This window comes from Corvus moneduloides, chromosome 10, assembly GCF_009650955.1.
Source record: "Corvus moneduloides isolate bCorMon1 chromosome 10, bCorMon1.pri, whole genome shotgun sequence".
Classification (NCBI taxonomy): domain Eukaryota; kingdom Metazoa; phylum Chordata; class Aves; order Passeriformes; family Corvidae; genus Corvus; species Corvus moneduloides.
The window spans coordinates 8,753,679-8,825,174 of NC_045485.1; the positions used below are offsets into that span (position 1 = coordinate 8,753,679).

At 41.1% G+C, this 71,496-nt stretch overlaps 1 protein-coding gene across 6 annotated transcripts; it reads left to right on the forward strand.

Annotated features, from left to right (window-relative positions):
* Positions 1 to 312: 312 nt before the first annotated feature.
* Positions 313 to 52,084, forward strand: ACSL3 (acyl-CoA synthetase long chain family member 3). Of its 6 annotated transcripts, none has more exons than XM_032119345.1 (16): positions 327 to 396; positions 15,624 to 15,727; positions 20,217 to 20,638; positions 27,130 to 27,307; positions 32,525 to 32,634; positions 33,865 to 34,003; positions 35,840 to 35,990; positions 36,594 to 36,717; positions 36,875 to 36,946; positions 37,447 to 37,586; positions 38,305 to 38,477; positions 39,082 to 39,156; positions 39,810 to 40,001; positions 40,795 to 40,909; positions 45,461 to 45,618; positions 47,951 to 52,084. In XM_032119345.1, exons 3-16 carry the CDS (start codon positions 20,288 to 20,290, stop codon positions 48,112 to 48,114), a joined length of 2,142 nt encoding a protein of 713 aa, XP_031975236.1. In that variant the 5' UTR covers positions 327 to 396; positions 15,624 to 15,727; positions 20,217 to 20,287; the 3' UTR covers positions 48,115 to 52,084. The 6 variants fall into 6 exon arrangements, with proteins under 6 accessions (XP_031975238.1, XP_031975236.1, XP_031975237.1 ...); XM_032119344.1 differs by having other exon boundaries at positions 381 to 468; XM_032119347.1 differs by lacking the exon at positions 15,624 to 15,727 and having other exon boundaries at positions 313 to 396.
* Positions 52,085 to 71,496: the final 19,412 nt, after the last annotated feature.

A 71,496-nucleotide genomic window follows, 5' to 3' on the forward strand; every position in this document is an offset into this window, starting at 1 on the left:
AAAAGCATCCTCCAACGCGCCCCGGCAGCACACGGAGCATCGCGCACCGCCCGCGCGGTACGGGGGCCGCGGGAACGCCCGTGGGACCACGGCGTCAGCGACGGGCCCGGGGCCATTAAGAGGCTCCGTGATGGAGCGATCGGCACCCGGTCGGGTGCCCGCCAAGAGCGGATGCGCCGGGGCCGGGGCGCGGAAGGACGCGCTGCCGGCGCGGCCCCGCCCCTCGCCGGCCATTGGCCCCCGGCCCTGGTCCCGCCCCCCCCGCGGCTGACCTGTAGTAACCCCGTTCCGCGGGAGCCCGGCCCCGCGCGCCACCCGGCGCGGGCCAACCAGGAGGCGCCGTGGCGCATACGGAATGAGCGCGCGCGGCGGTGGCGGCGGGCGGTCCGGCCGTGGGTGAGCGCGGGCGCGCACTCGGGCGGTGCGCGGAGCGGGCGGTGCCGGCGCGGCGTCCCCGGGCCGGGGCTGGTGAGTGCGGGGCCGCGGGCCGGGGCGGGCTGCGGGGCCCTGAGCTGCCAGGAGCGCGTCCGACCCGGCCGCGCGGTGTTGCGGTGCCCCGCCGGGCCTCTCGCCGCCTCCGCGGGGGCGAGTGCGGCGGCCATCCGGGCCGCGGGGGTGCTGAAGCGGCCCGGCGGAGCTGCCACGGGCCCGGCTGCCGGCGGGGCCGGCGGCTGCGCACCGGCGCTGCCCCCGCGGGAGCGGCGCTCCGGGTAATTATCGAGGTAACAGTCGGTAACAGACGCGTTTTTCCTTCTGCTTTGCTTTGTGTTTGGGCTCTGGCGTCCGAGGGGGTGGCGGGAGCGCGGCGTGAGGCAGGTGCCCGGTGCGGCGGGGGTGGTGACACGCCGTGTGCCTTGTCCCCCCCGCGTGCCGTGTCACCGCCGTGTCCCCGGTGCGGGCTCCGGGACCGACCGCGGCCCCGTGGTCTGGGCGTGCGGCTCATGGTCGGTGAGCGCGGGTGATGCGGGACCGGCAGGGCCGGAGGAGAAGCGGGCCGGGATTTCTAGACTCGTTTCAGGATTGCCGATCTGTTTTCCAGGGGTGTGATATTGGATTTAGTGCTGGGGTGCGTTCCCTTCCAGGATTCGACCGGGAAGGATAGCATCCTTCACTCGCAGGGAGAGCAGTAAGCCTTAAAATACTACTACAGATAGTTCCATAAATAGCATGAAGTTCCGTGTTTGGGACTCATACAGAATCCCTGGGAAGTAAGAAACCAGTAACCTGCAGAAAAATAAGGGCAGTGGCAGAATAAAAATATTTGTTTGTTAGTTTATGACCACTGCTACATTTTTTTTGCCTTACTGAAGAAAGGAGCCCCCCTCCCTCCCCAAGCATTTAAGCAGCTGGTATGTAATCTTTTAAAATGACATACTGCATTTTGTTTAGGAGTATCAGATTCTAGAGTATGGCTTTTTTTTTTGGCCTGTGAAAAAGCCTTAATGTGATTTTTGACTGGTTACATTCTGCTCTTGATACATTCTTTCTCCAGAGTGGATTGTCATCTCATTGTGCAAAAATTCACTGTAGCTTATGACTTTTATTTCCTGGGGCTAAAAAGCAGAAGTATGAATTAATAGATGTGTTATCAGGTCTTAACTGTATCCTGAGAGGAAGGTAATGATCTGGGTGCATTCATAAGACTTTATATTCATAACTGTTTGCAGCACTTCTCATACTATTTGTTCTGTGTGCTCTGAAAAGTTAAGGAAAGACATTTTTAAGCTTGGTAATTCCTTCTTGACCTGTAGATTTATGCCTCAGGAATGGCTGAAACCAAACAATGTGACTTACAGATCTAATTTTCGTTGTAGTTGTTCAGCATGCTTGTTATTGTTGGTCCCTAGAAATGGGAGGTAGGTTCATGTTTAACATTTGTATGTTCAGTGTTGATGGCTGGCTGACAAACTTGAGTCAGTCTGATGGAGCTGCTGATCTGTGTGGTGAAAATTTTTGAAACTCATAATGAAGTCAGCCTGTGGTATGGATCTGGTCCCTCTTGGCTGGTCAGGAAAACAGGGTTCTTACTCATGGATACAGAATCCTTCAGAGGGGGGAACAAACTTACTGACTTAATTCTACAGTAGTCTATTTGACCTGCAATAAGCTGGCACTTGGTTCTGAACGTTGTGCTATCTTCAAGTGTCCTATTCCACTCAAAGTAAGGATGAAGGTAATAAATTTCAGCCTCAGTTTTATTCTTTGTGTTTCACAGAACTGGGATATTTTGAGAGAGCTGTGGCTTACAGCTGTGGACAAGGAGTAGACTCTCCATACCTGTGCACCTGAGTGCTGTGGAACTTTGACAAAAGCGCTATTAATGGCCTAAAAAGAGGTGTCAGGACTGTGGTGTGTAGAAGCTGGTTCCACTTTTCAGAAGTGTTTATGGGTGGTTCCCATCTTCCGTGCTCCATCTCTCTTGCTTGGAGGATCCTGATTATGTAAGAACACTGACTAGGGCCTGTTGGACTGAGTTCGCTGGTGTGAATAACTTCTCCTTTATGGCACTTACAAAACCATAATGCCTGTAAGAAATAACTTCTCAAATCAAGAGATGTGGTTTAGCCAGAAACCTAGAAAAATCAGAATGGTATTTTTTGGAAAACTGTTACTCTTTGAAGAACTAGAGGAAATGTCTTCATGTTTGACTTAAAGCATGGTGTGCTTTTGCTGAACTGCTGAGCATTTAAGCCATTGATTTCCCCAGCTCCCATTCAGTGCTGATTGTAGGGCTTTTATTCTTCCTTTCTGTAGACCAGTGAATGGTTTGAGCCATTGAGTCATACTAAAGACCCAATTTTTTTCATTCGATTGTCAAGACTTCTGGAACAAACATCACACATGGCTCAGGACAAAGTTCAAAAGACCTATGGATAAAGCATTCTTGTTAAAGGAGATTCAGCTATGGAGTAAATTTCCAGAAAGTAGAAGGAAGAATTGAGTCCTGAATTGTTTAGTAGTCTATATTTTCTTTTAAAGTATTTGTTTCAGTGGAAGAGTAACTAAACCTGTCTTTGCAACCAACTGCTACTTACTACCATCGTGGCAAATCTAAAGAAATAATTTAGTCTGATGCTGCAGTGTTACTGGACCTAAACACTAGGTTCAGGTGGCCTGAATTCCACTGAAGCCCCTTTTCTCAGTCAATGGAGAATTCTAGGTGGTTTTGAAGAGCAATTCAGAGAATTTACATAAGACACTGAGTGGGGAGCTGCCTGAAAGCCAGCTAATAAGAAATAGGAGGCAGAAGGATTTATGTGGAATTTAGGCCATCTGAATATGGCCCTAAGATGCGACTTAGTACTACTAAGTAAGGTGTATTAACACTAAGAAGACTTGGCTTCAATTTCTATCCATTTCATCTGCTGCCGATTACTAAGCAAATTTACCATTTAAGCAGCTCCTTAAGGGTCAGGGCTTCCTGGCTCACTCCCTGTCAGGACTGACCCCCTCCACCAGCACAGCCTGTTCTGGGGGCAGCTCAGCTAAGAAGACTCTGGGGGTCATGGTGGACAGCGAGCTGGGCATGGGGCAGCCTATGCCCCATATTAACAGGAGCACAGCCAATAGGCGAAGTGAGGCAATTATCCCATTCCATTTGGCACTCATTAGGCTGCGTCCAGAATACAGCATCCAGTTGTGCTCCCCTCCCTGGGACAAAGGAAATGTCGATAAACTGGAGTGAGTTCGGTGGACAGCTGCCAAGATTGGCTTGAGTTGCAAGCTTTTGCTTTGTGAGGAGAAGTAGAGGAGCTGTGCCTGTTGTTGAGCCTGGAGAAGAAAAGGCTTGGGGGGCCCTTCCAGCACCTGTGTGAAGGTTTTCAAGAGAGTGAAGCCAAGTTCTTCACAGTGGTGCGTGGTGGGAGGACAAGAGACAGCAGGTGTGGATTGAAGTCACAGAGGCCTGTGTTTATAAGGCATTTTTCACCCTGAGGTGTGTCAAGTGGTGGGACTTGGTAGCCCAGAGCACTTGTGCAGATTCCTTCTGTGGAAATTTTCAAAGTCCAGCTGGACAAAGCCCTGAGAAAGCAGGTGTTATTTCACAGCTGATCCTGCTTTGAGCTTGAGGTTCAACCAGAGTCCCCCTGATGTCCTTTTCCACCTGAATTATCCCATGGCTCTATCTAGTTTCTGCCAACAGAGCAGTTGCAGTGGAAGGTTGTGAGCCAGCTTATTTAGGGCTGCATGTGGTCTGGCAGTTCAGGTTTATGCATCAGACTTGGAGCAGTATAGCAAGCACTCAAGCCAATCCTAAGCAGCTCTCAAATGGCAGGACTTTATTTGCTTAATTATGCAGTTGGAGTTGGAAGAACCTGCTCTTCATCCTGAGGGCCTGGTCTACATCAGGGCTTGCCATGTAGTAAAGCCTGGAGGGCTCTCAAAAGATTCAGTACGCAGCTGCAAGATACAGTTTGGGATCTAATGATTTTGAGTCTGTTGAAGGAAATCACATGGACAAGGCCATATCCAAAACACACCTGAACGGCTGTTCCGAAATGTGGGGCAGGGAAAAAGTGCAACTCTGAAAGAAACTCAAATCTTATTCTGTATTGCCTTCTGAATCGATTAAAGTTGTTCAAAATTCAAAATGGTTTGAATCAATCAATTCAAAACTTGCAAGAGTCTTTTAGTGGTCCTTGGGAGGGAATTCTCACCCACGTGTTGTCTTGTTCCTTAAGTGAGCCTGCAGCTCATGGGAAGTCAAGGTGATGACTTAAGGTGTCTGTAATCCTGGAGGAGGAGGTGGTAATTTGTCACCACCTGTGCATTGGGAAGTCATCTTTCCTTCAGTGCTCATGAGCCTTGTTAATTACAAAAATGTGCTAGGTAATTATGTTATCTGAAATGGGACAAGCTGGCTTTTCAGTCCAGTAAGTTTCCTGAAAAGCAGGGAAGATAAGATTATTGAAATTACTGATTTAAGGATTTTCACTGTTGATAGTGAAAACGACAAGAACAAAGTGCAAACCTTCTCCCATTGCACTATAAAATTGGAAATTTAGTGCTTTGTTTTTTAGGAGCTGTGTAAATATCCTTATCTTGAATGCTTGTATCTACTAGATGAAGCTAGTATGAGACCTGGAAGGGGAAAATAGATAATAAAGATTAGAAGTGACTTGCTGAAGCAGCAGAATGGCACTAATACAGTACTGCCAGGTTCAGTTCCCCATCTATTTGCTGTGTTAAATTCCTGTCTGTAGAACATTCTCTCCTGTGATAAATTCATAAGGATATGAAAACTATGTAAAAACACTTTTTCTGCATCTTTAAAGGCAAGACTTCTGCCTTTCCCTTACTGCTTTCCCGGACAAGGTATGGAACCTCATTTTGTTCAGGTTGGCTGCTCAGACATGTGGGAAACCTTGGCCATTCACAGGAAGGTTTTGCATGGGTGCTTTACTTCATGAGCAATTAGTGCCATGTGAGCCATCAGTGTCCATGGTGACATATTGGATCAGATGCACAGAAAAATTAATACCAAAGTTTTAAGACAGTATGATAAGATAGTCTGTGAAACAGTGGAGTGTGGTCTGCAGTTGTTTCACTAAACCATTATTAAAATCAATGTTTATGAGCTCATTCTATGAGAACCCATGAAAAACTGGAAAGTGGAGTATCTACAATTAACTTTTAGAATTTAGATGAGTTGGTGATTTGTGTTTGGTAAAAAGGTATCTGTAGTTGGTTTTAGGTACATGGGTATGAAGAAAGGCAGAAGGGAACAGAATAAACAGGAGATGATGGCTTGCAGGAGGATTTAAGTGGTTATGTAGAGAAACATCTGCTTTTTTGTGTCTGCAGATTTTGTCAGAGTTTTTGTTTGTGAGTGCTGAAGAGAGGTTAAAGGCAGCAGGCACACAGGGGAGGCAGCTGTCCCAGGCGTGCTCGGGCAGGAAGCTTGGTGATCTATGTGGCAAACTGGGTTTGGTCTGTTCCAGCAGTAAGTCCACAAATGACTTGTCAAGCCCTGGTAACAGGACTTTCCATGCATTTACAGCTGCAGTTTAATTGTCCTGATGAAGTACTGCTGTGCTGTATTGTTCTAGAGAAACTGTGAATAGAGAAGTGCTTTTCCTAATGGATAACTTTGAGATGCTTAGAAAACATTTTCCAATTCTGCTGTGCTGAAAACTGTGTAGATTTTATTTTTTCCCCTTTCTTGAGGGGGAAGATGCTTATGGAGATTCTTACCTGCTTCTCTTACGATCTGCACAAAAGGCTTAACCTGGTAACATCCAGTACTTTCAAGAACAAGGTACAAATCCACTTCCCCGTAGGTGTAGGGCTGTGAGCTCATGTGTGAATGTCCAGATCACCAAGCCAAGGCTGTTAGCAAGTGTTGGAAGGTGGGATGAGGGTTTTTGATCAGGAAGGCTAAGTAAAATAGACACTCAAAAAAATTTAGATCTGTAATTTACTAATAACATCAATTATAGTTAAGAAAAAGTTAATCTTCTGCCCAAATCCTGTGTTACACAGTCACAAGTGCAGTTGTGGCCAGGTCCAGGTTGTGAAAGGACTGAGACATCTGCTACCCTGACTTGGTTTTTTGTGTGTCTGTAAATGTGTATACATCTCAGATACCAGATTCTAAGAATACGGTGATTGAAACTGCCTCTATTTTAATTACATCATTAGCTTAATATTTCATGATACTTTGGGGGATTTTTTTTTTTTGAAAAGCAAGATGTATTTCGCTTGGCGTTTGAAATGTTAGCAGCTCATGAAGCAGATGAAATATCTATATTATTCTTCTAGAAATACTTAATAGTCTATTCTAGACTTCGACTTGTCAAATTGTATTAATCTAATGCTGACATCTGTATATGACAGACAAAATAATTTTGCCTGCGAATATTCACAAAATTCCTACAAATGAAGTTGGTACCTATGGCACCTTTCTTTTTAAAAAAGGCCAGTGTTCTTGAAACTTAGCAGTGAAGGCTCTACCCAGCCACGTACCTCAGCTTTGGTCGTGTTTACACAATCATAGTCTAAGGGTGTGCTTGTTTTCCCTGAAGAGAAAAACAGGACTCCCTTCTACCAAAATCTCCATCTACCTACACAGTATTTGTGTACTGATTCTGAGCTACTGACTCGAGTGATCTCCTGTGAGGATGTAGTAGTTACTTCCTCACCTTCATCCCATCCAGAACATATCTGTGGGCACTGGATATTGCCCTCTGATTTTCAACACCTGTGTTTGTAAGTTTTATATTTAAGGGTGACGCATAAGGACTTGGAGCTGAGAACCACACTTCTGTAATGCTTCTTCTCAGAGAATAAAATGGCTTCTAATTTAATGAGAGCTTGTTTCATGTTTGCTTCAAGTTATGCAATTGTTGAGCATGTTCATGACTGATCCTGTCTTGCTTTGCTTACAGAAGAAGAATAAGAGAGAAAAGGATGTTTGTTCCAGTGTGATGGAGGAGAGAGGTTGTCCTGATATTCTGTTACTTCTAAAGCTAGAAAATAGAATGATGACTCAAATGAGCAAGGAAGACTTCTTTATGCCATGCTTAAATAAATTATAGTGCTGGATTTTGAACAGAAGAGTAATTTTTCCCCAAGCAGTATAGATATAAAACCTAGCTCAAGTAGCTCTTCAGGAAAACACTGAATTCGAAATCTTTTTCCTTGGCTGTTTCTTTCTTTTGTAATGTCCTATTCCCCACTGTCCCTGGACCTTCAGAGCAGCCAAGAGAAATAAAAACTGTACAAAGTAGTTTGCAGAGAAACAGCCTACTTGTCTTTCTGTAGCTCAGCCTTTTGTGTGACTTCCCATCAGTCACCCCCCAAATTGTTGAGTGTGAAGTGTGCTGCCTATCCATAAATACATGGAGGAGTGAGGTTGAAGCATCAACAGCTAAAATCTTCTCTGGTAGTCTTCCCCAGATTTCATCAAGTGCTTAATTGGTCAATGGTTTTGCCATGGTTTCCAGGCTTTCCAGTTCCTTTTGGCAACTTGGTGTTTATGGTGTCATGTTTGTATCCATAGGAAATATTTGCTGAAGTCCTATTTCTACTGATTGTGTGTGCAGCATTCCTGGTGTCTTATAAATTGGTTTTGTTTAGTTGGAGTTTTTTGAAATCTGGAGTTAAATAAGTGAAGTAATTTTTTAGCATTAGGTCCTAAAATATACTAGGAGGGAGGTAGTTTCTGGCCATTGCAGGACAATAGTTGTATTTGGATACATACCCTGAATCTTAAGCGAAGTATTGCTGTTAAACCAGCTTAAGAGTCAAGTGTAGTCATCTGTAAACCTGGATGTTTAGGATGTGGGGTTTCACAGACACCAGTGTGAGCAATCTAAAAACAGATGACTGTTTTTGAGAAAAGGTTTATAACCTGTGGCAAAGTTACCAAAAGTGAAAATTGCATATTCCCAGAACTTTGAGCAAGTTTCATTTCTCTCTTTGTATTTGTGCTCAGCAAAAGCTCCACAGGATACTTTCTGCATTTATATAGTTGCTGGAGTGAAGCACTGCTTTCAATATATCTTGCTTAGTCCTTACAGAGAGGTTCAGTCTACAAACTCTGAAACTCCCAGTGAATCTTGTGTGAGTGTTGGCCTGAGGCAGGACTTCCTAGGGCTGTGATTTTTATAAATTGCATTCCTGTTGTTCTTCTGCTGTGGGGCTTGAGGGGGATCTCTTCATTATACCAAGAGTGAATGTTAGATAACACAATCTGAACCATGCACATGGGTTGGGAGCAGTAGTCTTTCCTTAATAAGGTAGTGATCTTTTCCAAAGGACTTGTGACTTCCATTGCAGGCCAGAGGAGAGGGATTTTTCCTATTCTGGAGTTTCAGCCACCACAGTGGAAAGCATGGGGTGTGAGAAAAGCAGATACTCTTGTGGGAACTTCTTCATTACATTTATTTTGGTAGTAAATTGCTGTAGATGACTGGACACAATAATGATGTTTTAAATAAACCCAACAAACCAAACCTAGCAAAACCCCAAGTAATTGGAACCTGAGAATGTATTTATCCTTCAAAAGAGAAAGTGTATTGAAAATGTCACCAGCTTAGCTTTTCAAATTAAATGGTGAAACATCCCACTTTATCACTTTGATAGCTTAGATCATGCTGTGGGTATGCTTCTTTCTTTGAAATGTGTTGTAAAATTTCTCTTATATGTATTGTTCATCTGGCTGATATTTTTCTTGTGAGAAATTTGTGTAAAGACTTAGAATTTTTCACACTTTTTCTTGTGAAATCTCTATCTTCATTCTGTTCTCTCAGATCTGCGTTGTTACCTGAGTGTATTCATCTGCTGCTTGTTTTCAGGAGCTTCTGGTGTAAGGTTGTCAGGTCCCTCAAGATTTGAACCAAACTGTGCAGTTGTTTTGATGTTAATCAGTAGCTATAGGTAGGCAGTTATGATTAAGCAATTGCATTTTGAAACCTGTAGAGACTTGTAGGCTTGGCTAATCTTCTGCTTTGAAGAAAGGGGAACACAATCCCAAGATGAAAGGGCTGTCTGAACCAGAGCCACCAGGAATGAAATCAGCAGGACTGAGTGGTAACTGGAGAAAGGTGATTCTGGCAGGGGGGTCATGGCCACCAGCCCATTGACCACCTGCTCAAAACAGACCCCTGACTCTAATGTGAGAAGAGCTGTGCATGTGGACTAATTAGCAGGAGTAGTGAGAGAGATAACCAGTGAATTTGAGTACTAATTAGTGAAAAAGCTGTTTAATTTGTAACCAAGGAACACTGATACCTTTGTTAAAATGTGTAACTAGTGTAAAGTTTTGATGACTTTGTGGGGTTACACCTAGATCCCTACTTTGTGCAAATTAGAATAAAGAAATAAAACATCTTGTCTTGGTGTGTGAATTGACACTGCACACCAGGTAATGAGCCAGCATCAGGGACAACAGTTATCCCTACCAAAAGCCCATCAAATAGAGAAGAAATGTTAAAGAAAGAAGGCAAAGACAACATAAATATACAGGCTTACCAGATTTTGGACCTGGCCACCTGGTAGTTTTTGAAAAATGAATATAGGATAATGGGTAATAATTTTTACTGTAGTACTACATGAACTCAAATTCATCTAGAAGTACATGAGAACAATTTTCTGCGTGCATAGCTTCTGCTGGAGAAAAAAATACTGAAGCACCTTTACAGTTAAAAATGTGTGGGATTGTTTTGTTAGATTTTTTTGTTGTTGTTCTGATCTAATGAATACATGACTGGGATACGGTACAAACCACACTGAATGTATGGCAGCAGACCGTCTATTTTTGTTTTGTTTTCTAAGAAACAAACAAGCCAGAAATGTTCGTGCCTTAGCATTTCGGATTTCCCAGAAATTGCAGAACTGATCTTAGGCTGTGTTTTGTAGTAGAAAACAGCACATGAAACCATTCTGGTGAGTCTCTTGGATTCGGATGGAAAGTAGAGTCTGCCTCCCAGTGGAAGTACTTAAGGCGATTGACTTAAATGAGTGGAAAATTACTTAGGAATTTGGAGAGTTATAAACTGGCAGAGATAACTATGCTGTTACACCACTTCTTCAGTAGGCAAAGGTTACTGGTGAAGCTTCTGGCTTATTTTTATGCAGACTTTTTTCGTACTCTATGTGCAGTGGTGTTGATGTTCTTGTTTAAGTACTCTTCCATGTTTAATTTGTATCTGTGGTTTAAAAATTTAGCAGTATGCTGGGGAAATTGGTGGTTTCATCTCTCTCTAACAGTGAATTGGCAGATACCAAAGTTCCTCTGAGGCCTTCTGCAGTAGCAAGGTACTTTATCCGTTAGTTTCTTTTTTTTCTCTGTCACAAGCATGAAAACATTTAATTTAGTTTGGTGCTAAATGCATCTTTTAAATGCTCTAATAACTGCTTGTGAAAAGGAACAGAAGCAATATATTGACAGTATCTGGTAAAGTGCCTGGAACGAATTAAGACACTTGTTTGCCATGAAGCGTCATGTATGTAGTGGGAGGAGGAGGTGAAAGGTGGAGCAGCCCTGGATTGTGTTCTGGCATAGCCATTACTTTGTTACTTGATTTTAAGTAAGTGTTTTTAGCACACTGCCTTCTTTTTGGGAAGTTTGGGTTTGCTGACAAAGTTGTCACCTTAGAGCTGTGTTTTATTGTTCTTATTAATAGAAGATGTGTTTGTCAATCCATTAAATATCTAAACTGTCTTGGATAAGTTAAGAAAACCCCCTTATTTAAGGAAAGTAAGTTTTCAAATGTTTTAAATAGAAAACATCTAAGGTACAGAATTGCAACGGGGTTTGCATTTTTAGTTGATTTTATTGGAAGGGTGCTCATGTTGTGGGTGAAGGTAGCTTTAGGAATGTTTAAATATTGTTCCTGGAGCTCATTATTGCTGAACTCACTGATTTAGTTTTATTTTTTGCCTGGAACAAAGGTTCAAACTTAAGTTTGTAGTCTGTGTGAATCAGACTGTGTGTTGAAGTCCTGAAGCTTTTTTGTGGGGGAAATAAATCTGTTTGTCTTGTTTGTGATGTCACTTTAGCTTTCAGTTTCTAGTAGATGTCACTGTCTTTGTTATGTTAGGAAGCAGAGGAGAGAGGTACGAACCTGGGCCCTCGCTGTCCTGCAGTGTGCAGTGATATTTCTGACAGTGGGGCTTGGGTGTACCTAGAAGAGGTTGATGTCAAATAGAAGTTTTTAATACCCACTTACCATTACCTTTTTAGAATAACTGGATATACCAAGGATCTATTTAAGAGAGAGTGCAGCTTTGTGCCCTCAAGAAATGTCCGTTCCTTCTGTCTGGTTTAGTTCTGTGCTACCACGTTTGTCTCCCTGTTGTCTGCCAACACTAGGTGTGATTTCCACCCCCCCCTTGATGTAAATGAGCCTACTAAGAGGAAAAGGAATCTTTTCTAGATAGTAAAACTTCTTGCTTTGTATCAAAATTTACTTAATACCATAGAATGTCTCTCTAGGGTAAAAGGACTTCTTTGGTTCATGTAATTCATACTGTTGTAGTATCTTGGTGTTTAACAAGGACATAATTATTTATCCTAATAACATGCTTTCTGGCTGCCTCCTAAAGAAATAGGAGTATCGTTTTACAAACGTAACACTGGCACGTGAAGGACATAAATTCAACCCCTTTGTATTGATAGGAATGTTATTAGCCTATGCCCAAAGTTTTAAAGGTATTTAATCTTGTAGCACCTGAAACTCCCAAGGCTGAGCTCCGAAAAAAGTAAGTAGTGAGATCATTAGTAGGAGAGCAGCAGGTTAATCCCCCAGTCCGCAGCTCTGCCCTGATCCCGAAGTGTGCTGTGACACCCACGTCACTAGGCCTCCTGCTATCGCTCTGTGCTGAGCTCCGTTCCTCCCATCGGGTTTCATTTGCAGCTCGACTGCTAGGCTCCTTCCATCTCCTCCTCCGGCTTTGCCTTGTCAGTAACTCCTGACAGTTCATGGTTACTCAGTTTGAGATAGTAGAAGAATAACATCTTTTGTAGTGCTAATTTTCTGTTGATTTAGGTACTTACAGTGACTCAAGGTAGGCTCAAATGAGTACCAAAGTTAATACAAAGGAAAATCCACCATTCCACTCTGAGGAGAGGGTTTAAACTGGGTCAACAAGCTAATCTGACTCATTCCTAGCCACACAGGCACTCGTGTGTTGATGCAATGGAGGGCAACAGCGGAATTACCTTTTGGAGATGAACAGTCTGTTTTTATTCGCAGCCCAGCGTTAAATCTGCTTGAGCCAAACTGAAATCACACTCTCAGGCTGTGCAGTTCACGAGCAACCTTTCCTCCCCCAGCCGTCTGTTAAACTCCTACCTTGGGAACTGGTTTGTTCCAGGTCATGATGCCTCTTTCCTGATGGTCTGTGTGTGCTCTCCTGGGCTTTTCAGAAACATGCTCATGCAGAGAAGTGCTTGAGTTACCCTCGGGACTGGAGTTGAGTTGTGGATTTGCTTATGCTGAAGCATTGGGTGGGTCGAGTTGTGGGGGCAGGAGTGGGAATGCTGAGGTGGCTCTGGCCATCGGCTAGCGTTGCATTCCCTGGCAGAGCAACGGGAAGCATTTAAAGAGCCTTAGGATTCACCCAGGGTTGTGCTAGAAGTGGGTCACAGCTGGAGGCCTGCAGGTGATCTGAATAATGTAGCTCAGAATTACCCTACAGGTGCTTTCAGAGAGTGTATTCTCTCCATGTCCTGAAGATTTATTTGCCTCCTTTTGAGAGCAGAGCCATAATCAACAGCAATTTTGGTTTCCCACCATCCCTCTTTCTGTGTAAGACAACAGCAGTTTCAGAGCATGTGGAGCAGCAGGGAGAGCAAAGTCCAGGGAGAGACAGGTTATCTCTTGTTCAGGACTGGGAGTGAGACATCGAGGACTGGAGTTGATGAGGGAATCCGTTTCATTCTTGTCTGCTTGCTTGAAAGAGTTTCAGAAAAATCTCTGAGTGTGTGCCTGTGTTACAGCCATGCAATCCTCTTCCAGATCTTTCTGTAGCAGAGGCTGTTCGATAACTGTGACAAGCCCTGAGTGGTCATGTGGAACTGTTGAGGAAGGTCCTGCTGGGTTTATTCCCAGTGGGTGGTGGTCCCTGGGGGCTGGTGTGCTGAGCGTTGCTTTTCCTCTGTGTTGAGAGCAGATGTCCTTTGGGACAGAGCTATGGATCTGTTCCCAGCTTGACTGCAGAGAGGCACTCCTGTTTGTAACAGGGTACAGGTCTGCTGGGTGAAGGGCTTTGTGGATGTTTGAGAGCCTCATGGGAAGTCTTCTCCCTTGTGCTAGAAGTGATGCTGAGACCCAGGCAGCAGCCTGGAAAAGGGTGACTTGGAGAGGTTGGAGGCTGGAAAATCAGCAAGTGGGGGTCAAGGACAGTGTGTGCGCTTGTGTGGAAACCACAGGGCCTATGAGAGAGGAGACTGCCAGGATGGCCTGGAGGTTGCTGGCACACCTGTTGCTGGGGGGCACTACAGCTCCCACGAGCAGTGCCAGGGCAGCAGTGCTCAGGGAATGCAGGAGGTGGTGGGAGGAGAGACTTGTGGAAAGCAGTGAAGGGTGAGTTGGGGAGGTGAGGTGTGTCCTTGTGCCCACTCTGCTGTTGCTTCCAATTCAGGAGGATGTGCTGAGCACTAGCTCTTCTCCAGGGACCCAGAGCATACATTTCTGCCATTCAGTAGGACTTGCTGGGATTTCTATCCCTTCTGTTTCAAGAAATATGTGAAGATACTTGTGCTGTATCTGTGATGAACATCTGTTTTCAAATATAACTGCTCTTTAAACCCATATTGCAAAAGAGACCTTCCACTTAGATGGGTACATGTTTGGGATTCTCCTCTGCACACCGTTCATCGCCTCAGGCTCTCCTTGCTTCACAGTCCAGGGAGTTTGCCTGTGAAGCAAAGGCTGTTGCTTCTGTGTACCTTTGGTTTGCTTTTTTATTTTTATACAGATGACTACATGAGTATTTATAAATGAGTAATAGGGATTTCTTTCTTTTTGGTCTCCTTTTTTGTAAAAGGCTCACTTGCTGGGTGCTAGCAAATACTGGCAGCTCTTGAGTGAATTCCAGATGTAGTAAAAATCTGCCTTTTCAGGGTTGTTGATGTTACTTTTTAAGTCCAGATGTAAACTAAGAGAAGCTGATTTTTGCTACAGTTAGAAGTTTGTATTGTGGGCTTTGTTATATTGTCTTGGGTACTCCTAATGTTACATTCTGTAATGACGAGATTGGGCAGTACCTGAAGATACTCAGTTATCTTGTCTGTTAAAGCTTAACCCTATGAATAACCTTTTCATCCTTTCTGTGAATGTTAATAAATCAGGAGGTTTTTTTGCATGATTTGCTGATAAGAGAAATTTAGTGTGTGTTCCTACAACTATAAATTGTTGACCAAAATGTTTTTTTGCAAGAGTGTCTTGGAGTCTCTGGGATGGAGCTTGGTTTTGTTTGATTAGTATGTGTAAAGTCGTGGCAGTCAAAAAATGGGGCAGTCAGCACCCTGGATGCTCACCTCAAGCAGCAAATAGTTAATCAACTGGAAAATATTATCTTTAAGAACTGAATAGCTGTGTAAATAATGTTTGAAGAAAGGTAATAGGTACAAAATATTTCCATTTGCCTATTTTAAATGTGATTTTCTGGCACAGGTTTTCAAGACTTCTTTCTGCAAAGGACAATAGATAAAACTTTGTATAGTAGAGCAAAATCAGTAAATACAATTATTACTATTTTATTAAGTCTTTTTGTAAAGTGTTCAAGAATATTTTATTACTCAGGCTGAAATGTGTTCTCTGTGTGGGTGGATACACAATGATAGGTCTATTTTTTTCTACCCTAAATGGTAGAAGCAGCGTACATTGAAAGCCACTGGGGAGTTAGAATTTGTCAGGGGGACGAGCACCATGAGCTCGTGAGTTTTACTGAAGCTATTGCAGCCACCTTGATTGTATGGGACTCAAGCCCAAACTGGCTGTGCTGTGTGTTACATCTGCCTTTGTGTTAACTTGGATGTAGTGGGCCTGGACTCTGAGGTGAGACAGTGCAGTATCAGATGAGGAAAAGGTTTCATTTATTTATTACAAAATAAGTGAAAAAATGGATGATGCGTTTTATAATTGCCATATTTAATGGAGATTTTCCATTTTTAGATTTCACGCAGTTGCCTGTGACAGCTCCTATTGAGTAAACTGAGACTGGAACATCTTGTATCAGCTCTTGTACCTGTACCTGCCACGATGAGAAGTTGCATAAGGTTTTTTTTTTCTTGTTAATTCATGCTTTTATCATAATGTAATTGTTGTAAGCAGGTCAATTAGTAAACACATTCCTTTAAGGATTTTTTCTTTCTCATCTAACAGAAGTTTTATTCTAAAACTAAAGGGTATAACAGTATTAGTATAAGTAGTATATCAGGCCAAATCACTGATTATGTATTAAGCAGGATCAGTCCTGAAAAGTACTGGTTTACTTCTCCAGACTCATGAATGAGTGTGCTGGTTGCTGCTTCTTTTTGTTGAACAAGTGTGTCAAATTTAATTAGTGGTCTTGCTCTTTCCCATTTGGTGACTATCAGACTAAACATGAATTACATGTAACTGAACAGCCCTTACATATGTGCAGAACCCTTTGCTTGTGCAGATTTTCGAGAAGTTATATTCTTGTATAAATTAGCAGCTCTTTCATCCAGGATTTCACCTCTCAAACTTTCCTGCATCACTAGTCAGGGTTTGAGCACTGATTCCTCAAAAGCCCCAGCAGGATTATGTGAAACCAGGATGGATGTGTGTTGTGTAATAACCTGAGTGTTCACAGCTAACCTGCAGACCAAGCCACTAAGTTAGAATATTACCACCTGTCATGTGTTTTTATTTGTCAGTGATTAAGCAGGAGCTACCTAAGAACAAAATTCCAGTGTTGAAAAGGCAGTGAACTTTCTCACTGTGTCATAGTCTAATACTTGCAAAAACTGCTTAGGATCATGTCCTGCTTTCTCTTCCCTGCCCTAAAATGATGGGTTTGCTTATACTCATTTTATGGTCAGAAGCAGTCACATGCTTCCAAAATTAATAAGGTGACAACATATTGTACTTCTGTGAAATTTTAAAACCATGTATAGTACTTCAGTAAACCTTTCGAAGTTTCATTTTTGTTGTATAGTTCTTCTTTTTTAAAGGCAAAATATTAAACAGCAAACACTTCTCTTTTAGGCCTTGCAAATCTGATATAACCTTGGAAAATTCTCTAAAACTTCTAATTTTTAGATTAGTTCTGGAAATTGATTTTTAATAATATATTTTCATTTCAAATTTTTAAAACAGCTACATTAAATGTTTGAAATAGCAATTGTTACAGAGAAAAATGCATGAGCAAGCATTGTATCTTAATGCAAACAGTCTTATTCTTTTACATTGTCATTAAAAGTGGTTTTCTTAATGGAGGTTAAATGACCTTTTTTATTTAAAAAAAAAAAAAACTAGCAGAAAATGTACTGTCATGTTCAGCTGCATTGGTTTTGCTTGCTGTAAAACATAATTGCCTTACAGCCAGCACTGCAGCCTCAAGTTAGGGTAGAGTTTTGCTTCTACATTGTCATCAAAATGATTTTTTTTATTGAATGCTTAGTGATTCATTTAGCTGATTTTGATGTTCTCCTGGGAATGGCAGTGATAAATCTGTTGGGCATGAGGGCATTTTAAACTGCATCTCCTTTGCTTACCTGGTATTTTCCTCTTCAACAACATAGCAAATAAATAAACAAAATGATGAGTTAAAATACAACTTCTGTTCTTCAGTTACACAAGGAAAGAGGGGGAGCCTTTCTATTGCCACCAAGGAACTTTCTTTTTTGTTGTGGCTCAGCTCTCATTAGAACCATCACCCTACAAAGATACTGGAACTTACCCTTCTAATGAAACTACTAGAATATATTTTTCTGTCTTGTTCAGAAGGCACTGCACTTTCCCAGTGTCTAATTACAATGGTAATTACAATTAGTTACAAGCATAAATGCTCTGTAAATATCACGGTCTGAAATCCATTGCCAAATTCTTAAGACATTAGCATCGGAGCTCTCTCTCACTGAAGTTTGCTATCTCCTAATCATAAGAGTTTGAAGGAAAAAAAAGTGGAGTCTTACTTGGCCTGTAAGATAAGAAACTGCATTTGAAAAAGATACTTTTTAATCTTAAAAACATTACATTTTGAGTGAAAAAAAATGGTCTTAATTTTTAAGAAACTGTTTTTAATAGATGGCTTGTAATAGCCTCACTTCTGTGAAGGACTAACTGAAATAATTAGCAATTTACTCAGGGTAAGAGATGTACATCAGAGCAGATTCCTAGAGCTGGATACTTACTTTTCTGAGCTAGGAGGACAGTCCAAGACATTTCCCTTTAGTCTATCCTGTTGGAGTGTTCCTCAGACCCTTTCTTGCAATGCAGCCTTTTATGAAATGGTGGGCAAAGCACAGTTTATGTCTGCAATTCAAAGCAAAGATTTCCGGGTTTGGGGGTTATTCTGCAAGAGTGAGCCAGAAGAGAGAACTTGACGTGAGACCTTGGCATGGTTATCATAGAAATAGTGGAAAAGGTTCCTCTCTCCTTCTGAGGAAAGAATAAAGCTGTTGGGATAACTGCAAAATGAAATGGCAGGCTACTCTTCTGGAAGGGTTCAGTGGCTCTCTAACCAAGAGAAGTTATGAAACCTAGGGAGACTATTAATTGAGCAGGCTTCACTGTTTGTCAGAAGGGAATTTCTTTGGAGAACTGTTTGCCTAAAGGTATTAAATGAGTTGCTTTAATTTTTGTGTTTGGTTAAATTGTGTTTCTACTGTGTAGGTAGAGAGAAATTCTCCAGCTTTATAAGGAGGAATAAGATGTTCACGTCCTGAACTGGGCCAGGCAAGATTCTAGCACAACATACAACTTTTTGAGAAATGGGTAAACTCTTGCTGTGTGAACTCTGGATTCAGCTTTAAAACGTCTTGTTCTGTGCTGCTATCAACAACAGCATAATTTTTCTGGCCTGCAGTAGCTGATTGGCTGGCTCATGATTATTTTCATTAAGTACCCTTCAGTGACAGCCTAAGAACATAAGTCTCTTCAAGCGATTACTGAATTTGCCCTTTAGCCTATTTAAGTTTGTTGTTTATTTGTCATTGCTTTTTGCCTTTGATCTGAAAATGAAAATATATACACTTCCATTTTATTTATTTTTTATATTTTAAGTCTCCTTCCCCTCCTGCTGCTTGTTGTAGTAAGTCCCTACTGTGAAGAGCTCCTATGGTTTATTTGTGTATGTGTCTCAGGATGCTCTGCAGAACAGACTTTGATGTAGTGCCTGTAGTGATGCAGTGTTAACAGTGAGGTTACAGCAGCTTGTTAGGGAGAAAGACGATCATGAAATATTTTTGCTTGGAGTTTTAGGAAATTTTAGGGAAAGATGGAATTAATCTCATCCTACAAATGAAGGATGTTGGATTGATCTGTTCTCAAAAAGACTGCAGATCTAGGATTAATGAAGCAAGGTTTCCATTACTACTGAAGGATCTTATATGATTTAAACACTACTTTTTTCAACTCAAATTTCTTTTCTTTAGGGTTTCCAGCGAGTTAATGGAGAAAGTCAGAGTGTAAGACATCAGCACAGAATAATACATGTTATGAGTGAAAATTTACTTAATTTAGAATTGTCAAAAGCTGTGCATCTTATGTATACATCTTTATTAGTTGCTTGATTTAATAAGTTGTATCAATACATTTGAAAGGTTAACTGAGTGAAGTGCATTTGTAGTTTATTATGTCCAAAACACTGATTTTGAATTGCTAGTGGCTCACTGACTTGCAGAAATCCATCTTCAGCCATTTTGGCAACCGTCCCTGATTTCCATAAAGATTTCAATTATTTTGTTGATTTATCTTTTTTAACCTTTTAGACAGATGGCATAATTTCTTAACAGTAGAATACATTAAAAGTTGCATCATCATTGTGGCCATTGGATATGGTAAATAATGCTTTTAAAAATGAAAACAAGTGAATATTCTGGCATCATTAGGGACTCTGGAAAAAAAAACAACAACTCTTCATAGTGCTGTTGCTAAGAATTTGGGGATATTTCTAAGCTGTTTTCTGGTATTTACCCAATATTACTTAACTCATTGTCACGTTTATTGATACTAGTGGGCCCATTGCATACTGGTTCTGAGAGTGAAATCATAGGACTGATGGGGAATAAACCCCTAGGTTTAAACCAGCAAAGTTCTGTCACATACCGAGCTTCCCTTCTCTTAGGTGGGTGTCCCAGTGTGTCCAAGGCTTGGAAAGCATTTCAATGTCCTTAATGATTGGACCTTAAGTCCCATGCACAGAGTGGTGACATTGCCTGTGTTCATAGGGCTTGTTGGGAGGCTGGTGATTCACAGTCAGGGCTCATAGAGATTGCTAGTGAAGGTGCACATGGAGGTGCTCTGATGTTGTTGAAGAGGATCTTTTAAATTGTGTAATCACAAAACATTTTCAAATAAATAGATGCCATGCGCATGTCATTGTGCTGCAATCTGCTGGAGTGGAACAGTTCCACCTCGTCTATCCGTGTCTGGTTTCATTTGTATACGGGGTTCAGACCTCTAGCCTCATTTCAGCATAAGACAACCTACTGGGATATGGATTGTAATATTATGTTTGAAAATACCTCCCTGCCAACAATGATAGTTTACGACTAACTTCTTCTTTTCTCTTTTCAGATCTTTTTGGATCCCTGTCTAGCTGATCCATGTTTCCAAATTCTCTCTTGTAACATTCTCAAGCAGCCAAAATGAAGTTGAAGCATAACATCAACCCTGTTCTTCTACAGTTTATAAACTTTATCGTCCTGGTGTATTCCCTTATAACGTACATTCCGTGGTACATACTTTCAGGATCAAAGCAGGCTATAGCAAAAGCCAAGCAGGTTAAAGCCAGACCTGTGAATAACAAGCCTGGGGGTGCATACAGATCTGTTAACAGTCTGCATTGCTTAGCTTCAGTTTTATATCCTGGATGTGATACACTCGACAAAGTTTTTAAATATGCTAAAACTAAATATAAGGACAAAAAACTCTTGGGAACACGGGAAATCCTAAAAGAGGAAGATGAAATCCAGCCATCAGGAAAAGTTTTTAAAAAGGTAAGTCTTTTGGCAGTCTGCCTACAAGAATTTTTTTTCAAAGTATGTTTACTTTCTTAGGCAGCACTTCTAGTCCAGTAAAGCAAAGCTGGGGAAAAAATTAATTTCTCTACTTGGATTCAGTAGCTGTGAAAAGAGTTAAATGATCTAATTCCTAGTCTTTAAATACTCTGTATTTAAACCAAATCTAAACCTTTTTGCATTCTTGAATAGATATCCTATTTATGGTGTCAGTCAAAGAAAAAACACAAGTTTGTTTTAGGTATTTGTTTTTAATATTCAGCTGGTGATGTAAGTGGCTTTAAAGGTTTCTTTTTAAAGTGAATTAATAAAGTCTCCCTTTGTGTTATTCTGAACTATAATCAGATAAATATACAAAAATTACTAGATGCCAGTACTCAGATGTGCCTGTCCAGCAGACTTAGTTGTGATTTAAGGATTTGCTGTTCTGTCCTGAGAATTCAGGACTTAAATGAATTTTTTGTTTGGAAAAGGATTGCACAGATTCCATTGGAGGAGTCTTTTTTTCTTTGAGTCTCCTTTAAGGTGAACTACTCTGCTAATCTCTAATCCTGCTGTGTGTGGGAGATGTGATTCTAGTATCTGACAGCAGCTCGGTTGTCTGAAGAGACTGGCTTTTTATAGTGTGTGATGTTCAAGCCGGTATTATCATTTGCTGCTTTGTATTTGTTCAGACACATTGAAAAATGCACTTTTGCCTGAAGAAGCAAGGCAGAATAGTGTAACAGAATATGCACATTTGTGCATATCTCTGTGTTAAAGGTCTGCGTTTTTGTATTAGAAGTTGTTAAATCCACAATAGATAATTTTTAGTTAAGATTAGTTTCCTTGCAGATGAAAAAAATTTCTCTTCATTCTGCTAGTTTTAATTCTGATAGAGGAGTATGTTTAAAATAGAATTTGATTAATATCACAATATATGGCAAAGTTTAGTTCTGTTAAAATCTTTATACAAGCTTTACTTGTTAGTGAAACTTCCTCTTAGCTGTGGAGTTAGTTTTTCAGTACGAAGGAAATGCTGGGATGAATGGTTACATGTAACCTTTCTCGATGCACATTTTGCTGCCTCATTACACTATAAAGAAAAAGAAAGTTCATGTTGTACAAAGAAAGGCTTTTGAGCACAAATCAGAATTTTGGCTGCCTGTGGTATGTGCCCTGTTTTTTAATCATAATTGCTAATGTAAGACTTAAGAACTTAGGAGTTTTAGCCTTTTCCATTATGCAAGCAAAGCAGTTGTGAATATTAGAAATCTGAAGAATGTTTGTGTTGATCCACTTAAATTATTTGTTTCTGAGTATTTAGACTTAGAAATTTCCCAAGTTAGGTAATTTTGTCTAAGCTTGACACAAGGGTTCATTATGGCCGGTTGCTATACTTGCCCTCGTGTTACTTTGTTCCAAGTTGTGGCATTATCACGCAGGTCCACTTTTAATTTTTTTTTTCCATTAGGGAATACAGTGTTTCTTAACACCTCATAGCATGTTTTAGTAAGTGAGGAAAATAAGAACAGTTCACAAGATACCTTGTTGATTCAAAATGTCAAGGTTCTGTTCCTTTGATTTCTGTCTTTCATTCCAGACACCTTTTTATTGCCTGGTTCTCTTTAGCAAAGCCAGCTTGTTGAGGTTTGGCGCAGTTCTTCAAAAAGGTGCACAACAAGTTTAATTTTTAGGTATAATGCATGTAATTTCTATACCTTACAGGAGCTGCAATATATTTATATATTATATGTATCTCTCAAAACAAAGTAAAATATTCAGCTTTTGATTATTGGGAAAACTAAGTGTGCTCGCACTTGTAGCTAAAATTATTTAAAGCTTATCAACATCTTTAAGATCAGGTACTGCATTAATTTATTCTGAGAACAATGATATTCCAGATAATCTGTAATTTCTTGAATTTTTATGCTAGTGTATTGTTCCAAAATTTTTAGTTTTTTCTGTGCAATGCCAAAGTAGCAGAAATTCATGGATGTGAATAAAATACAAATACTTGCTTATGCACTGGTTGCATTTCATAGTAATTCATATATGGTTAGTTCTTCTATTTCCTTCTCTAGTGTACTTATCCAGTTTCCTTCTCCAATATCATGCACACCTATTATTAATTTCATAAAACATGTATTTAAGTCAGGATAAAATAATGTTGAAAGTACCTTGGAGATTGAGATGTAATTAATTGGAAAAATGACTTAATTTAAGCACAGCTGAAATTTTATGATGCCCAAATGATGAGCTTCATTCTGCTGGCTGATTATTTTATGTCATCTTAGTTATAGATTATATCATCAGGTGCTTGCTTTGATCCACGTTGGTATGTGGATTTTGCTTTGCATGTGTTCTTTTGTTGGTTTATTTTTTGAGGGAGATGTTTGTTTGTTTTGGGGGTTGTTTGTCTTGCTCTGCTTTAAAAAGGGTTGGTAACCAAGAACTGAATTAATGGGAACATAATAAATAAGACACAGTGGGGAGAAGAAAACACGGCTTTGTTGGGGAAGGTGATGCATCTAAAGCCTGAGAGACTTGGGTGCAACAGCAAGCACGTGGGCAAACACTTGGGAGTTCAGAACTTTACTCATTATTGCTGATACTGGAACTTAAAGTGAAGGAACAGGAAGGTTCTTGCCATGCCAAGTCGTTGAGCAGTAAGAGAGTCAAATATGATGTTGAAATCCATAGATTTCTATGTAAATTACATGTTAGGGTAGGGTTTTTTTAGATATATTCAGCTGCAATCCATGTTTTCATGTGAAAAAAGGCCAGATGTGGGAATTTCAAATAACCTCTTTTGTATTATTTTTAATATGCTTTTACAAGAAAATATATTTAATTCATGATCACTGGTTTCCAAATCATAGTCAAGGTTCTCTAAACCTTATAAGGTACTTTTAGGAAGACCTTCAAAGGTAACTGAGGTCAGGTAGTTTAATGACTCTACATGAGCCTGCAGCTTTATGGAGAACATTTTTGCACTAAAAATTTTAGTATCTCCATAAAATCTGGGTAAAAGAAACGTTAACTGTGTGTTTAGTCTCTATGCTTTTCTGGATTTCCGAATGTTGGTACAGTCTAGATACTTACTAGTGTTTTGTGCTGCGTGACCCATGTGACTCAGCCTGCAGTTTAAATGTGGAGCACGAGAGGGCAGCGTGTTCCTGTGGAATGCTGTTTCCAGGTGAAACCCCAGAGCCGCAGTCCCTGCTGGGTGCTGTTTGTGGGGCTCTTTAATCAATGCTCAAACTCGACTTCTTGGGCCCTTTTGCTAACTCTGGACAGTTACTTTCTTTCCGTGTGTAATTCATTATTAAGCAGAAGTAACCTCTGAAAGTTCTGAAGTTAAATGTGTGTGAATGTTTAAAGGATTATGGCACCTAATGCCAGTCTTATCAGCTGTTTGCAGCAGAAGCAGAATCACAGAATTGTCAGGGTTGGAAGGGACTTCTGGAGATAATCCAGTCAAACCCCCTGCCCAGGTACAGTCACCAGGCAGGTGACACAGGCATGTGTCCAGGTGGGTTTGGAATGTCTCCAGAGGAGGAGAACAGGGCAGCTGTTCCAGTGCTTTGCCATCCTCAGTGCAAAGAAGTTCTTCCTCATGTTGAAGTGGAACTTCTTAGGTTTTAGTTTATGGCCATTGCCATAAACTGGGAACCCTTGAAAAGAGTCTGGCACCATCCTCTTGGCGCTCCTTTGAGGTATTTGTATGCATTAATGAAATCTCCTCCGTCTTCTCCAGACTGAACAGCCCCAGCTCCTACAATCTCCCCTTGCAAGAGAGATGCTCCAGACCCCTCATCATCTTTGTGGCATCCACTGGACTCTGTCCTGTAGCTCCTTGTGTTTCTTGCACTGTACATTGGAAAATGTTAGCAAAAACTACTGAGGGAAAGGCCAAGAAGGGAGATGGATTTGGAGACATAAACCATAACCTGCTCTGTGTCCTGCAAAGGAGTCTTGTAGAGAAATGCAGGAGAAAGGGACATAGAGGCAGTATAGTAATAGGTATATATGAATATCTCTTATTCACTAATGTGTACATAATATAAATAATACGTTGTAGGGAGGGAATAGAGAAGAAACACTGGGCATGGGGAGAAAACACTGGAATTTAAGTATCTGGAAGGCAGGAGGAAAGTAAAACGCAAAATTACTGCATTGAAAAAGGTCTTACTTGTTCTCATGTCAGTGTTCTTCACAAATGTATTTTTATATAATAGCTGTAGCTAACAGTGCTATACATCCTTAAAAAGGATTTTTCCTTCTTAAGAAAAGAAAGCACCAGTGAGGTCTTTCACTACATATCAAATTTGCTTAAGCAATGAGGATTAATTATTTAGAGAATAAAAAAAGGGGAAAAAAGCAGAATCACAAGTGTTATTTGGAGAGATTAGGTTTTGGCCATTTAATGATTTATTTTCCCCAATTCCATGAGTTACAGAATGAGTGGTGGAAATTACTAAAAGACGTTATGGATTGGCAAACCTATGATAAACAGTAAGAAGAATCTGCTTGTATTTCTTGGCCTAATTATTTGTGAGCAGTTTTCCTGAGGCCACGCTGTAGGCAGAATATAATGGAGAAAAGGGTGTTGCTCAATTCACTGCTATAAATTGTTTTCAGCTGATGAGCTTGTCAAGAACTTCCATGTCTGCCAAAAATACTGCCTTTGGGGAAAAAAGTGTCCCAAATAGGAATTTAAATTCCAAATTACCGAAATTTGGATAGACAGGAAGAGGTGCAATATTTTCTTTGGAAGCAGTAAGAGTTTTCCACACCAGAAATATCTTGATGTGTTGAAACAATCAGGGACTCCCAGGTACCCCCTCTTCTTCAGGGGGCTGTGGCAGTGAGCAGCAGCCATAGGTGAGCCCCTACCCCACATGCTGCCATTTCAACCTGATGTTTCTGCTCCAGAAAGGTTTTGGGGTTTGAAACAGCCTGTTTGCCACTGAAACAGAGCTTGTGTAAATAAGCCAGGAAAACCCAAGCAGATATTTGAGTGAGAAATATGTATTTTCTGTTGGAATTGCTATATATTGCTGTTGTTGGCAAATGCTGGATTTTTGGGCTTGTTAAATGATATTTTCCCATGAGAACATTTGTGAAATTTCCAAGCAGCTGCACATGTACCTGTTTGTCCTGCTAAACTAGTAAGTTAATGAGCAATATGCAGTGAAGCTGTAATAGGTACAACTCATTACCTAATTGTAACTTGAGCAGTTTGGAAGAGTGTCTTGACAAAGGAAGTCTACTAGATTTTATTTTTCTTTTAGAGTTTGAGAGAGATTTTAAAATACATTTCATTAAGGAAGTGTGTGGAAATACAGACTCATTAGAAATGTAGTTACATGTCAAAAAGTTGTTAGATTTGACAACCCAAAGTTTGAAATTTAGTTCAAGTTGATGAATGAAATGTGGAAAAAAGAATGCAGGAGGATGCAAAAGTTTGCTTTTCTACCTTTTTTTAGTGTTTGCTTGCATTTATTATTAATGCTGTGTAAAGAACATGTCTGAAATACTTGATTAAAATATTATGTTTTTCAAAATTGTCAGTGTGCTTATAGAAATAGATGGATAGGATATAATACTTTAGAGTATAGATTTTCAGTATAAAACATCTTCATACTGTATCTACATATGAAGACTTCTAGGTTGGTCTCAAAGAAACATCCTGTCACTCAGTAAGGAAATAGTTCTGCAAGGTGCAAGTTCACACATATAAATCTAGGTAGTGACCTGTAAATTCATTTCCAGTTTTGTTGTGCACCAGCTTTCCCATATGGAAAAGTGAGATTGCATAATATTTTCTACATGACTTCTCAGAACTGAGGTTTGCCAGTAATTTCCTATCCTGTCTTCTGTCCGGCTTTTGTTTAACAGTAAAAAAAGGGCAAAATTATTACTACTTATCCCCTTGACATTTGTTTCAGAACAAAGGGAAAGGGATTTCACAATTTCTGACTGAGGGCCCATGGATATACTGCTTTATGGATTCCAGTTTCCCTTTTTTTAACTTTTTTTTAAATGGACATCCGAGTGTCATATTTGTGTAGGAGAATTGTAGCCCAAATATCCAAGAAAGCAAATACAGAGAATGTACTGTGCTAACTAGTGCTTTTCATCCTTTACATAAACCCAACCTCTTTAAAAAGTAGAGGTATATAGGCCAGATAGCCTCACACAGCTTTTCAGAGGGCTTCTGAAGCTACAAAGCATGGTGGGAATCATGTGCTTCCCTCATGTGAAAATGGAATAACATGCATGGAGATATTGCAGTATTTGTGTTGGGACTTCCACAGGCCCTGTAGCTTTTGGCAAGAAAAAGTATCATCTTTATCTTGAGTAAACTGCTGTTAAAATTCAAGCACGTTACTCAAACATCTGTGGATTCTTCATGTGGGTGAAGATTTAGTAGGACATGTATTAAGGATTTTCATTTTCTAAATTGATTTTATTATTCTTATTAGGTCATCCTTGGCAAGTACACCTGGCTTTCTTATGAAGATGTGTACATTAAAGCCGTTAATTTTGGAAACGGCTTAGCAGTCTTGGGTCAGCAGCCAAAGACTAACATTGCCATCTTCTGTGAGACCAGAGCCGAGTGGATGATTGCAGCCCAGGCCTGCTTTATGTGCAACTACCAGCGTGAGTACCTGTCTTCCCTGAAGTTTTTATGTCTTTTGATCTTACAGTTTGAAAATAAAACTCTCTCTTACTTCATTTCATGTACTCAGAAAACTTTATCTAGATTTTATATAGAAAATTGAAATCTTCAATTTAAAAAATACTGCATAAGGTAAAAATTGTGCACTTCGTAGCCTTTTGCTTTAGTGAATAGAGAAACCTCTACTGTTGGCAGATGGAGAATGGTTTTGGTAAGTATAGTTTGCTCAATGAATTCATGAGAGTTTTATTTTCTTTTCATCTCAAATCAGTACAGATTCCCAAGTTTCTAAAAACAAACAAAAATCACACATGAATTCATTGACTCAGTTTCAGGAGTTGACACGAAACCTTCATCTGTGCCTGCAAGTTTTGTTTCATCTGGATATTTTGTCAGTTCTTCAATTTTGATTTTGGTTAGGCCTATTTTTCTTGCTCAGGAATGTACTAAGTGCTGATCTCAATATGCTATAGCTGTTTAAATGTCTGTTTCATCATCACTCCTTAATATGTCCTTCACCTAGCTAAGCCCAGCCTGGCTGGGTTCTGTGATGCTCTCAGGGGGACACATCTCCTTGTCCCTCAGGGCATGCCAGAAAGTGCCATTTTTCACAGGCTTTGGCCTCTTCACTCCTGTGCCACATTTACTCTCTTTCAATACAAGATGGGCCATAAAAGCCAAATGTGCAGAAATTCCTGATTTCCTACCTGCGTGCACTAAAGATGTCTATCAATTAGACTTTTTTCAGATTTTGGAAGCAAATCTAATAAGATTTGTATTTAAATTATCCCTCTTTGCTCTGACCGTGAGTCTGTTTCAGTTTGAGAAGCAATATGTTGATGACTGTTTAACAGTTCTCATTTACAGAAGTCTTTACTCACATCTCTGGTTATTTTGCACGTATGTTTTGCTCTATTGGTCCCTCAGTGTTAAGGATGGAGTCAGTGTTAAGGACAAGGTCTACTGCCCTGGCCCTTAACATTTCAAAGTCAGCCTGCTTGCCTTGTGTGACAGCTGGCTCTGTGGACATGGAGAGGGTGGATGTTGTGTACTGGGGCTGTAGCATTGCCTTTGGCATGGTCTCCTGTAGTATCTGTACAGCCAAACTGTTCAGGTAAAGATGGGTAAGATGGACCATTGGCTGCAAGGGTTGTAATCTGTAGGACAGAGTTATTTGCCGGCTTTCAGTGGTTGGTATTGACTCCAATACTTCTTTATTCACTCCAATATTTCTTTATTGAAGGCCTGAATGATGGGACAGAATGCAAACACAGGAGGTCCCAGCTGGTGGCATATTGAGGGCAGGAGCCAGTACACTCAAGGGCAGGGCTGATGGGCAGAGAGCCTGTCAGCTGGAAGAGTGGGTTGTCTGGAACCTGGAATTCAGTAAAGGCACTTGAAAATTTCCTCTGTGTATGCTGGAATGCACCTCATGCACCAGTATAGGCTGGGGGACAGCTGGAGAAAGCGGCTTTGCAGGGAAGGACCTGAGGGTTCTGGTGGGCCGTGAGTTACCCAGCACTTTGCAGCACTTTCTTGTGGTGGAGGCCAGCAGCGTCCTGGATGGTGGTAGCATGAGCGTAGTAGGTAGGTCCAGGGAAATGATCCTTCTCCTCCTTTTGGACACTGGTAGAACCACATCTGGACTACCCTGTCTGCAGAGAGGGGCTTCCTATTAGGAAAAAAGATGTTGACATCCTGGAGCAAGTCCAGTGGAGGGCTGCCAAGATGCTGGAGGGGTTGGAGAATGTGATATCTGAGGAGGGGCTGACAGAGTGGGGCCTGTTCAGTGTTAAGATGAGTGAGTTCAGATCTTGTTGCTGTCTAAAACTACCCAGTGGGAGCATGCAGAGGAGATGGAGCCAGGCTCTGCTCACGAAGGTGTGCTTTGATATGACTGGAGGCCACAGTCACAAGTTCAATGGCAGAAAAATTTGATTACGTATTAGGGCATATGTCTTCATTGCGAGGGTGGTTCCGTATCAGAACAGGAACAAAGAATGGTTGTGAAATCTTCATCTGTGGAGATCCATAAAATCCAAACTGGCCATGGCTCTGAGCCCTCTGCTGGAGTGGATGGTGTGTGCAGGTGATCTTTGCAGGTGCCTTCCAGCCTAAATTGGTGATGTTTTTAGTTGGTTCTTCAGTGAGTAAATGCTGCTGGCCTGCCTACCAGAGCAGAGAACTGCACAGACTATTCTCAGATAAGATGCCTGTGTTGCTTTTAAACTACATGTCTTGATCCAGTTCCCTTTTATCACTTTTGAGATCTGTCAGACTCCTAGTGACTATGCTGGAATGAAATGCAAAGGCTTGTATCATTTTTTTTTCCTTTGGAACTGAAGCACATTTACAAATCCTAGGGAAATTTGTAATTTGAAGGGGGAAGAATCTGAGCTAGAGGCTGGATGTTGTGAGCAGGATGGTATGCATGTATTTTTGGGTTTGTTGGATTAGTGCTTTAAATCCCCTTACTGCGATGTGCCTCAGCACACACTCTGACGTGGTGTTCAGCATCTAAGCTGTGTCATCTTCTGTGAACTTGGCTGACTTGTGCTGGCAGATGAAGAGAGAGCCGTGCAGTGTTCACAGGCAGTTTGCAGAACAAATTGGAAGATTCAGATGATGTTGAAGTGGTAGAGTGGGAAGACATTGCTAAATGGCTTACATTAGCATTTCTCAGTGTGCAGGTTTGATACCAGCTAACTGCTGTGGGGGGTGTTGGGACATTCTTTCCAAATGTGAAATGTATTCAGTCTGATGGTGTGGGCCCAGAACTGATGTCAACAGAGCAGGTTCATCTGCTTCATGCATAGTGTTGGAGAGAGAGAGAATGCCTTTTGCACTACAGAATTAAAATGAGGAAAGTGGTGTTTGTTATGGATTGCTTGCAAAACAAATGATTTTATAGCTAGAAATACTTGCTTGATTTTAAATGTAACATTTCTTGAAGTTCTCTAAGTCTTGTATTTGCAGGAGGTGGAGTGGGATTGCTAGTTCAAAAACAGAAGTAGTAGTACTAACATGAAAACAGATTTTCTTCCTAAGTACCTTTTTGTGTGTGTGAACAGCTCTTCACCAGGGTAGGCAGATAAAACACAAGAGTGTATAACCAAATGGTGATATAGGAGAGGTTAGGTTTCATTTTTCAATCATTCTTGAGCAGAAGTGGTTTTGTCAGAAATAGATTTGTCTGAGGCCTTTAAAGGTCCATTTTGCTTTTTATTTTTGACGTACAATGGATGCTGAAATACTGAGTTTAACATTCCAGTTACCTTGAAATAAATTGTAAAAGTTCTATTTGTTTCTTTAGGGCAAGGTTTTGTCTTTTTATATGAGCTGGCAAATTCAGTGTTGTTGGGGTTTTTCTTTATGTCAAGACTTTGGTCAGGTAACAAAGACTCACTTGTACTATTTCCTTCATAAAGGTGAATACAAAATAACCCCTTCTCAGTGTGTTTTCAAGAGAATGAGGAGATTAAAAAATTATCAACATTTTCAGATTTGCCAGAAAATGTTTCAGGTGCCAGTGTGGAGAAGTGAGAATTTCAGAGATGAGAGTCATTGCTCAGTTTTGTTCTCTCCATGACATCAGTGCACCATCATATAAATGGTCTCTCTTTCTCTTTGGCTCTGTCATATAGCTCTGAGTGTCTTAATGTACTTGTTTGTAGATGAGTTATTCATTACCTCCATGGTTATACCCGAGATGATGTTTCGCCTTCTGGGCGGTGTTGTGGGCTTGGTTCTGCTTGTTGGCTCGGGGCAGCTGAATTTCTGCTACATGTTTATATAACAGGGGTCACTGCAGTAAGTAGAGAGAGCTCGTGGGAACGAATAGAGGCACTCTTCTGGACTTTGCTCCCACCAAATTAAAGAAAACACAGTGCATGTGCATTTGCCCTGCAACAGTTCTGAACTATGATGGACTGTTTTAACAAGAAAAAAATAAGTAGAGGTCAACTATTTACTTTTCTGTGTAAGAAAACTGCTTTTGAGTTCTTCTGTAGTATGCTGCATTGGGTTAGTAACTCCTTGGATTTAAAATGTTAGGAAAAAATCTTAGAATACAACAGAACTTTATTTAATTTTAAGTTTTAATCTTTGCTGCAGGGAGTACAGTTCTAATGTGCAATGGGGTGTCTTATTTTCATAATTATGCTCTTCAAGTATTCAGGTAAATACAGACTAAAAAGCAGAAGATATTCAGGTACCTGATGTGACAAAACTCCCAGCAAGGATATTTTTTAGTAATTGATTGTCTTGATTGACCTCAGAGCTTTTTTGAGATGTCGCAGCTTAGTGTTCAGCTTGGAAAATAAGAAAATTTTTTTCTTTTAGAGCAATACTTCTCTTCATTTTTTAGCTGCCTTTTTCTTCTCTAGTCTCTTCTGGTCTCCTCTCATTCAATTCCATTGAAAATGGCAGGAAATTAGATACTATTTTAAAGGTGTTATGAAATCATTGTTTAATATGCTTGCTAATGAGCTGACCTTAAAAACAGGAAACAATTTTTCTTATAGTCAATTTTCTAAATATTTTCTTCCTTGCTATTCTGTATGATTCTCATGATGTCAGTTCAGGGTTTAATGATTGTGGTGATTAAACCTTTATTACATTGTTTAAATAGATGGCAGAACAGGATAGTCATAGATTTGTTCCTGAGTGTGAGAATTCCTCTGCTGATGACACATACTGCTATGCTGTAATAATTTGTTATTAGCAGTCAGTTGTAGGAGGTTGGTAACAGAGTATGTGAATTCTGGAAAGAGAAGTCACAAGAATGAAAGCTGGTTTTTTCCTTGTGTGCAAGAGAAATGTTACATGGTGATTAAACTGAGAAGGTTTGCCTACTTTTCAGATGGTAAAAGCAGTGAAGGCATGAGAGTAGATCCAGGAGAATTGCATAAGGTGATGTGGTTTTGGTACATCTAATTAGACCTTGGAAAAGAGTAAGAGTAAACAGTCACATAGGGAATGGTTGTTCATTATTCCTTCTGTGAGTAACTGAAAATTGTGTTGTATTGAAATCCATGCGAAGAGGTTTTTTAGGTGTAAAACTGTCCCACCTTTCTGAGTTGACAGATACTATTACTGTGTTGCCTAAGTTGGAATAGATTAAATCTCAGTTCTTTTTTGTAAATTGTACTTGCAAATGTAACCCAGAGATTGACCATTTCCTCTGTTTTGTGTTTCAGTTGTTACTCTGTATGCCACTCTGGGAGGCCCAGCAATAGTTCATGGGCTGAATGAAACAGAGGTGACCACCATCATTACTAGTAAAGAATTGATGCGAACAAAATTGAAGGTCAGAAAACTGTTCTATCTCTTCCCTGTGTGTGTGTGTGTGTTTATCACTGTGAAATGGCCTGGTTCCATTGTACAGAACAATGATTTCTTGCCTTTCCATAAGGCAGACACTTTTGGAATAAGATTTATGTATCTCTCTTCATGTACAGAAAAGTGGTATTTTGTTTTCAGTGGGTTTGAGGCTCCTCAGTGGCTGGAGAACAAGTAATTTGCAGTATTGCAGAGCTGGAGTGCTGCCTGGAAAAGCACCTTTACAATAAACTGCCGTGGCTTCTGGGTGGATTTAGTACCTATAAATGTAACAATGGGAAGAACAGAAAAATATATAAACTGTGTATGAAGAGCTAACTGTGATCATGCTCCTGGCTTATTATCAGATGTTTTCCCAGCAGTGAATGGCTTTTTAATATAAAGATGGGTGTTTGAAGAGTTAGAGCTGTTTTTTCCATGCAGGGGGGAAAAAAAAAGCTCACTAAACATTAGAGCAGTCAAAGAACTTTTTTGACTTACTGACCCTGATGGAATACCCAAGTGGAACAGCTAATCTGCATGAGTTTCATCATTGTGTGTTTTGGGGAAACTGGACCTTTCAGATAAGGCAATTGTTTTAATGAAAAACTGTGCTGCTGTGGAATTTTGAATAAGAATTTCCCAAACTTTAAAAAGAAGTTACTAGAATGACAGTATATATGCCATGCACATTTATTTCAGCTTGCAGTAAGAGAATGTGTTTGCTCTGCTAGAGGTGATCATCTCTTCTTCCACAAGAACACTGATAAATGTCTTAGAACTCATACTTTGCTTGAAATGCTTAACTAATAATTTTCCATATTTTTTGCTAACTGTTTCTTATTTTAAATAGCATAATAACCAACGAGCAACCTAAGAATTATTGTGAGCCCAGTGTCAACAGTTTCTCTCAGTGTTCTATGGGAGGGAAAAGTCAATTACGTTTACAAATCATTGCAGTCTTATTTGTGGGGTTTTCATGAAATAAGGTACAAATCAGTAAATGGTTGGAGAGGTTTTTGGACTTAAAATTGGAAAGCTTCAAGCTTTGCAGCTATTTGAGCTCGGAAAGTTTATCCTTTAAAATTCTCAGATGTTTTATATTAGTGCTTTTTAAAAAGTATACAGCAGATAGCATGGAGGTTTTTGTTCTTGGATTTTTTTTCTTCTTGGCATAAAACTAATTTTTCATTTCTGAACTCATTTTTCATTTCCACAGGAAATTGTTTCTCAAGTTCCACTGCTGCAACACATAATTACAGTGGATGGCAAACCCACAACGTGGTCAGAGTTCCCCAAGGGTGTCATTGTTCACACCATGGCATCTGTGCAAGCCATGGGGGCCAAGGCAGACACTGGTAGGTTCTTCCTGTTTGGACCATCTCATTTGGTGCCCTAATTTGACCCTGTTGAATAAACTTGGAGAAACTGCAGATTTCAAAATTACGCAGATTTAACCCTTTATCTCCTTTTCCTTTAAATAAAATTTGTGTAATTTTTTTGTTTTGGTTGTGGGTGGTTGGATTTTGGGGTGTAAGTTTGTTTTGTTTTGTTTTTCAACAGAGTAAAAACTACTCCACAATCAAGTGTCACAGGTTGAAGGATAGCTTTTAGGATAAGCAATTAATAGAGGATAGAAACTTGGAAAGCATTCTTGTGATCAGACATATTAAAACCAGGTTATTCGGGGCACAGAAGGAAAATCATTGTGTATTTTATAACAAAAGAAATAAGTAATTTGTTACCATTAATTTTTGTAAAATTCACAGATAGCAAAATGTAAAATAGCCGTTTGAATCTGATAGAACTTGGTCACTTACTGACCAGGTTCTGATTTCTGAAAGCATCAATCTACTATGTAAATTCATTGAAATCTGTTTCTAATTTATGTAATATTTTTAGAACTAAAATTCGGTATTTTAGAAGTTATTTTAATTATAATCATAAGAAATTCTTATTCTTGGCTCTGAAGAGCTGACAATCCTAGTATCTTAAGATTTCATTATATTCAGTAGTTGCTTTCTTCTATTCTTATCCTTTGTGTTTTCAGAATCTCATGACTACTGAAGGCACAGGAGTGTTGGATTGTATTTTAGGAGTAAAGAGGGTGGTCAGTCCCTTTGCTCTTGATGTTCAGGGGAATGGCAGATTTGCTCCTAACATAATGAGCTCTCAATTTCTTCAGAAGATGGTTTTCCCTGTTTGGTATACCAGTCTTATGTACCATTAAAACTATTTAATACAATACCGCAGAAAAATTTTTGCTGTAATTCATTGGCTCATTGAAATTTGTTAATCTATGTGCTATGTAAAAAGGTATTTAATCTTTCTTCAGTCTGTTAAATATCACATACTCTGCACTACAATAAAGGAACATTATCTTTGTCAAGTTAACCGTTCATAAACTGTGAAATGCTATCATGAATTGTTTATGGTCAAGCATGTCCAGTTAATATTAAGTAGATGAGCTATTGCTTATGGTTTTTTCTATGTGTTGTTCATTGTGCAGGATAGGCAGGATTCAGTGAGTGGGAAATGATTAAATATTGCTTTCACGCTTCTCATTTAGTGTGTGCACTGTGCCACATGCACTGTGTGTGATGCAGTTTCCTCTGAGTAAGCACAGCAGTTTTTGTATTTTCTTGCTCTCAGCACAAGTATTTAAAAAGCACTTTAATCTAATTAAAGCTGTTGAACTTCTTTTAAATATTTATAGAGATTGGACCTCAGGTTGGCTCAGCAATGCTTTGCTTCAGGTGTTGCAAATGAGGCAGTGTGTTGTTCCCTGCCAGGGAGCACATGAGGAAGGAGCTTGGCACAGAGGGATGGACCCTGTGGCAGCCTGGAATCAGGGCAGTGAACCTTCCCGAGGCAGGGATGCTCAGTGGTGCTTTGGAGAAGCCAAAGCTCTGCCTGTTGTTCTCTCCACTGCAGGAGTAGGGGAAACATAATAGGAAAACTGTTGTTGTGGTGATAAGGACAATGAGTCAAAGTATTGCTCAGCTAACGAAAAGTTCCTACTCTTTGTGAAGGCACTTAAGTTTGACTGCAATCTCTTTAAGCAAAAGCAGAATGTAATAGCAAGAGTCCTGTGGTGCTGTACTGCAGTGACTGCTGAAATGTGTCAGTGTGTCATCTCCCAGCCCGAGAGGCCCTCCACACATAACACATCCTATTTTTTTAACAACTTGTAGGAAACAAACAGCCATCCAGGCCTGTGCCCTCGGATATTGCAGTGATCATGTACACAAGTGGATCCACAGGAATTCCCAAAGGAGTTATGATCTCCCATTGCAACATAATTGCTGGGATAACTGGAATGGCTGAGAGGATCCCAAATCTGGGGTACGTACCTACGCTTAGTTACCAGCAAATAAAGAAGTCATGTAGTTGCATTTAATTTTAGTTTAATTACTGTGTAAAATATGAACTCTTTTATATTGCTGTGGCTGTGACACATCATACTATGCACTGATGTCTGAGCATCTTCCAGCACTGTGCTACACATGACTACTTCATGTACTCTTTGTTCTCTTCTCTTCGGTGTGTGGGCAAGACCAGGATACAAAAGCCTGCGAGGCCGCGTTCCACTAGAGTGGTTGAAAGCCTCCCTAAGCAGGGCTTCCCTTGCTTAATGTTTAAACTCAGTGGCTTCTTTCTATTTGGTCCAGTTTTTAATCTCATCCAGTGAGTTGCCTTTGCAACCATAATGCATGTTTAATTGTCTTGGGATGAGTAACCATCACCTTTTGTTCATGCCTTAAACCTACAGTACATAATATTCAATTCTTGAAACAAAACCTGTGTGACTTGAAATATGTTCTCAAGCTCGAAGGCATTTTCTACTTTCTCTAGTTCTACAATAAACTTTGCATAAATTGTGCTTAATGATTCATCTGAGGACTCTAGTGATACAGCATAAACCTATATTTTACACATTCTTTGCAGGGAAAAAGACATTTATATTGGGTACCTGCCTCTTGCCCATGTTCTGGAGCTGAGTGCTGAGCTTGTGTGTCTGTCTCATGGGTGCCGCATCGGTTACTCTTCCCCTCAGACCCTGGCTGACCAGGTATGTTGTAGATGTAAGTCTGCTATGTTAAAAAAATAATTTTAAAAAAATTACTTACATCAGATCTTTGTAATATTTCTTTTAAAATACTACAAATACTGTTTCTCATGTTAAAGATCTTGAATGTGTCTGCTAGTAAATTTGTTCTTCACTTTAGTCCTCTAAAATAAAGAAAGGAAGCAAAGGAGATGTTACTACACTTAAGCCAACTCTAATGGCAGCTGTTCCGGTAAGTAACTGAAGGATGAATAATTTTTAAAGCTTTTTTTAAAATATGACTTATAATTCCATTTTTAGCAACAAAATTAATACCATGACCACTTAAATAGAAAAGGTAGAATCTTTGATGTTAAGCTGCCTTAAAATAATAATTTTGGTGCTTATTTGTATGTTGGGGATAATCATGATATGAGCATCAAACTTTTTTAAAGTTAAGATGGCAATAGGGATTAGATTCCCATTTTACTTAGTCATTTATTGTTTGTTACAGTGGTGGAATAAAGAGAGTTGGCAGCAGGCAGCTGGGGGTTAACTGCTGCTCTTGCCCAGATTTTGCTTTCCTTCTTTCCATGAACATCTTGCTGTGTCTTAGCAATGGAATAGGAGGGGACCTGGGAGTGGGTTGTCACCTGAAACATACTTGAATTTCTAGATTGTGTTTTCTTTTTGCTGTACTGAATTCAGGATTTCTGTTTCTTTGAGTTAAAGTTCATCTTTTTACATAACTAGGAAATCATGGATCGAATCTACAAAAACGTCATGAATAAAGTGAATGAAATGACCAGTTTCCAGCGGAATCTATTTATATTGGCCTACAACTACAAAATGGAACAGATTTCCAAAGGTTACACTACCCCACTCTGTGATAGGTAATATTAACTTTATTTTTAATGGCACCAAAAAATCAAAGTCTTACCACAGGAGCAGTATCTAGTTCTTTGTGCTTTTCTTCATCTTATTGTTGATACTTCGAACATGAACAAGTCTATACTTGAGCATAAATTGAAACAACAAAACAGGAGTTTGTGTGATGGATTTAAATATTTACTGATAAAATTTAAGTGAGTGTTATTTAACTTGGAACTTGTAAATTGAAAATTTACATTTATTGCATTTTCATCAGGAATTTAATAATAGATTTATACAATTTTTGGGTAAGATGAGAAGTCTATTCCTACAGAAAACTGTAGACTCTTCATTTTCACAGAAGGGAGCAATAGTAGATCTATCTCAAATTGGAAAGAACCCACAAGGATCATTGAGTCTAACTCTGGGCTTCAGTGAGAGTAAAGGATAATGTAATTGCAAAATTTATACAACTTAAAGTATTTTTAGGAGAAAATCACACAATTGCCTCATTAAATATATGTTCTGAAATGTTTAACTCATCTTCAAACTGGAACATGACACAAGCTTAGAAATCTGTGCCGGTATTTCTGAAAACTTCAATGTGCTCCTTCAGGGTTTTCCTTGGATATCATAAAAGCGTATTTGAAGACAGTGGAAGCTTTCAGTTCAGATCCTAAACTCAGTGCTCTCTTGTTTTGTTTTGAAGCCCCAAAATGTACTTTTCCCTTTGCGTTTCAGCCTTATCTTCCGCAAGGTGCGGATGCTGCTGGGCGGGAAGATCCGCCTCCTGCTGTGCGGCGGCGCCCCGCTGTCGGCAGCCACGCAGCGCTTCATGAACATCTGCTTCTGTTGCCCTGTGGGGCAGGGCTACGGCCTCACCGAGTCGGCTGGGGCTGGCACCATCATGGAAGGTGGGTGGCACTGCACTGGCACCCGCATTGAGCTCTGTGGGGCTCGGCTCTGACCCTTTGGTGGTGCCACCAAACATTGTCAGGGAACCCTAGAATTAGATGTTCCCCAAAATGTATAAACCAGTGGGAGTGCTGGTCTGGATGCATTGTGCTAAAGCAGGTGACCTGCATGTAAAATGGATGTTCTCGTTTGTGATAGAGCAAACCATTCTAGCGTGAATGGGATCTTGGCATTGTTGCACTTACCACTTCAAATGAATAAATTTTTTCATATTGTGGTGAGTATATTAAGTTGTTAGGAATTAAAATCTGCCTGCACCAGATTTTAATTTCATGTAACAGAGCCTAATGGTTTCAGTTGCCTTTTAGTAACTGACAGTATCTGTAAATACAGCCATTTACTCTCTTAGCAGAATAAGAAGTTTATCTGCATTGTCTTGCTAAATCCATTGATTTTCTTGGAAGCTTGGTTCTCTGAATTAAAGTCCAAAAATACATAGCAGTTAATTTTCACTGACAGCAAAAGATTTTTTGGTTTTTTTTTTTAATCCTAATCAGTTTTGGTTAAATGTTTTTCTGAAAAATGCTCTTTTTTAAATTCTAGTTTGGGACTACACTACAGGAAGAGTGGGAGCACCTTTGGTCTGTTGTGAAATCAAGTTAATGAACTGGGAAGAAGGTGAGAATTCCTGCATATGATTAAATTGTAAGGTGTTTGTAAGAACTGTGTTTTTCTATTGGGCTTTGCTCAGTAGCAGTAATTAGAAGAGTATTTCTTGGCTATTTAGATTTTTAAATGCTACCTTCACCTATAAAAGTTTGCTCCTGGGGAGAAGAAAGGTAAAATAAATTCCTCAGTGGTTTCTAAACAGGAAAATATCCAGACAGAAGCTGTCAGTGCAAGTGGCACTTTGACTGGGTAGTATGCACAATACCTTCAGTTGCCATTAAGAAATTATTATAAAATAATCTTCATAGTATCATTAGTAAAGTCATTAAAAAATTGTCATGTAGGATGGAAGCTTAATGAATACATTATAAAATACATGTAATAAATTTTGAAATGCATTTAGGTGATTTCCTCTCTCACTGTAGGCTTTTATGTATTGTAGAGTAGAAATACGTAATACTTAAGGGTGTTTTGGGCTAATGCAAGGCCTTATGGATTTTTTCTTTCCAAAAATGAGGCAATTTTTTTTTTTTTTTTAATTTTTATTTTTGTGTGAAACTGATAAAGCACATTACTTATTACTGCCAGAAGGATGGCACGAATTTTTCCTTTGGAATATGTTTTCATTCTCATTAACTTAATAAAAACCCCGATCTTTTTAGGTGGATATTACAACACTGATAAACCATATCCTAGAGGTGAGATCCTTATTGGAGGGCAGAATGTGACTGTGGGCTACTACAAAAATGAAGCACGAACCAGAAAAGATTTCACTGTTGATGAGAATGGGCAGAGGTGGCTCCATACTGGAGACATTGGAGAGTTTCATCATGATGGGTGTCTAAAAATTATTGGTGAGTTAATAAATTCAGGTAAACATGTGTATGTATATATATTCATGTACATATACATTTTTCAGGGCTGTGAAATACAGTAATTTAAAAAATCCCTCCATATCTTGTCATGAAGTCTAAAGCCTTCCCATGTATCCCAGGGAAGTTCTGATATGTTAATGTAAACTTGTTTGTGTCTTAGAATTTGATTTTTTTTTCATTTTGAAACAGTCTTAATATTGACTCCCTAAGTTACTGAGACTGGATAGTAAGTAGAGAGTTAAATATAAGCTAATTGAGTAGATAAGCTGCCTTATATGTTGTATAGTTTTGTAAGGTTGTGTACAATAACGTCAAGTAATTTGGGCTTAATTTTTGGTTCCTAACGTTATATTTCAAGTAAAAGGTGAACAGTTGCTCTTTAAATATGGATTTAGTCTGAAATAAATAATGTAATGTTACCAAATGGTGCAAATCCTGCCTTGTGGGTCTGAACCAGACAGCAGAAAATGTGTGCTCCTGGCTAACAGTGGCTCTTGCACAGTTCCAGTTGTCTTCCATGCACATGATGGTGCTGTCTTATAGGAAATGCTGTTCTAAAGACAGAAAATGCATGGAATTGTAACGTCCCTCATTTTGGTGGGAGAGACTGATAAAACGCAGAGTCTGGAAACCTGATACTAAAGGTTTCTGGTACGTTCACCAAACATGAGTCAGTTTTGGTATTTAAATATGCATTTCAGAAAAATTTAAAATCAATGTCTAGAAGTTTTCTGTTCTGTAATTAACAATTAATTCCTTTCTTCCTCGTTAGATCGCAAAAAGGATCTTGTAAAACTGCAGGCAGGAGAATATGTTTCTCTTGGCAAAGTAGAAGCAGCTCTGAAGAATCTCCCACTGGTAGATAATATTTGTGCGTATGCAAGCAGGTAAGAGCAGCTGATACTTTGTTACTGCTCTGTTCTTTGTCCTCTTGAAGCCGTAAGCAAAATTTTTTGCCACTCAATGTGTGGAATTTTTAAAATCAGTTAAAGAAGGGATTTTACTTATAATACAATGGAATAACTATCAAAACTAAAAGATCTGAAATCTATTTTTATTTTTCCTTTCTCATTTGTTTCATAATTTATTGGAAAATACCAATAATGAGTCTTACATTCCCCCTTCCCCAATCTGAAAAGCAGCTGAGCTCTATTGCATTAATTACAGACATCACTCAAGCACTTTGGAGATTATTACCTTTAGAAGCCCTAGGACACCTAGTTCCTTGCTGTGTTTAGTTGTGATCTGTCCTTCAGAGGAAGTTACTGTGGTACTTCAGAGGAAGGTGGTGATAAAAACCACCAACAGCCCAGTAGCTGGCTTGTGAATTAAAGTTACTTTTCTTTAACCCTTGCAGTACACCACCTTCAAGCTTGAGAGAAAACACACTCTAAATACTGTGCAAACACACAATAAATGGCAATCAACTGTTGTTTCTTTTTGCTTTATATGTGTACTAGTAAATGAGGTGATAAGGGCTCAGACATGTCTTAAGTTTCTGTTTCTATAATTTCTTAGCTCTTACAGATATAAATATACTTCAGGTGGTCTTTGTTTCCTGTTGACATTTGACACTGATGTTTGGAAAGTTATTTTGGAGCTTTTGAGTGATCAGAAATATTCTGATTCCCACTTTATTTTGATAGATGCCAGGACAAGCATACCAGAGAATTGCTCAGTGGTAATAAATAAAAAAAACCCCAACTTTTGGTTTGTTCACCTGGTTCTCTGTAATTTTGGGGGGTGGGGAGGGTATATTAACTAATGGTAGGCATTCTGTAACTTTAGTTGGTTTTGACAGTTTTGGATCAGTAGGCTGCCATGCATTGGGCCTGCCACCTCTGAGAAAATTTTCATTCTATTAAGTTTTACTTGCGGTTTGGACTCACTGAGTGAGTCTCATGTTTGCTCACTTTGACAGCCCGAAGTTGTGATTGTTCCAAGCACCCTCTGTAATCTGTGGAGAAAGAGCTTCCTACATGTGATTTCTTTTCTTCTAGGATTGCAGTTCACTATTGGACTCATGCTACCAAATTTTTGTGTTAATTTTTCTAGGTCAACATAACATTGGAAGCTAAAATGCACTTGCTAGACAGACACTTGACTCTGATAGGCCATGTTGTGTCTGTTACTTAAAAATAGGAAAACCTATGAGCAATTTTTAAAGGTAATTTACAAACAAGAGTCCAGACCAGGGACAAACAAGGCAAGACATTCCAGATGGGTTTTTCTGTTGCGGCTGTATTTTTTCTTAATACTGTTATGTATGTAATGTAGCCTGAGTAGCCATGTAAGAGTCCCTGAATGATTGTCCATATGCACATTTCATTGTGGATATGTGCTCACCTCAGCAGTCTGAGCTCAGAGAGATTTTGTAACCTGTGACCTTTCTTAGATCCTGTTTCTCCTTATACTTTGCCTGGATGATCTTGTATGCAGGAGGAGTCCTTTATATTTGTAGCTGTTCCATTTCCCACATGCAAAAGGACAAGGAGGGCGGACTTACAAATGGGTTTAATACGTGATTTGACCTTAGATTTTAGGGTGCAAAGCTCCTCTGAACATGGTAGTAGGGAATCAGAATTGTTTGCATGATATTGCTGCTTCAAAAGCTGTATTGACTTCAGATAAAGTAAGTGAGATAAGGAATAAAAACATTTGCTGAAAGGAGTCAGGATTAGAGCTCTGTCAGGGGAGACTCTGACTGCTTTGTCAACACTTCACCTATCCAACACAAATGAAGTGGGTTTCAAGCATCACCTCAGGAAAACTAGTAACTCAGTTACCTGAGGAATGAGGAAACATGGCAAAAAACCTGAGGGAGTTCTTAGTAATCTCAAGGAGATAAGGACCAGACTTTACAGAATAGAAACAGTGGTATCTATATGTAGTGCCACTAAATAAGTTTCTGACCATAGGTCTGAGAGCCATACATGGGGTAGAATCATAAGCACAGCGAGGGAATGAGGCTGCCTAGTGTAGGACAGACATTTTGGCAAAATCTTTCATCATGGAAGAGATGACTAAGGAGGTCTTGAGGACCAACTTCCACTGAAAGTCACTTCCAAGACTGACAAAGCTACCAAATACAGAAGATCTGCATAAGAAACAGCAAGAGGGAAGATGTACCTTCAGGATACCTCTCAAGACTAAACAGTGCTTTAGCATTTGAACTGCAATAAGTGAAGCTTTAACTTTGTGGCACAGAATGAAAAGCTACTTGTTTCAGGAACTGTGAGCTCCAAGGTGTTCTTTCAAGAAAAAAGCAGTTGGGTGAACCTGTTTGTCCAGAACAAGTATGCTTCTAGTCTAGGGGCTGGATTTTAGATGAACAGAAAGTTTGATGCTTTTCAGCCAGCTGATTACTTCTGTATGCTGTTCATCCATGGAGATGCTGTTGGTATTGCTGGATGTCATTTTGAGCATGTCAAAAGACTACAGGAGCCAGGGATGAAAGTGCCAGAGTCCTTTGTGTCCTAGATGCCTTCACACACAATACATACACAGTAGGGAGCAGACCATAGACAAAGTTACAGGGGTTCAGTACAGAGTACAGCACGACTGTGTGTGGTGGAAGATGGGACAGAGTCAAAGCCAGAAGGTGAGATGGAAGCAGTAGTGATATTGAGGCTAATCTGAAATCATCCTGTAATACATTATCAGGAAGAGAAAAATGAAAATGGTTTCAAGCTGGCAGGCAAAGCTTGTGATGATGCTGCCAGGGAAGTCTGTGTTTGTAATGGACTCTGGTTCAGTCTTCTCAACTCCTGTCAGATGCCCATTATAATTCATGCCAGTAACAGAGGAGAAATTGCAATGTGCAGTAACCAAAAGCATAATTAGAGATATTTGAAGACCTTAAGGGATATAGCTACAGTAATCTGCATGCCAGGGCTATGTTTCCATATTTTGTATTAATGATCTGTCTGGTGAGAGTTGAAAAGATTTAACAAATCTGTAGATAGTTAAGGTGGGAATGGAAGCAAAGCTACAGTGGAGGATAGGCTGAGAATTCAGAGCAAGCTTGGCTAGATGGGGAGACTTGCTTGAAAACAGCAGTAAGTTTAAAGAGAGGATTTGTAAATGATACTTACAGCTAAATAAACTGCAGAAGTTAAGGGTGAGAACCACCAGTTGGTAGCAGTTCTGTAGGAGCTGACATCAGTCGACAAGTGCCATGCTGCTATAAGAAGGTAAAGGGCATAATCAGATATATTGCCTGCAAAATGCACAATGATCTCTTTGCTCTACCAAGCATTAAAGGGTCTGAGTTCTGCATATAGCACATCTGAAGAGATGGGCCTCATGAAAAGAGTCCAGGAAAAAAATGGCAGTGTCTGGGCAGAGACCTGTGATGGCATGATTTAGGAGGAAGGGGCACTGCTTATATTTCTAAATAAACCTAAGAAAGGAAGCAAGACTAGAAGGGTGACAAGGAAAAAAGGTAAGAGTCTGTGAATGAAAAAATAGCTTCTGTGGAAAAGGGAGGGACATCTGACTACTCTGATGTAAACTGCAAAGAGGAAGAGTCAGGAATTGCCATCAGGAACACCTTATCCATGCTACGAGTGATGAAGCACTAATTGGCATTAGTGCTTGCTGATGTTTAAGAAAGATTTAGACAAACATCTCTTAGATGTATCTGACCCTGCTTCAGGGCAGGTGAATTGATTAGGAGCTCTTCTAAGATCACTTTCAACTCTGGCTCTGTAATCTGCTTTGTTAGAATGTGTCAAGCTGCTGTATGAGGTTCTGTGCACATTTTGCCTAAACTTTACACCATCTGAAAAACCTTGAATACCTGTTTCAGAGTGAATAGTGCTTTAGGGCCCAAAGAGTTTGAGATCACAGCTTCCTGTGTTCTGGGCCTGTAGGAGCAGACAAAGAGTGCCAACAGTACAGTGAGCGTATGGACAATCACTTGAAAGAGAAAGAGAAGCCACTTCCCTTACAGAAGCAGGCGTCCTTTGAGATGTGTTGTGCATATGCTCGTTCCACAACCTGCTCTCCAACCCCTCTTCACTGCAGTCCTCTACTCCTCTACAGTAACTGGATTCTGCAGTTGAGAGGAAACTGAGGTAGGGAAGCGGCACACCAGTCTCCATTCCGGGTTGCAAAACATGAGCAGAGGCAGGGCGCAGTGACATCGTATGGGTACTGCTTCCCAAAGCTTTGGGCATGAGACACAGTGGAATATGCATATGGACAGCACACCTTGAAGCAATCCAGTTACTGTAAGGTAAGTAGCTTCTCTTTCTACTTATTTTTAAGCAGGCAGAGGTAACTTCTGTCCTATTTCAGGAAGATTATCAGGTGAACAAAAGCCAGCTGTTAAGAGCAATATCTCTGTATGAAGTGTAAACCCCTCAACTTGTAATGTTATTTTTGAAGAGTTGTTTACTTGTAAAATTCATACTAAAGTACATTGTGCTTCTCAGTTTCCATTCTTATGTCATTGGATTTGTTGTGCCAAATCAAAAGGAGCTCGCAGAACTAGCCCGAAAAAAAGGATTCAAAGGAAGCTGGGAAGAGATCTGTAACAGTCCTGAGATGGAAAAAGAGGTACTGAAGGTGCTAGCTGAGGCTGCCATGGCAGGTGAGTGGCTGGGTAGACGGTATCAACCTTGTGGACTGCAGTGTCTGTGAAACAGATCATCATAGGCCCTAAAAATATTTCCTTGAGTATGTCTATTTCATAGAACCTATAGGAAGTGAAATTTTCATACAAAAAACCCCAACGACAAAACGTGAGTTGGATCAGTCCTTTTGTTTCATGGAGCTTCTTTTACTGTGGTAAATATAGCTGAGAAGACAATATAAAAATAGGGCAAACTTCGCAAGTACTCCTTTTTTCTGCAGCACTAACTATTCTGAAGAGAATTAAATGTTTTTTTAAAATTGATGAAAGGTAGTTTTTGATTCAATGATTTTGATGTTATTTTGTATTCACTTTAGTATCACAGTTCTTCATATGTGTCTGGTATTCTTTAAGATGTCCTCTAGTATCTTGTTGGCCTTAGCTGCTGGTCCAAAAACAGTGTGGGCCATCTATAGATCCATAATCATGTGTTAGGTATCAGACAGTCTCACATGCTACATACCAGTGCCGAGTTGAAATAAACCCATGGTGACAGGGGCACACACTTCCATCTGAAGGATTTCCAAAACCAGAGCAGCATCTTTGTAGTTAGTAATTTTCAGAAGACTTTTGCCACATTTCAGAGTTACTCAGATGTTCCATATCAGTGTCCATAGTGTCTCGTGGTGAGTTATGTAGCTTGGCCAGTTTGTGTGGAGAAATGCTTTGTTTGTCCCAAGCCTTCCATCTGCCAGTTCAGGGTGACTCTGCTGAGCTCTGGTCTGGGAGAGGCAGTGAGCAGTCCCAGAGGTGGTTGTGATTCTGTCGGTGTGGGTTATTCTTCCCCCCCAGTATCTTTTTCGTGCTAATTGGCCATAGTCTGTCAGGCTGTTCTGGTGCAGAATGATATTTTATTACTGGCACAGTGATATTTTGTTCTTCTTAATAATTTCTGCCTTCCTTTTGCTTTTGCCCATTACTAAACACTGAGCTTTTTTCATAACACTGTCAGTTATGGCTACAGAATGATTTTTTTTTTTTTTTTTTTTTTAATGGTCATCAGGGGTGTAAAATTTTCCATACTCATTCTCTTGACGCTTTCCTGCAATGGATGTTTGCTGCTGTGTTGCAGTTGCTCAGTATCACAATGTCCTTCTGCCCCTCTTTGCTCTTTGTCCTCCTCCTTTCTACACTGGATAACTACATGCTTCCAGCAATCTTTGCTTGTTAATCTTCATCTCTTCTCCATATTGCTTGTGAATATATTAAACTCTGGTGAGATACTTGCCAGCTCCCATCCCAGGAGCACCGTCCTGCCATGAGTGCAGTCTCAGCACTGCAGCTGCTGTTTCCTTGCCCCACCTCTGTAGTCTGGCTTTCTTCACTGTGTGGAGCACGTGGGCAAAGTCATTCTCAGAAGCTGCTGTGATGGAGAGCATGTACAAAGTTGCCTTCCTTTTTTTCTGAAGCACTAACTATTCTGAAGAGAATTAAATACTTTTTTTAAATTGATAAAAGGTAGTTTTTCATTCAGTGATTTTGATGTTATTTTGTATTTGCTTCTGATTTTCACTTTAGTATCACAGGCTTTATTTTTAAATACTATGGGTTTTAGTGATAAATTTTAAAAATCTCTGAAAATTCAAGCCCAGTAATCTAATGCCAAAGAGAGAAAAAGGGGCAGGAAAATCTAGAAATGGCAGGTTGCACAGGATAAATATACATTTGTGTGTATTTTTGAAGTTCAACTTGAAAATAGAGATTTTTTTTTTATTATTGCCTGTTGGCCACTCTTCTTTGATTTTCTTTTCTCATACCTGAAATCATAGCAGAAACTGTTGCAAATGATAGTGTTTTATGCAGGAGGTGTAACATGGAGAGCACTGCTCTCTTTCAGTACAGGGAAGAGCTGCTATATGAACATAATTCTCTTGATCAATTTACAGCTATCAGGAAAAAACAAACTCCCTCATTTTTTCAAGCTTAGCTTGAATGGATATTAAGACTTCATCTCCAGATGATGAGCACCATGATGCTGGTAGAGCAGAGTGTGTTTTGAGGATATCATTTCCATGCACTGAGACTTTTTTGAAGTTAGGGAGCAGCACAGATACCTGAACAGCTGGGCTTTATTCCAGTATTTCAGTGGAAACTGACCAACAGGTACTGCTGGATCCTGTCTACTCTGCTTGTGACCCCACAGGTTGTCAAAGCCAATGTGGGAGGTTGGAGGAGCACTTCCTCATTTGTCACGTGCTTTTCTGTGTGAGAATATGATTTCTCCTTTTGTGCTTAACTTCAGGAAAATGGTTACGTTTAGGTTCTGTATTAAAAATATTTCTTTTTACAGCGAATCTGGAGAAGTTTGAAATACCAGTAAAAATCCGTTTGAGCCCTGATCCTTGGACCCCAGAGACTGGTTTGGTGACAGATGCGTTCAAACTAAAACGCAAAGAGCTCACGGCGTTCTATCAAATGGACATTGATCGAATGTATGGCAAAAACGTGAAATAATCCTCCTCTGCACCACTTTGCTACGATGAGCTTGGATCAAATAGGAAATACTTGAATTGCCTGTCTCAACTCAATGCTTGAGATCAACACACAAAACCACCATTCCTCATTTCCAGCTTAAACTGTTCTTTCTAATGGCATCACCATGATGACTGGCACGTTTAGTAAAATGTTATGGCAGCAAACTTGTGTCTGTCTCCTTTTTTCCAGTTTTCTCTGCTACCTTGTCAGTCTGTGGATTTTCCCAGGTCTTTTTGGGAAACCATGATTCTGAAGCCTCAAGTTTTTAAACATTTATAAATCCTGTATAATGTTTTATTTGTATCTTTAAAATTTGGATGTATATAGAGAGAACTTGGCTATGTAAGAAATGGTTATACTGGGGGCCTTTTTTTACCTAATTATTTAAAGATAAGAAGGTATTGATGTTGTGACATTATGTACATTGAAAATGCTTGTAACAAGGTAATTGTTGAACAGAGGACCAGGTTATTTGCTGCTGTGCTATTTTTCTGTGTAAATCTGAGGGAGAAAATGTTTGACATTCCAGCTTGTGTAATACACCTTCAATATGTGCCTAATGGTTACTTTTATTTTTATCTGAAAATGGAAGGATGGTCATGGCACAGCTCTGCCTCAAGGCAGGTACTCTTGCAGGTGTTAGTTAAAGCTCCTTTAATACAGAAGATGCTATTAACACAGCAGAAGTTAAACCTAAGAATAATCTCTCAGATACAGAAACTCCTTTTTTAAATAACTCGTGACCATTTCATCCAGAGTTGAATTGTGTAGTGCTAATGTGAACTCTTATCATTAATTTTTCCTAACACTTTACAAGCTTGACAGTGTTCTTTTAGCAGAGGGACTGTAGCAATCTTTGTCTTTTCTCATTAGGTTTGGACATTACACTGGGTTTGCTCTTTTGTTGTTTGTGAAGGTTTGACAAGACCCTTGCTCTGCCCTAGCTGTAACCCACATCTTCCTGGGGGGGATTCTTAAAGTCATAATGACAGTTATGTTCTCAGCTCACACAGTGCCTAGCTGCCCTTTGTGCCATTAAAAATCTCCCTTTGATTCTCTGTTCTTTTGTGCAGTACTTTTTGCTTTAAAAACAGATATTTGAAGCATTTGTCAGAGTTATTTATGTTGCTTGGTTTGTTACACCCAACTCTTACTTTGGGAAGGAGTCTTAATTTCTGTTTCAGTAGAGATTCAGGGATATAGTTTGAAAAAATATGGGGCTCTTCTTCAGTGAGTGTGTTCAGATTTTTTTCAGATGTGAATTTTCTTTTTAAAATATTTCTGGAAAGAATAATCAGGGTTACATGAGAATGTGAAACGGCATGCATCAGTCAATGTTGTGATGGAGTAAATATTAAAATGGCTTTAATTTGGAGATTACTCTCGTGTATCATTTACTTGTAGTAATAAAACTCAAGGTCCTGATGCTCACTTAGTCCCCTGCTATGGCAGCACATAGCAATGCTGAGGGGCAGAAGCTTAGTTTGGGAGAGGGAGTTCCTGCTGTTTGTCTTTGTGACATGAGGTTTTGGGAGGTCTTTGATATGCAAATTCTCATGCTATAAACCTCTGAAGTATTTTTTTTTAATTTATGCTCTCCCTTGATTATCGAAAGCAGATTCATAGTAGTTGAAGGTTATCAAGCAGGTTCCCTGTACTTGAGTTTTGATGAAATTATGAGGTGGTCTATGCTAATTAAGGATTTCTTCTGCTGCTGTCCACGAAAAACTGTTAACATTTGGTAAATTTTGGTGTAAGTAATCAAATGGAAATAGAAGCAACAAAAAGAAATTGGGACCATATATTTTTGAGGTTACTGCCTTTAGATATCCAGATCATAAATGAAAACCGTATGGCAAATAGAGATAAGACAAATGTTGAAAAATGATTGAAGAATCCAGATATGGAAAAATTGCCAAGGCTGTAGGGAAGTGTCACACCCTGTATTAGACATTACTAACACTTAAATTTGTATCTGTGCTCCCTCAACAGGTTCTTAAATAGAACTCAACACAGCCTGTACATTGTTCAAATATTTTTGTGATTTTTAGTGAAAATTTATAAATTGCTGAAGTACTATGTATATCACTTGGTGCATTGTGCAGCAGATTTAAGAAAATCTGCTTTTGGTTAAACAAATCTGAAGTTAGTATTTTGTTCTGCTAAGGGTTTGAATTCCCTTTGGAGAAGTTGCATAAATGAAACTTTTAAAATGGTTTGGAAATAGTAGTTTTAAATTTTTTTTACTAATCCAGTCACAAGATGGGGTTGCAGTCTAACTGTGCATTTGATTTTATAGTTCAGGTTTGTTTATGTTTAAAATGGCTGTGATATATGTAGTTCCTCCTTCAATAGGCATCAGATTCATTGTGGACATTTATTCTACAGAATGTGAAAACAAAGCAGTTCATTACATTTAGTCTCAGCGCTGGAGATAGAAAGACTTCTAAAAATCTTTGTGATGAGTATTGGTTTTTTTCTTTGATTTATAACAAAAGACAGACTCAACTACTGCTGGATCGTGAGTACTTCCAAGTCCCATTGAGGCCTCTTGTCCTGTGGGTGCTGGGCAGTGACAGGGTCTGTAATGGGATGTCCAGTCAGGCTGCAGTTCAGGTGTGGGCCTCCCTCCCTCCCCTGATCCTGGTCCTGGTCCTGTGGGCTGCCAGGTCCTTCTGGCTGCCACCCTGTGCTCTTGCATTGCTGAGCACAAGGACAACTTCAGAGGGATTTGTTCCAACCCCGCAGAGGTGCACTGCTTGCCAGCTGGGAATCTCCCTCCATTTTTTCTTTTTTTTTTTTTGGTTTGTCTTCCCATGCCCTGTGTCACAAGAACAAAAGTTCCTGCTGGCGTGCACTGCACATGTCCCAAAGGCTGTGGGCAACTGTACAGGAACTGAGAAGTGCATGTTTGGAAGGAATGGTCTCTGTCATGTGTGGATTTTGTAATGCAAAGAGCCATAACTAAACAATCTGAGTTCAAACTAAGAGCAAGGGGCATATACCTCACCTGAAGAGCCCCCAAAAGAGGGGTATTTTTAACAAAACTTTTGTAAATACAAACTTACCAGGTCTCTGAATCATTGGAAATTGTAACTACTTACTCTGTTGTGAAAATCCATGTATTTCATTATTAAAATGGTTGACCAAGAAATTCCAGGGATGCTGTGAATATCCTTTAAGTTCCACAATTCTTTAAAAAAATTTCAGGACTTCAGGCTATCATTCAAGCTAGATGTGTTGTTTGCAGAGCATGGTGTTTCTGGACTAGGTGAGAAATTCAAAAGTTATGTGTCAGAAAAGACAGTGCAAGTTCGCTGCTGCTGCAGGTCTCAGAGGCAGGAGCACACCTCAGTGGGGAGCTGTGGCTGAGCACTGAAAGATTCTGCTGACATGGAAGTGAAGAGCAATGTGTGACTGGAGCTAAGAACGTAACGCATACCTACATCCCACTGCTTTACAGACAGGATGCAGAGAAGGGTATGGAACCGAAACCACAGATTAGGAACACCCCGTAAAGCTCGTGAAGTTATGCAGAAATTGCTATGGGACATAAAACTCCTTTGCAATAACCTTTGTCCTGCTAAAATTCACAAACTTTTTATTCTGTCCTAAAACTACATTTAGGCGATGCAATGCAGCATTTTTAATTTTTATTACTGTGGTGTATTACTTTGGATGCAGTATAAAATGGTGTACATCTGTTTCTTTACTGGTAAGAGGAACAATTTTCAACTTGCCTACACCTTGGACCAGGCTGAAATGTTAATTGAATGACCAGTTGTATATTGTTGTAATGGGTTATTTAATGTAAACTCATTTTCAGTGTGATCTTGGTTGTTACTATGAAATGCCTGAACATTGTATATCCTAATTGAGTTATATTGTATGAATTATTTATTTGTAATTGGATATCATGTTTCAAAAATAAAATTAATTTCACAAATTGGTCCCTGTACATCCAGTTTTTTCAGTGGTACAGAGTTGATAATATAGAAATGTGTTTGTTATTGTCAAATATTTTTATTTACAAATACATGTGACCATTTTGGACTGAATGCAGGAACAGAAATTACCAGGTTAGCCTGGATTTTCACTGCAGGAAAATTAATCATGCTTGGTCAATTTTTATTTGCATATGGTCTGCTGTTTACCTGGTTTTAAGAGCACTGGCTGTGGTAATACCTGATGTAAAGCTGTAGGCTTATGACTTTTTTTTGCCTATCCAAGTGTGCTAGGACTTGTATTTGGTGTGTCATTTTCCTTAAGTTTGTGGGTTGAAGGGTCAGGTATTAGATGCTAGCAGTTGGGCTTCTTAAGCGATCTTGAGCACTTCAGTTTCAAGTTTTGATTACAAGCTCACAAACCACTGCTGGTAACACTCCATCCTGGAGGCATCTCAACAGAGGCCTCTTTTTCCTCTTTTTGTGTCTCTATTTACAGGTTCCCCAAATACCCAGGGTCATAGTGCTGATGAAATGTCAAACCTTCCCTGCTGTGTAGCTGATATTTTTGTTTATCCCTTTAACCAGCCATGAGAAGGCTCCGTCTTCCTCCAGATTCAGTTATATGCAAAGTAATTATTACAGCTGGTGGTGGGGTCCGAGGCTCTGACCCAGGAAGAGGTGACCAGTCCGGGGAGATGGTCCCGAAAGGAATCGCCTTCCCGGGGTCCGGTGTCTTCCTCTCAGCTGCTGGCAGAGGAGCCCTTGCAGAGGCTGTCAGCTCTTTAGTGATTATCAGCTCGTGATTCCAGCTCAGCTCTGCAGGGCAGCCTCCAGGCCAAACCAGACCGGAGAGAGAGACGAGAATGCTCGTGTGGCTGGTTCCGCACAAAGGGAGCTTTATTGTGGGTTCCCTCCGGAGAAGGGAGGCCAGGGACGAGCTCTCCCTCTACAGAGGCGAATTGGTCTTCTTTTATAGGGATACAGGGGATCAGCAAGGGGACCAATGGATTACAGAGGGTCTGGGATAGACCAATGGGTTACAGAATGATCTGCATAGGGTCTCCCAAAGGATTGTGGGTCTACTTTTCCTTTGCATGACTCAAAAGTAGTCACCTTTCCAGGGAGTCCTGCTGGGCGATTGCGAAATCTTTTATCTCAGCAGACATCCCTCCAGGGCAGTGGCTGGGCATATCCCACAAGTAATTGTTTGGGTTTTTTTCTTTCAAAAATACTGGGGGGTTTTAAGACTATAAATTTATTTCAAATTGTTTAGGGTAATATGATTCACTTTGATTTTTTTTTCTTTTTTTTTAATGCATTTATAGCTACTAAAATGCTGTTAGGGGTCTCTTTAATAAAGAGAAATAAGTTCAGAACTACTATAAAATAGGTATTTATTATAGGAACTAATTTCAGGAAGGAAAAATGTAACCATTTTTCAGAAAATATGTTAATGTAGCTGTTGCTGCCTGTTTTGAGCTTCCTTCCCCCCCCCCCCAAAGACATGTGCTCATAGCTCCTTTGTTCCAAGCGCGGGCAAAGCCAAATGTAACTCAGACTCTTCAGCAGTGTCTGATTGGCCGCTCACCCCGGGTCCGCCCCCAGTCCTCCCCTTTCCCCTTCTCCTAATAAAAGATGGTCGAGGGGAGGCAAACGCTCTCTCTCAGCTCAGCTACTTTCCTGTAAACATCTCTGGTCGTCTGTCTCATTTGAAGGCTTCTAACTGCAGGGAATTGAGCGAGCAGGGAGCTATATTTCTCCCTCTTTGCTTCTGCTGATGGTATTTGCTCTGCAGCTGATTCAGGTACCGATTTTAGAGCTACTAAAGTGCTAGATTGCCCGTGCTACCTCTCAAGGCTGCTCGAGGCTTTCTAAGGCATTGAAATACAAGCGCTAGCCGGTATAAAGCTGAAAAGATACCTTCCGCATGTAGCCATTAAAGAGGCATAGGATCCAAAATAGATACAATAAAAGTACAAATAAAAGCATTGTAGACCTGAATTACTGTTACTGTGTACACTGAAAAAAATCTAGGGGTGGCAGCAGGGAAAGAGAAAATAATAAGGAAATAATAAGGAAAGTACCCAAACAGTTGAAAAGGTGAGTAATTTTTCAAATAAGAGTTGTAATACTTGGGAATTATATTTTAAAAAACCTGTTGTTATTTCTGTGCGTGTAGAATTTCTACCTTGGCACTAAAGGTTAAAGGAAGCGCCAGGCCTGTGCTCAGTGTGCAGAGCAGTACCTGTCCTTTCCTGCTGTCCCCGGGGAGCTGTTGGGAAGTGCTGGGAATGGCTGCTGGTCACTGAGCCGCGGCTGGGACCTGCCCTCCCTTTTAAATGTTCTCCTGCAGATGAAAGGGGAGTGGTGTGGAAAGTTGACTCTGGCTTTCCCTAAAAGTGATATAAAGTGAATCTGTCTGCCCTTAGCAAGCCAGGGAACAGATGACAGATGTGCCTTTTCTTTGTGTTGGGGAGCCAGTGGGAGGAAAGTTTCTAATTTGGGATGAAAAGTGCCAGTGATCAATGGGAAATTAGGGAATGTTCTCAGGCAGGGTAGCTTCTGTACAGGGATAGCTGGAGCGAAGCTGAGGGCAGAGCTGGTGGCAGTGGGCCTGTGTCTGCCTCAGGCTGTCCAGCACATATCCAGCTGTGGTGGCTGGAGGGACAGCAGGTGTGGGGTGCTGAAAGTTTCAGAGAAGGTTTGCAAGTATTTTCTCTACTCAAGCTACGATTAAAATAGATACCTATGGCTTTCAGCAAGTAATCTGTAAGATTTGAATCCCAGCTATCATGATATAGATTGGCTTCAGCATTTCATTCCTGCTTTGTGTGCAAACCAGGCTTTAGCTGCTTCCCTGCCCAACGCAGAGACCTTGCAGCTCTCACAGAGAGCTGGCCATTGGGGCACTTCTGGCTCCCGGTGGTCCTGGATGGACATCCCTTAACTGCTGCCTCATCTCCAGTACGAGGTGATTGGTAGAAAAGTCAACACTCCCTGTTGGGAGTTGGGTGGGTTCAGTTTCCTGGGAGCACGTGTACCCAAAAGGATAGTGCAACCCGTCCTGCATGAAATGTCAAAAAGATGTTTTAAATCAGACTTTAGGGGTACTCGGCACTGCCAAGTGCAACAGCAGGAAAAACCACGTACCGTATTTGAATCCCTAGCCCCTGAATATCCATGCATTCCACTGTACCCTTTCACACTTTATTACAAGTATGTGTTTATTTCTTTCTCTGAAACTGTAATGCCTTCTATTGGTAGCAAGGTTGGGTAGGTTGTTTGGTTTTTGTTATGGTAATTATTTGCAGATAATTGAGAGACAACTTCATGAATGGAAAAGTTTATGTGACTTCTCATTGATGTGCAGTCGCAGTACTGTTTGGCAACGAGCCTGGTGGCTGGTGACCTTTATCCCTCTGAAATGGTGAGATTTTCACATAGATCCTTACATTGAGTAAGTTTCCTTACATGAAGAAAATTTCCATCTAGTTTCTGCTACTTCAGGCTCCTAGAGAGGTTAAGGGAGGAAGAAGCATCACTTTGAAATATTAAATTATTGATAGCAAAAAAGACGGAACTTTTCCCATAAAATTCGTTGTATCCCAACCTGGTAAAACATCTGGATCCTTAACTAATAATACAGGCTTTGAGTTAGAGCTTTATCTTAATAATGTTGGTCAGATGCAGTCCAGTTTTTTTGAAATAAGATTTGTATCAGGAATTTTTCTGCAAGCTCTCTATTTTTGGTACATTTCCTAGTACCATATTTTTATAGTTGTTTTTAAATCTTAAGCATATAGCTTACAAGATTGAAGAATGATTTGGAAGGCATAGTTCCTGTTATGTAGTGTAGTTGGAAGGTAGGTTGTGGATGTTTAACAAGCTATAAGGAAGCTATTTACTGAAACTCATTAAGCATTTTGTGTTTCATCAGTTCTCTGGAACTCACACACATTTGCTGGGTATTTATGCCAGGTTTCTTGGAAATGATTTTGCTTAATTTTGTTGCAATTCAGGACTTGGTCTGTTCCAGCTAAAACAGTGTAACATAATTAGCAGGAAGGCTGAAAATGACAATGAGCAATCTGGCCTGTTCAGCATCGCATCTTCATTCCTCCCCTTCTTGCCAAAGTTGCATAAGAGCTGTAAAACAATAGGGGAAAGGAAAAAAGGGAGATTTTTCAAGAGTGATTTCTGTATCAAAATGGGTTGATAAGTTATTGATTAAGTGCAGCTCCGGTGGGATATCTGCCTGTGCTTCTGCACTCCCACGGGCTGACATTGTGTAGGTGACCTGCAACAGGGCAGACGACCAGAAGATTTTGGGTTGTCCCTTCCTGGTGCAGACTACCATGGAGGTTCGGGGGCGTGGTGGTTCCTGCTGAACTGTTTGACATCTCTCCAAGGATGTTATGAGTGAAATGTGCTAGAATTTCTTTCAGAAATTTCTTTCATTTTTATTTGAAGTCTTGATAAACTTGTTCAATATTTCTTTGAAAGTATCTCCCATCTAATCATTCCTCCATGTGCTTAGTAGTGGATTATCTGAGGTTTTCCAGGACTGGCAGGTGACAGGTCTGGTTGAGGGCAGCATGTTGCTGATGGGGAGTGTGCTCCCTTGTGTTTTGCAGTAATTTTCCTAATGTTTTCATAAATAGATGACATCTGGGACTTTCCCCAGAATTTTTCCCAGTGCTACTACGGGATACTTGTTTTTAAACCATTTTTCCATTTCCTTCTATCAGTTTTATTTTCTACCAGTAACTTTTCATTATACCATGGTCTGATCAGATTTTTCTAGTGTGCTTTTTTTCCCTGACAGATGTTTAGTCTTTGTTAATAGTTTTATGGAATTTACAAAAAGATGTCTTGACTGGGAGAGATTTCTAGACAGGATTTTTTCTGAAATGCTGGAAGAGTGAGGCTGTGGCTGCCAAGTGACACCTGCAGCAGCCTGTGCTCAGGGCGCTGTGCAGTTGTGTACCCACCCTGCCTTTGTGGTCCTTGTGGAAGGGTGAGCTGATTTGGTGGAGAGAAAGAACTGCATTTGAGAAATGCCTGCCATGAAAGCAAAGGTTTGCTGTCCTCGTCCTCTGGCTTGAGGATCTGTGAATAGCTTGCGTTGCTGCTCTGCAGCAGCCCCAGTTCAGTGGGAAATGGAAAACCTGATTTAAAACAAAAAAAAAGACAAAAATTTACATTATCCTGACACCTTTCTTTTTTCATTAGTTTAAATATTCCATAGTTTAAATTAAGCAAGCTGCTGAATTGCCATGTGACGTCTGACAGTTTAACTGGCCACAGGATGCTCTCCCCTTCACTCCTTCTCCATCCCCCTTTGTACTGAGGGCCACTGGCTGCCCCTCTCCTTTGCTGAGAGCAGCTAAACCATCATCCTTGCCCTTATGTGCCACAGTAAATTCCTGGTTAATCACCTGTACTGCTGGATCACTCCCTGAATGTTCTGCTCCAAGGGCTCATCCCTGCTTGAAGGTCGGGGGGTGCCAGGCTGTCCCTCAGGGATCTGTGGATTGGGTTCTGGAGTGGGCCAGAGCCCAGGAACCTCCTACCTGTTTATGCCAGAAGTGATTTTTTTTTTTTTTCTCTTTTGTAACTCTAGCTGTTTGGATGGGTTTTTAGGGCCCAGGCCAATCTGGGGTAATTGAAAACTGTACTCCAACAATTCCAAGTATTCAGATTATAATTATTTCCATCTGTTTGTCTTTGTTTATTTACTTTTTCAAGAAAGCTCCAGTAGTACTCAGAACAGCTTTATTGTGATAGAAATTTCTAGCCCCTTGTGATTTGAAGATTCCTGTGCTGATTCAGTGCAGCAAAGCCTTAGAAAGTCTCTTTAGGAGCACAGGCTGACACCATTTCACATTTTCTTTCCCTCTTAGGGCTGAGATTACAGCCAACTCCCTGGCTTCTTTCAACTTTTTGCTTAACTAAGACCTCTTTTAAGAATTGTTTGGTTCCTTCTCTTCCATGCTCTTTTCCCCCTGCATCTGAGTCTCCAGGTATTCCCCTTGTCTGACCAGAGCAGGTGCATTGGCAGTGCCATGGGGAGCACTGGCGGTGGGTGGGCTCCTGGTCCAGCGTTTTCCAGGATTTTGGCCTCCATGGAGAGCAGCTGCATGTGGTGAGGCCAGGCTGCTGGCCTGGAGAGCGGAGCCGAGCCAAGCTTTCCCATGGAAGGGCTGCAGCCCATGTCACCGCTGCTCCCTGTGCTGAGTCAGGGCTTGTGCCAAACCCAGCCAGGCAAAAGCAGCTTTTCCTCGCCCAGCTTTTCCTCCTGACAGCAGGAGCCTTTGAATTAATCTCATTCCTCGTAAACACTGACTTTACACAGTGGAAGACGCTGCTGTGATAACCTTTAGCAGAGGCTGCAGAAAATTATACCCAGCTTCCACTGTTCCATAGCCCTGCTTTGGTTTTCCTCCCAGCTCCCCTTAAGAAACAATTAGTATCTTTTTGCCCTTTTTTTTTTTCTTATTATAAATTTTTGATTTTGCTGCCAAGACCTTTCTCATAGTTTTTAGAGAAATAGCTTTAAAGGTTGATGCATCTCAAATGCTTGCATCATCTCCACATCTGGTATCTTACTCCTAATTTATAAATCGTTTTTAAAATTGGAAGCACATGTCAGCTGCAGCAAAAGGCTTTCTGTATAACTGAGTTGACAGAAGTCTTGTAATAATTTTTGCTAAGGTATATCGAAACTAGTCCTCTTCATTATCCCTTCTCTTCATCTGTTTTATTCTGGAGCTTATACCTCAAACTGTCTGCAGGAGTCGTTTGGTGTGACCAGGCATCACTTCTGGAGGAGTTTACAGAGGTGGGAGCTGTGGGCTCGAGCAGCCTGGCTCCCCTGCAACTGCACAGGCCACCCACCTTACTCATGGGGTCCCCAGCCAGCGTGGGGTGCTGGGGACATCAGCAAACAGGTGTCACAGAACCCCTTGTCACTGCAGCCACTCTGGGGGTAAATGCTCCTGCAGCACTGAGGGAATCAGTAACTCAGACTGTGTGAGGTTGGATAATTTACCTTAATGTTTTTATTTCCTAGGCTATTGAACTGAAGTGTTGGTATTGGTAATTTCAAAGCAAAAAATCTCTACAGGTGTTTCTCTGCTGGTCCATGTGATGGTCTTAAAAGGCAGCTATATGAGTATCTTGGGGCACAATCTGAGTGTGTTCATTCCCTGAAACCGCAGTATAAGAAAACTTGGCTGACAGTAGGTATGAAGGATGGCAATAGACATTTATACTATTGTAGTGGTTTTGGTTTAAAATATTCATTACTTACTTATTTTCCTTCTGTGAGCTAAGAATTAGGAGAAAAGCAAAGCAGGCACAAACTTTAAACAGTTGCAGTACAATGAAAGAGTTTTATTACTAATAGAATTAAAAGTAAAGAGAAAATAACAAAAAAAATTAAAGCAAATCCCCCCCCTCCCTTTTCCCTTCACTTCTCTCCTTTTTTTCTCTCCCAGCTCGCACAAGGATAACAGAACATGGGATGTTAGTCAGTGTTCCAGTTCTTGAAAAGTCTCTCTCTTATGCTTAAGGAAGAAAGGGTTTTCTTCAGTTGCACGTGGTTCCCAAACTGCCACTAACAGCAGACCCGCCCGGAAACAAACAATCTGCTGTGTGTAGAACATCTCTTCCATGAAAAATCTCACAGTTCCTTCACACTGCAAAACATGGGCCATCACATGGGGTTATTTATCTTTTTAAGGATAAGTTATTTTGGCCTGCACACAAAGGCTTTTCTTCGCCACAAGTCTCTAACAGCCTCTTACTACTTCTATATAGCCTGGCATAGGCATTCTTCACAATCTTCAAGGCACATGAAGATACTCCATCCCCCCATGTTCTTCAAATGGATTAAAGAGACAAACAGTTTGTGATATTACAGTTTCTTGTCAAGCCATGCAAGAAGGTTTTTAAGCTACGCGTGAGAATCGCGGCACCGCCCTCTTTTCTCCCGTCGCCATGCTCAGCTCCGTCCCACAGGACTCACTTCTCTTTCTCCCTGACTCTGAAGCCACCATGTTGAAGAGTGTTCTTGTTCAGGCTTTACGGTGGAGAAAGCCTCGCTCCCTCTGTGCTGCTGGCTGCGTGGTGTCATCTTCAGTTCAGGACGAAGTGTGCTGGCTGCAGACAGGAGGCTCCGCTGGCTCCCGTTGACTCCGCCGGAGGAGAAGGACCCGCCTGTCCCCAGAAGCTGCGCTGGATGGGTTTAGCTGTGAGCAGTCCATGGCTGGTTTAGCTGTGAGCAGTCCATGGCTGGTTTTAGCTGTGAGCAGTCCATGGCTGGTTTAGCTGTGAGCAGTCCATGGCTGGTTTAGCTGTGTAACAGTCCATGGCTGGGTTTAGCTGTGTGGCAGTCCATGGCTGGTTTAGCTGTGTGGCAGTCCATGGCTGGGTTTAGCTGTGTGACAGTCCATGGCTGGTTTAGCTGTGTGACAGTCCATGGCTGGGTTAACTGTGTGGCAGTCCATGGCTGGGTTGAGCTGTGAGCAGTCCATGGCTGGTTTGAGCTGTGTGGCAGTCCATGGCTGGGTTTAGCTGTGTGGCAGTCCATGGCTGGTTTAGCTGTGTGGCAGTCCATGGCTGGGTTTAGCTGTGAGCAGTCCATGGCTGGTTTAGCTGTGAGCAGTCCATGGCTGGTTTAGCTGTGTAACAGTCCATGGCTGGGTTTAGCTGTGTGGCAGTCCATGGCTGGGTTTAGCTGTGTGACAGTCCATGGCTGGTTTAGCTGTGTAACAGTCCATGGCTGGGTTTAGCTGTGTGGCAGTCCATGGCTGGTTTAGCTGTGTGGCAGTCCATGGCTGGTTTAGCTGTGAGCAGTCCATGGCTGGTTTAGCTGTGTGACAGTCCATGGCTGGGTTAACTGTGTGGCAGTCCATGGCTGGGTTGAGCTGTGAGCAGTCCATGGCTGGGTTTAGCTGTGTGACAGTCCATGGCTGGGTTTAGCTGTGTGGCAGTCCATGGCTGGTTTAGCTGTGTGGCAGTCCATGGCTGGGTTTAGCTGTGTAACAGTCCATGGCTGGTTTAGCTGTGTGGCAGTCCATGGCTGGGTTTAGCTGTGTGACAGTCCATGGCTGGGTTTAGCTGTGTGGCAGTCCATGGCTGGGTTAACTGTGTGACAGTCCATGGCTGGGTTTAGCTGTGTGGCAGTCCATGGCTGGGTTTAGCTGTGTGGCAGTCCATGGCTGGGTTTAGCTGTGTGGCAGTCCATGGCTGGTTTAGCTGTGTGTCAGTCCATGGCTGGGTTTAGCTGTGTGACAGTCCATGGCTGGGTTAACTGTGTGGCAGTCCATGGCTGGGTTGAGCTGTGAGCAGTCCATGGCTGGGTTTAGCTGTGTGACAGTCCATGGCTGGGTTTAGCTGTGAGCAGTCCATGGCTGGTTTTAGCTGCCTGTGGCTCTGGGACAGTTCCCCCCCAGCGACCCAGGGTCCGTGCTGCAGCGTTGGGAAAGGGGGGAAGGGGCAGTGGCCCCGGCCCGGCCCGGCGGGGCCTGGAGGCTCGGAGCCCCCCCACCTTCCAGCAGGCGAGCTCGGACAAAAGGGGAAGTCCTGCCTTTCTGTGCGATTTAAATATGTAAGTTGTGAGAAGCGTAATTGGTCTAAATGACTGTCCATCAACCCAGGTTCAACCCAATACAACTATTTAAATATAATTTAAGTAATATTTAGAATATAACTCAGTATTTTTGTGCTGGAGCTGACTCGGTTTTTTCTTTTCAGTCACTAGACAAAAAAGCCCCCCACAACCTCACAGGAATATTGTGGGAAATGTTTGAAGCTTGTCAATGACTCAGTTACGATAGCAGTTGCGTGCGACAGATGACTTGCTGAGCAGTAGTGACATTTGTTTTCCTGTGAATTTGGGAATCTCCCACAAGAGCAAAGACCCATGGTTCTGACCCGATTTCCTCACATTTTGGATCAAGAAAAAAGCAATACCTTTATTTATTGTAAAGAATTATCTTCCCAGTCCTACTTTATTTATTTGGAAAAGATTTTGACTGTCTATTTCACAATACCAAAGCAAAAAAAAAAAAAAATTATCTCTTCTTAATCCATCCTTTGTAGTTTTCCTGCTGTAGGGGAGAGCCTCTGACCTCCCTGGATGTCATCTTCCTGCCGGGCAGTGACCCAGTCCTGTTTTCCTCTCAGTCCTGGAGCAAGTGACTTGTCCAGGGATAGAATGAAGGGTGCAAGTCAGAAATCTCCACTTCTCACACCCAGGTATCGTCGCACCAACCTCAACAAAATGTGTTGATTTGGGGTTCTTATCCCTCTTTTATTTGCCTGCAGTATTTTTTTCATCAATGTGAGGATTTCTTTATTTTACCTGTTTTGAAGGCTAATATCAAGTTCAGCTGACATAAGATCTGACACAAACCTACCTGAGGGTAAGAACAGTCTGGTTGCTGCAGTAGTGGTTGGACATTTATTGTGCTGTTGGCTTCCTGCAGCAGCCTTGGCATTCATCTCCCTCTGCCACCGTCACCTTCCTGCCGAGGGCTAAAGACACAGATTGAGTATTACCAACATAAACCTGGAATATACAGCCTGGGATACGTGGGGGTTACTGAGTGTCTAGCTTTTGCTCAGAGATCTACGGGACTGCTTTCCCCGCTGTGGATTTAGTGTTGCAGAAGCAGCAGCGTTTCACAAGTGCTGTGATTGCATCCTAGGCAGAGAGTAGGGTCAAAGGTAACAGCGTTTGTTTCAGTCAGAGCAAAATAATGGGGTGGGATGAGGCTGGCTGGAATTTTTCAATCTCCTTGTCCTTGTCCATGCTGAGAAACAGCAGTGCTGGCCAGCCTCTGCAGCAGGGCTTTCTCCAGCTCCAACCCCAGCATGCTGATCCCAAAAGCCTTGTTCAGGATGAACAGTTTCTGTGCCCCTATCCAAACCCCAGCTCAAATCGTCTGTGTTTTGAATAAAATGGGAAAGCAGCTGAGAAGTGTAGGGGCAGTGCTGTGGGCTTCCAGGGAAGGAGGAGGGACTCAGCTGTGGATGTAAGCAGTGAGAGAGACAGCTTGTTAACACTTGAAGGAGAAACGGATGGAAACAGGGGAACCTGTGGTCATGTCTCTTTTTTAAAGTTTTATTGCTCTTGCTAACTCCCAGCAAGTTGTAATTCAAAATTCACCACTCAGATCCCCAAATGATAAAAGTAATGGATTTAGGATTTTATTTTTCTGGTTTCCTGATTATCTGAGGCATGCAAAAGCCATGGGCTAAACTTAATTTGACAGCTTGCAAGAGCAAGCAGCTTTTTTCTCTTGCCCTGTTTTCTTATAGCAGCCTTGGATCCTTCTGCAGTGCTTTGAAAGCCAAGGGCAGAAGATTATTAGCTGATGTTAATGGGGAGTTGGAAGTGCGAGTGGTGTCTTGGCAACAGCTCAATAGTGTGAGATGAGTATCTCAGTGCTGCAAGGTATCTAATTAAACGGGGGGCAGGGGGTGGGAGTTGATAACACGGGTCCTTCTAAAGGGTGCCTGTGAGTCACACAGACTGAGCTTTGAACACCCCCAGTCACAGACAAATTTCCAGTATTAAAAATCCTGGGCAGAGCAGATTGCTGCTTGCTCAGTTTTCCTTGCACTGTGTCTGCCTCCTGGGAAGGAAGCCTTCACCTTTCATTTTTAGAAAGTAGTATGGAGTTCATGTAGATATGAGGGATCCTCATTTGCTTTTCACTTATGTTTATTGCAAATTAATTGTTCCCATTTTATTGTTATAACAGTAGAAATCCAATATGTTCTGTCTGTGATTTGTTTTGTTAACAAGCTCATGTGGTTTTGCCACTTGTTTTTAAAGCTGGATTAAAACCTCTTCTAAGTTTAGTCCAACAGAAATGGCCCCATAATTCTGTGTTATCTGTGTGTCTCTGGCTACATTACATTCCCTTATTAATTAAACCATGGCATCTAGAATCGGGAGTGTGTCCCCTGCCCCGGGTAGCCTCTCTTGCCTCGGTGCCATGGCAATCTCATCTCCCGGTTCCTGAGCATCGCTTGTAGCCATGGCAACCCGGGCTGACAGGGAAGGCCAGGCTGGGGATGTACAGCTCCCTCCTGCTGGAGTCACTGTTCTTAAAGTGCTACTGCAGTCTACAGCACTGGCCTGCACGTGGATTTTTCCATGTGATAATGAACTTCTGTGGTTGTAACCTGACCAGTTCTGAAATGAGGGATGGGTAAGATAAGAGGAATGAAATGAAAATGCTAATAAATTAGGGGGTAAAGCCTAGGCTCACTTTACTCATAAGACTTCTAATATCTTTAATTTAGCAAAATGGCTGCTTTCCTTTTCCTGAGCTAAATTACAGCAAGGCACTGAGCAATTTATTTGAAGCATCTGAGAACTAGGTACCCAAATTAATGTCTGTGTTTTGTTTAATTTTTTTCCTTTTTGAGATTCATCAGGGCCCTGAAACCAGTCAAGGGGGGGGGGGGGTTGGGGGGGGTGTGCAGATAAAAAAGACACGAAACAAACACCAAAAACCTAGAAAGACATCTTTGTGTTTTAGTGATGACCCAGACTTCCTCACACTGAGATTTCCAGTGATGAGATAGGATCTATCACAACTCCCATCTGTAGGAAACCTGTTGTGGTTTGCTGAATACCAAAGAGAGTCCATGTGAGTAGTGTTTGAGAGGGAGCTGATGGCAGAGATGTACCAGAGACCAGTAAACATTAAACTGTGAGACCTGGATGTGGCTGCAAAGCAGACAGATGGGTAGTAACACAAATATGTTGTTCTGCGGCACAGTGAAGAGGTGACCAACCCTCGTTGCTATCAACATCAGTGGGATATGAGGTTATGAGGCAATTTACAGAGCTGAGTTGGTAGGAATCTTTTCTAGAAAAGGATTTAGGTATTTAGCCCAAAGGGCAGAATCTGATTCACCTTACAGGAAAACAAATCAACCCAGAGACTTCTGTGGGGAAGGATCTCCGTGTGGGTTTGCTGTGTCCTGTGGAATAGAGCAGTTCCCAGGCCGTGCCTGTGCTGGCTGAGTGGCTGGAATAAAAGAGATACTTTCTTTCCTTCAAATTAGGTGTAGTGGGTATCTGTGAAGGAGCACCCTTCTGCCTGCACGAGGGGCTGTGAGCTTCCTACCAGGAACTTTTGGGATCCTGTACTGTCAGCTCAGCCCTGCCTTCTGAGAGCTGCAGGAGACAGCAAGGCTGCAGCAGAGGCAGGGCAGAGCCTGCTGATCCTGGAGGTAAGTGGTATGGTATTCTCAGGGATTTTTAATCTGTGCCTGTTTGAGTGACTCTGCAGCTGCTTTTTATCCTTCACATAACTGGAAGAGATTAATTTTGTTTTATTCACCCCCACATCATGCAGGAGACCAGAACAAGTTGGTTCTGCCCTTGTCGCCTCAGACTTTTACCCTGGCACAGCTCATCACTGGCAATCTTGTGCTGTTTACATTTTAGTTATGTTCTGTAGTAATCTTCAGAGAGTCTGCTTGATATAAAAAAAAAAAAAAAAAAAGGCTATAATAGAGAAAAACATTGATTGGAGTTTATTTTCTTTTATCTGGTTAGTTCTTGGGTTTAGGAAAAAATAATGACATATTTCACCTTGTTGGTTTGTTCAGCAGCAAATCATAAAGCTTAATTGTCCAAACTCCTTAATCACAAAGATCTGGCTTTTGAATTTTTTTTGGTGGGGTTTTTTTTGCTTATGCTGTTAGCTAATCCTAATGCTGTTAAATCTGCATCCACTCTTTCATTTAAATCTGTTATTTACAAATGCAAATGAATTCAGATTAATATTTTCTTTGTCTAGGCTCCACTCCTAATAAGATATAGCAGGCAACAAGGACCTGGGCAGGGAACCTTCCAGAGCAGATGCACCCCTCTCTGCTTGAGAATTAGCAACTATTAAAAAAAAAAATCATCTGACTAAGTGTGGTTGGGCTTTCAGGAAAAGGAGGAGAGTTAGGAGCTGGAAGCATTCCTGGAATGTGCCTTACACCAGCCCCAGTGCTGGTGGTGTGGGGGGCAAGGTGCTGAGCTGCACCCCCCCCCGCCCAGGGAGATGTGGCAAAGAGAGTTTATATTTGGGGGGAAGGAACTGGTTTGGGCAGCTCTTTCTTGAAGGGAGGTATTGGGAGCACTTGGAACCCTGCAGAGCTGTCCCAGCTGAGAGTGCTTCACAAACGTACGGGGTGTGATTGCTGTTTCAGGGCTCAGAAAAATGCGAGGTATTTCACTCCAGAAGAACACAGTTCTGGCCTGGCACAAACACAGCAATTTGGTTTGATATGACACATTATGTTTATAACCAGAAATGTCAGAGAAAAGACACAGAAGGTATGGACAAGTATAAGGATGTAGTGTATGTCCACGTGAGTATTTTTCATTGTCTTTTAGTGTTATTTAAAATCTCTTTTCTATCTCATTTCCCACCCTACCCACTATAGGCAAGAAGGTTGATTTTAGAGTGATTTTAAGGAGATGCTTTATCAACCTGTTTTTTGAAGGGTGGTGGAAATGAGATAACTTGGGAGAAATCAAAGGAGATGGACAAGAGTCACAGAGGGAGAAGGTGGTGGGATGTTTAACTCAGAAGGTGGTCAGCCTGGAAATGAAGGCAGGGACCACATGAGTCCACGTATTCAAAGTAACGGCTTCCAGTTTACATTTGCAGTTCACACTGGAAGGATTTTGTATATGAGAGTAGCCTGTGTCCTCTTGCCTTTGTACTCCACAGAGCATGAAGCTGAGCCTGTGCGGCACAGGGACCCAGCCAAATCCCATGAGGTGCCTGGAGGGACCAAACCTCTCCTGGGCTTTGGCTGAGATGGATTGAATGGCTGGGCAGAGTGGGGAGCAAGACCATACAGAGAGACGGCTAGAGTGATGGGGATATGGGTGGGTCATGTGGGAGAGAGGTTTTGTGGTAGGGACAGGGAGCACGCAGTTGGAAAACTCGCTGAGCTGATGGTTTGCATGCATTCCCTACCATGGTGGGAGCAGTCAGGGCACACTGGGGCTGGGTGAGGAAGCGGTGGTTCAGGAAACCAATGGAAATGTTCCACACCCCATACTGATGTGAAAATGGGTAGCAGCGTGTTAAACACTCGTCATTCTTTCAGGAGCCTGGCCGAGGAAAGCAGCTAATGGATTCCTTGCCTGCAGTGCAACAGCAAGGGGAGCACAGACCCTGCTGTGCTGAGCCTTCCTGTCTGCCAGAGGACTGTCTCTCTTCCCTAAGTGGTTGATTTGTGTGAGCAACCACCACACACCCAGAAATGTATTTGCAAATAATACAGCAGCTATGTTGCTTTCAGGAACTCCTTTAACATTTCAGTTTGAGAATTGATTAGTACTCAGTGACGCTTGAGCACTCAGTCATGAAAGAGTCAGGAAATGTTGTAAATACAGTTACACAAAATTCTTTAGTTATGTGACTCAAAGGAATATTCATTCATTCTACATGTTTAGATGTATTTTTTTGCATTTCCCATCTGCAACAGGAATAATAATTTTTCTCCAAACACACTGCATTTCCAGAGCTTGTTGGGAAAGCACAGGGTCTCCTGTATCTTTGTAGAACTCCCCACTTCCTGTCACTTCATAGTTTCAAGTGAAATAGCAGCCTCATATGAAGAGAAAAAGACCACACAAGACCACATGTTGTTTACTTTGGGCTGATTATTCACATGTTACAAGCAGCCAAGAGAGGAAGAGAGTGTTTTCCCCTAAGTTCTAAAAGCACAATTCCATCAAAGCAATGGTTGTCTTTGCTTTAACAAAATTTGTTCATGTCTGCCAACTGAGATATAAAGGCTTGAATTCGAAAAATACCTCCCCTCTTGTTTATTTTATCATTTGTAAGTAAACCCCCTCTGCCTAGAGTAGGCATTTTTATGTTGCTAAATTTCTTTTCTTTGGTATCATTTTTAAAAATCTATTTGGGGATTTAATTTTGATTCCTTTGATCAGCCTTGTTGCACTGTCGATGAGTGCTCTCTCCCCTGTTTCTGTTCCCCACATGGCACAGGGGCAGTTTCCCATGGGTGGTGTGGGCACAGACCCAGCATGGAATATGGCAGTGATTCCCAGGGGGCTGCACACTTTGTTCAGTTTGATGCCGCATGCAGTCCCTGGGTGCACCTGATCTGCAGGGCAGCCACTCGCAGCAATGAGAGAAATGTCAGGAGGGCTTCTCCTTGGGCTTTTCCAGGACTCTTGGAACTCTTTCCGAATATCTTTCATGCAGGAGGTATGGGAGGGTTCAGGGGGCTGTTATATCAGTCAAGATCCTGGTAGTGGAGGATTAGATTATTCAAGCTCCATCAGTTGTCCATGCAAGGCTGTATTAGGAGTATTTGTGTTAACTGAAGGAAATAAAGTTTTTCTAACAGTTAAGAGGAAAGAAGTCCTTCCTGTTAGAGCTGGCATGATCCTGCATTGCTTACAACCCATTCTCTACGTTGTGCATTTAGAGACCCTTTCTCTGCACACTCACACCCATGGCTATGAGGACTAATACCAAAGTACTGAAACACAGGAACAGATCTTAGCCTGAGGTTTCAGAAATCACAGCTTCCTACTTTCCCTCCTCTGCCTGGCAGAATCCCTCCCTTTGGAGAGGATGCACGTGCTGTTGCTGCCTCTTTTGTATACTTTCTATCTTCTTTGCTGTACACCTGGGGTTCATCCCATTGATGCTATTTACACTCCAGATTGCTATTTTTTGTTTCCTTTTGTTGTGTTTCCAAAGCAGACTTTTGGAATAAGAATACAAATAGCTATTCTGAGTATTTTATGCTCTAAAAAGTGAATACAGTCAACAGATACCAAGATGTAATAGGTCAAACTGAAATGCTATCTTAGTTGCTTTGGCTTGAAAGGGGACTGCTGTAGAGAACAGCAGTGATGTAATCTAAGCTGTATTTGAAATCCCATGAAGATTCAGGTCAACAGGGTTGAGAGCTGAAATTAATGGATGTTTGCTGTAACAGCTAAAGTTAAATGTGGAGGTTTCACCACCAAAACTCAAAGGGAGTGTTACAAACGCACATGATGCCGAGTGCCTGATGTTGTAGATAAGTGAACATCAGAGGGAGAGGGCTCAACATCTGGTGTTCATGTAAAAATGAAAATCGCACGTGCGCTGAAGGTCACAGTGACCTGGGATGTTATGCTGACATGGCTGTGAAACAAGGATGGGCTGCTTCTTTCTTTGTGAACTAATTTTGCAGCACTGGGAGAACTAATAATGAAAAAAAATGTGGGTTGTTCCTCTAAGGCCTTGCAAGAGCTTTCACTTCAGCTGGGCTGGATGTGTGACACTGTGATAGCACTCTCTGTTCCTTTCATCTCTGTCCTACACCTACTTCTGGGAGAGGAGAGTGAATCTCCCCTGCATGTGTTTTCTCTCCTCGGGAGGATGGAAGATCACTGTGACACTTGGGTTGTAGTCTTTATTGTATGCTTTATTGTATGCTGTCTACCCTAAAGGGGTAGAATTGTTTTTGTAGTAAATGCCGTGATGACCTCCCTCTCTGTTTCCAATCTCTTTTGAATGCTGTGTTTTCAAGAGCAGTGCTAGAACTTGGTATGAAGTACCGCTTAAGTATTGGCAGGCACTTTAATCTTAAGGCAGAAAAATAGACATAGACCATCCTGGAAGCCAGACAGTTTCTTTGCTTTGTATTAGCAGTTATATTCCTAACACTCACTAAAATCCTACTGGACTCAGTGTGAGCTCTGGGCATGCGTCTGAGGCAGAACTTGCACTGTTAAATGTTGGTGTCTTTACCGCTTCTTGATGTATGAAAATTAAACTGCCAATGCTGTGGTTTAGGAGGACTAAGCAAGAGCTGTTGTCTTGATTTCAGAGTCTGTGGTTTCCCTAGTGCTTAAATTTTTGTCTGTTTTTCTTCTCAAATTCTTTGAAGTGTGATCAACTTTGAGAACGGTTACAGCTCTGAACCTGGGCAAGTGAAGTCACTGCATGTGTGACCTTGCCCTGCTCATTTCATGAGAAAGGATCCTGCTCCCCTCTTCTCCTTGGCTTCCAAATATAATTTTTTCTAAAAAGCTCAAAGCAAAATGACCATGCCACACTGGGCTTCTACGTAGCCAGCAGAACTGAGGAGGAGGAAGAGATTACCTGGGGTGAGACCTGAACTCGCGTAAGTGGCAACAGGTAATGTGCAGCTGCTCCTACTGAAAAAGGCAGCAGGGTCCCAGCTGATGTGAACCCATCCTAACAAAATGATTCCTGACACAGGGAACAAATACATGCTCTCCTATTTGATCTCTGGTGTGTTTAACTGGACAGCTAGATGTTTATCAGTGTCTCTATAAAATTTCTGCCTTATGTTGGGCAAGAATCTCTTAACTTTTCCAATGATCTTTAATTTATGGTCTGTAGTCAGGTGAGGGTTCAAGTTGAGCACTTGAATGTTTTCAATGGTTTTGTCCCCTTTCTTTCTTATACTTAATTACTGGCCTTGCTGAATTTCTCTTGTCATGAAAAGCCTTAAAATTAACAAAAAAAAAAACCCCAATCAACCAAAAAAAACCCCTGAGATCTTCATGCTGTGTGCAGAGGAATTTTTCAAAAGCCCTCTAAATATTGATATATATCCCTTTATCTACAATTTGTAGTTTCAAAGCCTTCCCTAATGAAAATCAAAACGCTAATTCTGAGCGGATTAGAGACAGAAGCTGTTCAGAGAGAGTGAATGGACCTACATAAGGACCTTTCCGTAGTTGGGAGAGCAAGAACTGTCTCTTTGCTGAAGAGACAGAATCGTGTGTTTGGATTTGTCAGTGCATTTCTTCTAAACAATGCTAGTCACATTTAAAGGCTCTTGTTGGGGTTTTTTTGTTGTGTTTTTTTTTGTGGCAGCTAGAATTTAGTATGTTGCTTGCTGTTTTGGATCCAAATAGAAGCAAATAATGTTGAACTCAGTTGAGCCATACAGAGCAGCTGAATCCAGAATTTGACTCCAAAAGCAAAATAAGTTTTGAGTTTATTTTGTTTTTAAAGGTAGTGCATCCAACAGATGATTACATTTGGGGGGGGGGAAAGTAAAGGAAAAAGAAAAAATAAACGTTTTCAAATCAAGTATCCCTACATTCAGTGTGTCACATCAAAGGAAAAGGGTAAGGTAACGTGAAGTGTAAGTTTCATTTTATTGCGTGGAGACCTATGTTGATAAAATAACTTTGTAACCTGTCTTAGCTACCGGAAAGAGAATTGAGGCTGTGATGACTTTGGACTCAGATTCTCATATCAGCCACTGAAAAGTTTGTATTTTTTTAATGTAATTTCTTGTTATTGCTCTCATGAGAGTTACCTGTTTCCACTCTGTTTCCAGTCAGTCCTAGCTTTCTGAAATTCAGTTT

What these genes read in the sequence shown, in the direction of transcription:
- ACSL3 (XM_032119347.1), top strand. Translation starts at nt 20,288, where the DNA reads ATGAAGTTGAAGCATAACATCAACCCTGTTCTTCTACAGTTTATAAAC. An exon ending in CAGGAAAAGTTTTTAAAAAG is followed by an intron (nt 20,639 to 27,129) that starts GTAAGTCTTTTG and finishes TATTCTTATTAG; the next exon opens with GTCATCCTTGGCAAGTACAC. An exon ending in CTTTATGTGCAACTACCAGC is followed by an intron (nt 27,308 to 32,524) that starts GTGAGTACCTGT and finishes TTTGTGTTTCAG; the next exon opens with TTGTTACTCTGTATGCCACT.